The sequence below is a fragment of the Bos indicus x Bos taurus genome, chromosome 3 (genome assembly GCF_003369695.1).
Source record: "Bos indicus x Bos taurus breed Angus x Brahman F1 hybrid chromosome 3, Bos_hybrid_MaternalHap_v2.0, whole genome shotgun sequence".
Classification (NCBI taxonomy): domain Eukaryota; kingdom Metazoa; phylum Chordata; class Mammalia; order Artiodactyla; family Bovidae; genus Bos; species Bos indicus x Bos taurus.
This window is the reverse complement of record NC_040078.1, coordinates 32,612,416-32,684,504: the sequence shown is the minus strand read 5'-3', so window position 1 is coordinate 32,684,504 and position 72,089 is coordinate 32,612,416. Positions and strand designations below refer to the sequence as shown.

The 72,089-nt window shown below is 40.3% G+C and overlaps 1 protein-coding gene and 1 non-coding gene across 2 annotated transcripts; both read left to right on the top strand.

Moving 5' to 3' along the window:
• Nucleotides 1-15,894: 15,894 nt before the first annotated feature.
• Nucleotides 15,895-54,724, top strand: CD53 (CD53 molecule). Its single transcript, XM_027536221.1, has 8 exons — nucleotides 15,895-16,012; nucleotides 32,994-33,074; nucleotides 34,185-34,373; nucleotides 35,820-35,894; nucleotides 36,485-36,580; nucleotides 51,773-51,853; nucleotides 52,936-53,019; nucleotides 53,874-54,724. Exons 2-8 carry the CDS (start codon nucleotides 33,012-33,014, stop codon nucleotides 53,943-53,945), a joined length of 660 nt encoding a protein of 219 aa, XP_027392022.1. The 5' UTR covers nucleotides 15,895-16,012; nucleotides 32,994-33,011; the 3' UTR covers nucleotides 53,946-54,724.
• Nucleotides 54,725-63,727: 9,003 nt separating this feature from the next.
• LOC113890577 lies at nucleotides 63,728-63,831 on the top strand. Its single transcript, XR_003510541.1, has one exon. It is a non-coding gene; the product is annotated as a U6 spliceosomal RNA (small nuclear RNA).
• The last annotated feature ends 8,258 nt before the right edge of the window (nucleotides 63,832-72,089 follow it).

Below are 72,089 nucleotides of genomic sequence, written 5' to 3'. Positions count from 1 at the left end.
TAATTCCATAAGGTTGCCACTCACAAATGTTCATTTCCTAGAACAGGACTAACATTGGTTACTATTTTTAATCAATAACAAGAACCCAAGATTACATATGTTCCTTAGAATCCTAATGAATGGCTTTGGCAATAAATGTTTACTACTACCAATGCTTGTTTCAGAGTCTACCAAAACTACACATTCAGGACAGGGACAGTAATTTTTCTTCCTGAGGATAAAAAAACCATGAATATTTCCTTCAAAAAGTTATTTTAATCCATTCTACCAAAATATAGTCAAGGCTATGGTTTTTCCAGTAGTCATGTATGGATGTAAGAGTTGGACTATAATGAAAGCTGAGTACTGAAGAATTGATGCTTTTTTTTTCTGTTTGTTTACTTATTTATTTTGCTTTAAAATATTGTATTGGTTTTGCCATACATTGACTTGAATCCACCGTGGGTGTACATGTGTTCCCCATTGTGAACCCCTCTCCCACCTCCTTCCCCATCCCATCCCTCTGGGTCATCCCAGTGCACCAGCCCCAACACCCTGTATCATGCATCAAACCTGGACTGGCAATTCATTTCACATATGATAATTTACATGTTTCAATGCCATTCTCACACATCATCCCACCCTCACCCTCTCTCACAGAGTCCAAAAGACTGTTTTATACAGCTGTGTCTCTTTTGCTGTCTCACATACAGGGTTATATTTACCATCTTTCTAAATTCAATATATATGCATTAGTGTACAGTATTGATGTTTTTCTTTCTGGCTTACTTCACTCTGTATAATAAGCTCCAGTTTCGTCCAACTTATTAGAACTGATTCAAATGTATTCTTTTTAATGGCTGAGTAATATTCCATTGTGTATATGTACTACAGCTTTCTTATCCATTATTCTGCTGATGGACATCTAGGTTGCTTCCATGTCCTGCCTATTACAAACAGTGCTGCGATGAACACTGAGGTACACGTGTCTCTTTCAATTCTTGTTTCCTCGGTGTGTATGACCAGCAGTGGGATTGCTGGGTCATATGGCAGTTCTATTTCCAGTTTTTTAAGGAATCTCCACACTGTTCTCCATAGTGACTGTACTAGTTTGCATTCCCACCAACAGTGTAAGGGGGTTCCCTTTTCTCCACACCCTTTCCAGCATTTATTACTTGTAGACTTTTGGGTAGCAGCCATTCTGACTGGCGTGAAATGGTTTCTCATTGTGGTTTTGATGTACATTTCTCTGATAATGAGTGATGTTGAGCATCTTTTCATGTGTTTGTTAGCCATCTGTATGTCTTCTTTTGAGAAATGTCTGTTTAGTACTTTGGCCCACTTTTTGACTGGGTCTTTTATTATCTGGAATTGAGCTGCAGGAGTTGCTTGTATATTTTTGAGATTAATTCTTTGTCCGTTGCTTCATTTGCTATTATTTTCTTCCGCTCTGAAGGCTGTCTTTTCACCTTGCTTAGAGTTTCCTCTGTTGTACAGAAGCTTTTAATTTTAAGTAGGTCCCATTTGTTTATTTTTGCTTTCATTTCCAATATTCTGGGAGGTGGGTCTTAGGATCCTGCTGCGATTTACGTCGGAGAGTGTTTTGCTTATGTCTTCCTCTAGGAGTTTCATAGTTTTTGGCCTTACATTTAGATCTTTAATCCATTTTGAGTTTATTTTTGTGTATGGTGTTACAAAGTGTTCTAGTTTCATTTCTTTACAAGTGGTTGACCAGTTTTCCCAGCACCACTTGTTAAAGAGATTGTCTTTTCTCCATTGTATATTCTTGCCTCCTTTGTCGGAAATAAGGTGACCATAGATGCGAGGATTTATCTCTGGGCTTTCTATTTTGTTCCATTGATCTATATTTCTGTCTTTGTGCCAGTACCATACTGTCTTGATGACTGTGGCTTTGTAGTAGAGCCTGAAGTCAGGTTAATTCCTCCAGTTCCATTCTTCTTTCTCAAGATTGCTTTGGCTATTCAAGGTTTTTAGTATTTCCATACAAATTGTGAAATTATTTGTTCTACCTCTGTGAAAAATACCGTTGGTAGCTTGATAGGGATTGCATTGAATCTATAGATTGCTTTGGGTAGTATACTCATTTTCACTATACTGATTCTTCTGATCCATGAACATGGTATATTTCTCCATCTATTTGTGTCATCTTTGATTTCTTTCATCAGTGTTTTATAGTTTTCTATATATAGGTCTTTTGTTTCTTTAGGTAGATATATTCCTAAGCATTTTATTCTTTTCATTGCCATGGTGAATGGAATTGTTTCCTTAATTTCTCTTTCTGTTTTCTCATTGTTAGTGTATAGGAATGCAAGGGATTTCTGTGTGTTGATTTTATATCCTGCAACTTTACTATATTCATTAATTAGTTCTAGTAATTTTCTGGTGACATCTTTAGGGTTTTCTATGTAGAGGATGTCATGTCATCTGCAAACAGTGAGAGTTTTCTATCTTCTTTTCCAATCTGGATTCCTTTTATTTCTTTTTCTGCTTTGATTGCTGTTTCAAAAACTTCCAAAATTATGTTGAATAGTAGTAGTGAGAGTGGGCACACTTATCTTGTTCCTGACTTTAGAGGAAATGCTTTCAATTTTTCACCATTGAGGATAACGTTTGCTGTGGATTTGTCATATATAGCTTTTCTTATAATGAGTTATGTTCCTTCTATTCCTGCTTTCTGGAGGGTTTTTATCATAAATGGATGTTGGATTTTGTCAAAGGTTTTCTCTGCATCTATTAAGGTAATCATAGGTTTTTATTTTTCAACTTGTTAATGTGGTGTATTACATTGATTGATTTTCAGATATTGAAGAATCCTTGTGTCCCTGGGATAAAGCCCACTTGGTCATGATGTATGATCTTTTCAATATGTTGTTGGATTCTGTTTGCTAGAATTTTGTTAAGGATTTTTGCATCTAAGTTCATCAGTGATATTGGCAAGTAGTTTTCTTTTTTTATGGCATCTTTGTCAGGTTTTGATATTAGGGTGATGGTGGCCTCATAGAATGAGTTTGGAAGTTTACCTTCCTCTGCAATTTTCTGGAAGAGTTTGAGTAGGATAGGTATTAGCTTTTCTCTAAATTTTTGGTAGAATTCAACTGTGAAGCCATCTGGTCCTGGCCTTTTGTTTGCTGGAAGATTTCTGATTACAGTTTCAATTTCCCTGCTTGTGATGGGTCTGTTAAGATTTTTGGAAAGTTGTACTTTTCTAAGAATTTGTCCATTTCTTTCAAGTTTTCCATTTTATTGGCATATAGTTGCTGATAGTAGTCTCTTATGGTCCTTTGTATTTCTGTGTTGTCTGTTGTGATCTCCCATATTCATTTCTAATTTTGTTGATTTGATTTTTCTCCCTTTGTTTCTTGATGAGTCTGGCTAATGGCTTGTCAATTTGATTCAACTTCTCAAAGAACCAGCTTTTGGCTTTGTTGATTTTTGCTATGGTCTCTTTTGTTTCTTTTGCATTTATTTCTGCCCTAATTTTTAAGATTTCTTTCCTTCTACTAACCCTGGGGTTCTTCATTTCTTCCTTTTCTAGTTGCTTTAGGTGTAGAGTTAGGTTATTTATTTGACTTTTTTCTTGTTTCTTGAGGTAAGCCTGTATTGGCTATGAACCTTCCCCTTAGCACTGCTCTTACAGTGTCCCACAGGTTTTGGGTTGTTGTATTTTCATTTGCATTCGTTTCTATGCATATTTTGATTTCTTCTGTAATTTGTTGGTTATTCAGCAGCATGTTGTTCAGCCTCTATATGTTGGAATTTTTAATAGTTTTTCTCCTCTAATTGACATATAAGTGAAGTCGCTCAGTCGTGTCCGACTCTTTGCAACCCCATAGACTCTAACCTACCAGGCTCCTCTGTCCATGGGATTTTCCAGGCAATAGTACTGGAGTGGATTGCCATTTCCTTCTCCAGGGGATCTTCCCAACCCAGGGCTCAAACCCGGGTCTCCCGCATTGTAGACAGATGTTTTACTGTCTGAGCCACCAGGGAAGTCTATATTGACATATAGTCAGAGGTTAAAGCGTTTTCCTGGAATGAGGGAGACCCGGGTTGGATTCCTGGGTCAGAAAGATCCCCTGGAGAAGGAAAATGGCAACCCACTCAAGTGCTCTTGCCTGGAGAATCCCATGGAGGGAGGAGCCTGGTAGGCTACAGTCCATGGGGTCGCAAAGAGTTGGACATGACTGAGCGACTTCACTTCACTTACTGCATTGTGGTCAGAAAAGATGCTTGGAATGATTTCAATTTTTTTTAAATTTACCAAGGCTAGATTTATGGCCCAGGATGTGATCTATCCTGGAGAAGGTTCCGTGTGTGCTTGAGAAAAAGGTGAAATTTATTGTTTGGGTGTGAAATGTCCTATAGATATCAATTAGGTCTAACTGGTCTATTGTATCATCTACAGTTTGTGTTTCCTTGTTAATTTTCTGTTTAGTTGATCTATCCATAGATGTGAGTGGGGTATTAAAGTCTCCCACTATTAACATGTTATTATTAATTTCCCCTTTCACATTTGCTAACATTTGTCTTACATATTGTGGTGCTCCTATGTTGGGTGCATATATATTTATAATTGTTATATCTTCTCCTTGGATTGATCCTTTGATCATTATGCACCCTTTCTGGGTGCCTGATATCCTCTGCCAGCATTCAGAGGTTGTTCTGTGGAATTTGCTCAGCGTTCAGATGTTCTTTTGATGAATTTGTGGGGGAGAAAGCGGTCTCCCCATCCTATTCCTCCACCATCTTAGGACTGCCTTCGAATTGATGCTTTTGAACTGTGGTGTTGGAGAAGACTCTTGAGAGTCCCTTGGACTGCAAGGAGATCCAACCAGTCTATCCTAAAGGAGATCAGTCCTGGGTGTTCATTGGAAGGACTCATGCTGAAGCTGAAACTGCAATACTTTGGCCACCTGATGTGAAGAGCTGACTCATTGAAAAGACCCTGAGGCTGGGAAAGATTGAGGGCAGACGGAGAAGGGGATGACAGAGGATGAGATGGTTGGATGGCATCACCGACTCAATGGAGATGAGTTTGGATAAACTCCGGGAGTTGGTGATGGACAGGGAGGCCTGGCATGCTGCAGTTTAGATCAGATCAGATCAGATCAGATCATTCGCTCAGTCGTGTGCGACTCTTTGCGACCCCATGAATCACAGCACGCCAGGCCTCCCTGTCCATTACCAACTCCCGGAGTTCACTCAGACTCACGTCCATCGAGTCAGTGATGCCATCCAGCTATCTCATCCTCTGTCGTCCCCTTCTCTTCTTGCCCCCAATCCCTCCCAGCATCAGAGTCTTTAACAATGAGTCAACTCTTCGCATGAGGTGGCCAAAGTACTGGAGTTTCAGCTTTAGCATCATTCCTTCCAAAGAAATCCCAGGGCTGATCTCCTTCAGAATGGACTGGTTGGACCTCCTTGCAATCCAAGAGACTCTCAAGAGTCTTCTCCAACACCACAGTTCAAAAGCATCAATTCTTTGGCACTCAGCCTTCTTCACAGTCCAACTCTCACATCCATACATGACCACAGGAAAAACCATAGCCTTGACTAGACGAACCTTTGTTGGCAAAGTAATGTCTCTGCTTTTGAATATGCTATCTAGGTTGGTCATAACTTTCCTTCCAAGGAGTAAGCGTCTTTTAATTTCATGGCTGCATTCACCATCTGCAGTGATTTTGGAGCCCAGAAAAATAAATTCTGACACTGTTTCCACTGTTTCCCCATCTATTTCCCATGAAGTGATGGGACCGGATACCATGATCTTCGTTTTCTGAATGTTGAGCTTTAAGCCAACTTTTTCACTCTCCACTTTCACTTTCATCAAGAGGCTCTTTAGTTCTTCTTCACTTTCTGCCATAAGGGTGGTGTCATCTGCATATCTGAGGTTATTGATATTTCTCCCGGCAATCTTGATTCCAGCTTGTGTTTCTTCCAGTCCAGCGTTTCTCATGATGTACTCTGCATATAAGTTAAATAAACAGGGTGACAATATACAGCCTTGACGTAGTCCTTTTCCTATTTAACCAGTCTGTTGTTCCATGTCCAATTCTAACTGTTGCTTCCTGACCTGCATACAAATTTCCCAAGAGGCAGATCAGGTGATCTGGTATTCCCATCTCTTTCAGAATTTCCCACAGTTTATTGTGATCCACACAGTCAAAAGCTTTGCCGTAGTCAATAAAGCAGAAATAGATGCTTTTCTGAAACTCTCTTGCTTTTTCCATGATTCATGGGGTCGCAAAGCGTCAGACACAACTGAGCAACTGAACTGAACCAAAATATAACATAATCATACATTTTCAATCATTAAATTTAAAGTTCTTTGCAAAGATCTTACATATACAGAATCATTATTAAAGACACTTCCTAATACCATACACAAAAATAAATTCAAAATGAATTAAAGACCTAAATGTAAGACTGCAACTATAAAACTCTTAGAGGAAACACAAACAGAACACTCTTTGGAAACATAGACAAGATCCTCATTGACCTATCTTTTAGAGTAATGGAAATTTAAAAAAATAAACAGGTGGGACCTAATTAAACTTAAAACCTTTTGCAATGTGAAGGAAACTATAAACAGGATGAAAAGACAACCCTCAGAATGGGAAAAAATCATTGCAGTGAAACAACCGCTGCTGCTGCTGCTAAGTTACTTCAGTCATGTCCAATTCTCTGTGACCCCATAGACGGCAGCCCACCAGGCTCCCCCATCCCTGGGATTCTCCAGGCAAGAACACTGGAGTGGGTTGACATTTCCTTCTCCAATGCAAAGTGAAACAACTAAGAATCGATTAATCATCAAAATATAAAAGCAGCTCATAGCATTCAATACCAAAAAACACAAAGAACCCAAACAAAAAATGGGTAGAAGATCTAAACAGACATTTCTCCAAAGAAGACATACAGATGATCAACAAACATGTGAAAAGATTCTCAACATTGCTCATTATCAACCCCATCATCTACAGCCTGAGAAACAGAGACATCCATGAAGCCCTGAAGAAGTGCTTGAGTAAGAAGCCAGGTTTCCTTAGATGATGCAAAAAGAAAAATAGCTATATTTGTCTAATGGTTTATTAACTAGACTGAGTAATTTGGTTTCTACATGAACAGCAACAGCCTAAATCAATAACTACCAAAGACTAATTATCAGACACCTGTGAGTACAGCTGAGGCCACTGCTAAATTCTGAAAGCCTCATGTGAGCTGGTATCCTGGGAATGGTTTAAACAGGTCAGATTCTTCTTTATTATCTTCAGTAGACCTGGATCCTTGTGTAAAAACTTATCTCCAAGATGAGCTGATAAGACTGGTCACAATTCATTCAAATATTCACTGAGGGTCTACTATATTCAAGGTATTGTATGAAATGTAAGTACAAAATAAACAAAAATAGAATCAGTCCCTTCTCTCACTAAACTCACAGCCTCTAGGGGAAAGGCAAACATTAATCAAATAACCAATGTAAAACTACATATATAAATATAAAATTACACTTATGATTCAAAATTTTAAATAAAATAAATGATTTTTTATAAGGGACTTCTCTGTGTCTAAGACTCTGAGCTATCAATGCAGGGGGCCAAGATTTGATCCCTGGTTAGGGAACTAGATTCTTCATGCCACAAATAAAGATTGAAGATCTCATGTACCACAATTCAGACTTGGGGCAGCCTAAATAAATAAAATAATTAAAATAATAATAAAATGACCACTACTTATCTATTAGAATGACCAATGTCCAGAACATGGACAACACCAATGTGGATATGAAGCAACAAGAACTCTCATTCCTTGTTGGTGGGAATACAGAATAGTACAAATGCTTTGAAAGACAGTTTGGAAGTTTCTTACAAAACTGAACGTACTTTTGATATGATTCAGCAATCATACTCCTTGGTATTTACCCAAATGAGTTGAAAGCTTGTATTCACACACAAAAAAACCTGCACGTTTATGGCAATTTTATTTATAATTGCCAAAACTTGGAAGCATCCAGGATGTCCTTCAACAGATGAATGGAAAAATAAACTGTGGTATATAGACAATGGAATATTATTTAGTGCTAAAAAGAAATGAGTTATCAAGCCATAAAAATATAATACATGGAGGAAACTTAAATGCATATTTCTAAGTAAAAGAAGTCAATCTGAAAAGGCTATATGGCATTTTATCCCAATTGTATGATGTGAAAAAGGCACAACTTTGGATACAGTAAAAAAAATCAGTGGCTGCCAGAGCTTAGGGTTTTAGGGAGGAATAAATAGGCAAGCACAGAGGGTTTTTAGGGTAGTGGAACTGTTCTTTGTGCTACTTCAGTGGTGGATATATGTCATTATATGTTTGTCAAAACCAGTAGAATGTACAATAACAAGAATGAATCCTAATGTAAATTATAGACCTTGAGTGATCATGATGTACTGATGTATATTCATTGATTGTGGTACATGTACTACACTTCGTGGGATGTTGATAGGAGTGGGGGTGGCTATGAAAGTGTGGGGGAAGGAGGTGAATGAGAAATCTCTGTATTTTCCACTCAATTTTGCTCAGAACCTAAAATTACTCTAAAAATACATTTAATAAAAATAATAATAATAATTATAAGGTGTTAATTATATATCAAGAATATGGAACTTTAATTCCTTTCTCTGGAATAATTTGGCATAAGCAAAGCATTTTCTAATCCTTTGCACTCAAGATTTAGAAGTGGGAAATAAAGATTTGGGGAAATTAGGGCTCTGTAGAAGACCCATGATGAATCTGTGGTGCTCCATCTCCTCTGCTATTATGGTGGCAGACTCAGTTGGAGCTGGAGCTTTGTATTTGAGTTCCAACTCTTCCTGTCATGCTCCTGTCTGTACTTGCTCCTCCTCTTGCTGACACACGTTCTCAGTAGTTAGAAACATAGGGTATGGTGGGCATGTGTTCCTTGTCCTGTGCAACTCTAAAGAGCTGAGTTGACTTCAGAGTAGAAAAGCTGAGATCAGCATTGCACACTCAGTTGCTGCCTGCCTTCTTTTCTGGCTCCTGCAAATTAGGCTCCTCTAATTGAGGATTAGAGTACTAGAGTGGGTTGCCATTTCCTTCTCCAGGGGATCTTCCCAACCTAGGGATCAAAACCTAGGGATACAATCCCACATTGTAGGCAGACGCTTTACCCTCTGAGCCACCAGGGAAGCCCAATTGAGGATAGGATTATCTCTTGTCTAAACTTTCTTTTTAAGAATTCTTCTTTTTTTAAGCAAAGAGATTATGTTCACTATGCATGGGAGTTACTCAAAACTGTAGTTGGGAAACAACAGATACAAGACTGGGTATCTCCAAACATTCTCAGGTTTTGCTTTATAAAGAGAGAATTTCCCTCTTCTTGCTCCTCTTGTAAACTAAGAAAATATTGTGAGATCATCTGAGGGTACTCCTGGTGAAAGTATCATCAGCTTTCATTTATCCACAGGTGACTCACCTGCAGCAGGTGTTAACATCAGATTAGCTCTGCAGGAAGTTGAGTAGGAGAGCAGGTACTTGTGTCATGGAAAAGTTTTTAATTCTAGCTCTGCCACTTTCTTGCAGTGTGCTTTCATCAAGTCACCTAAATTCACTGATTTTAGCCTTTCTCATCTGTAAAGGAGGAAATGCCATGCCCATCTCACACTGTCCCTAAGTGCACTGTTTGGCCCATAGCAAGTGCTCAGTAAATGGTAGTTCTCGTAACTCTTCCTCTAGATTCTGTACCCAATCTCAGACAAAATTATTATGTAGTAGAAATTCATTTTTTATATTATGAAGTAATAAATATTCAGAAAGTTTAAGGCCCAGAGAGAATGTATGAATTATCCAACACTTTTTTTTTTTAAACAAAACATGATCCCCCAGTGGATTAAGTGGACTTTCCCTGGGCAACACAGACTAGAATCCAGCACTTCTATATCTGATTCCAGGCCTCTCTCCCCTGTACCACACTACCTACTGACTCAGTGACTTTTCTTCTTGCCTGGGGACACATAAGGAGCACTCCTGTATATGCCAGCATTACTGTTTGGTTATATTCAGCCAGAAGAGCATGTAGTGTATCACAGCACATGCCAGAACCATGGAACTCCTCCAGCCCCAAGCCCCACATTGCACCTACCATAAGCCTGCAACTCCAATCAGGTAACAAAACCTCAGGATGTTTGTGGCCAGCACTAGAAACTTCCCCACCGTTCCTTCTGCAGGAAGCCATAGCTCCCAACCTCTCAGACGGGGAAGGGGAGATATTAATGGCAGAACTGGCTTCTTTTTTCTACTGAGACATGGCAATGAAACACGAAACCTGAAGAGTCTCCAAGTTAGTGAGGACTGCAGGACTCAAGGCAGCCACAGCCCTGGTCCCTCCGCTGAAAATGAGCCCCTACACTGGTGAGGAACCCAGGGGTCTGGTCTCACTCGGACCAGTGGTTTTCTGACCTTAGAGTTGGACAAAGGTGCCTGAGAAGCCACAATAGGAAGGAAGAAGATGAGCAGTCTCTGAGACCCACCCTTGTGCTTACCGAGCAGCTCTGTTTTTATGTATCTTATTTATTGCTGTTCCATTTAAAGCTTCATTTGAATAAAGGCTTCTGCTGCTAAATATGTGTTCACACATACACACACAATTTTTTTTTTTTTAACAAGACCTTTCCTATCTTATAGCTTCCTTTATTTTCCCTGCTGGAAAAAATTTACAAAAAGATGAAGTTCATATTTGGATTAGTTTTATGTCCTGTAAAGTCAAGGACACTTGGTATCACTGACTGAGAGGACAAGATGGAGAATACATTTAGAGGAGACTACACCTTCTAGGATGATGGGCTTCTGCAGGAAATTTTATGTGTCAGTTACCTGCACTGTATTCTTAAGCCTCTGAATCTTCATAACTGCCCCTTACAAGGCTGAGTCTCAAAGCAACTCTTGCCAGTGACTTTCCTAGGTTTATGAGGGAGGCCCATCTTTGTGGGACACTGGAAACCTCCAGGTAGCATGACCACACCCTGTCATATTTGTACCTTTAGACTCAGGAGTGGGCTGTTCTGCAAAAAGAGCCTCTTTCACCTGCAGACTTATATTCCTTCTGAGAAGAAATGAAGGGAAGGCTACACAATGAACTTTAAGTTTCTGATTCTTGTCCCAGAGCTGTGCAGGCTTTTATTGATGAATAGGAGGGATATAGATGTACAGCCAAGACCAGATGGAATTAGGAGAGAAGATAGCTACTCTTGGAAGCACAGGGAGTAACTGCGTTTTCACAGAGACCTATCACCTCGCTCTCTCTGAGCTCAGGCAGAAGGACAAGTCCATCTAGCATGGTTTACAGTCATATAATCTTGGTGGTTTCTCCCTGGTCCATATTTGCATGAGCTTAAAGAAGATGGGACCTTAATAAGAGTCACAACTTTCAGGCAAAAATCAAGAGTCTTTAGCACACATGGCCTATTTTTGTGCAACCTTCTGGGGTCTGACCATCCCCCTAATGACTGAAGGAGTGGATGGTTGTGGTATCTGCTGAGCTCTTCCCTAGCTGAGAGACCTGAGGAAGTCTCTTCAGCACATTAGGTCTTATGCTCTAAATCTGAAATATCTGGAAGATAGACCAGGAGTGATCTAAGGAATATGCTGAGGATAACAACTAACATTCATATCATACTTTAAATTTTATAAAGCTCTTCCACATAGTTTCTTATTTGGTTTTCATTTGGCCATGAAGTAGAAACGATCCCCACAGCATAGATGAAGAAAGTAAGATTCAAAGATGTTAAATGACTTAAAGTCTCTCTCTGAGTGCCTTCTAGTTTCCAACCCTGTTTATTTCCTTTACTGCTATAAACTGAAAGTGTTCCCTAAATTCATACATTGAAACATAATCCCCAATGTGATGGTATTAGTAGATGGGGACTTTGGGAAGTAATTAGGTCATGAGGGTGGGGCACTCATGAATGGGATTAGTGCCCTTATGAAAGAGACCCCAGGGCTCTCCATCTCTCCCTTGAGCCTTGTAAGGACACAGGGAGGAAATGAGCACCTATCAATCAGGAAGCAGGTTCTCACCAGATACCAAACCTACTAGTGCCTTGATCTTAGACTTCCCAGCCTCTAGAATCATGAGAAATTAATTTCTGTTGCTAATAAGCTACTGAATCCATGGTATTTTTGTTATAGCATACTGAATGTCCTAAGACAGTTTTTTTTTTTTAATTTTTAAATTTATTTTTTATTGAGTTAACATTGGTTTATGTGCTAAGTCATTTTAGTCCCGTCTGACTCTTTGTAATCCTATGGACTATAGCCCACCAGGTTCCTCTGTCCCTGGGATTTTCCGGGTAGGAATAGTAGAGTGGGTTGCCATGCCCTCCTCCAGGGAATCTTCCTGACCCAGAGATTGAACCAGCATCTCATTATGTCTTCTGCATTGGCAGGTGGGTTCTTTATCACTAATGCCACCTAGGAAGCACCAACATTGGTTTATAATACTACATAATTTTTGTGTGTACAACAATGTATTTCTACTTCTACAGCCCCTATTTTTCCTAGGGCCTAAATCAAGTAGCCACAATATATCACAGACATTATGTTAAAAAGTGTCAAACTTTTTGGCAGTGTAGTATCTGGGACAATGATGCCAGTAGGGGGCTGCTGTAGATGAAAGTTTGCCAATCCAGGCCACAATGGATTAAGTCTCAAAGGAAAGGCATATAACTGTTGGTTATTGTAGCCGTAAAAAAAAAAAAAAAATACTGTCTACCCTCAGCTTGAGGATTCTATCTGTATTCACCTCATATCTCTATAGTATTTATTTTCTAATAATAAAAACAGACTAACTCACTAAAAAAAAAAAAAAGCCTAAATGAGAACTCAATGATTTCTCCATGTTTATGTGAGGCTTTGTTCACTCAGGAAGCATTTTGAAAGGCACTACTGCTTGATAACGAAGCATCCATATTTTGTATTCCAACTCCTTGTCTGGCCAACTGTAAGTCTCCTAAATTCCTGGATTCCATTATCACCTATGATGCTTGATCAATATCATGCACTGAGAAAACAAAGGCATGAGTCTGACCTTCTGCTAAATCCCTTCTCTAATTTAGGTTTTTTTTTTTTTCTTTTTTAAGTTTTTGAGCATTTTTCTGGATTATTTAACAACATGGTCTGCCCTGACATTGTTTTGTTCTCCAATTTTCCCCTTGTTTCTCCAAATGGATAGTAAACATCTAATGGTTGGAAACAACATTAGTTCTCAATGAAATCTTGTAGGTTTGGGTCTGAGTGGGTTTACAATTCCCTGTCCTTTTCTGACTACCAGGGACAGTTGCCTCTGGTGGTGGAACAGTTGGATTAGCCTTTCACAGTAGGATGACAGAGAGGAGTACATTAAAGAAAATGTTTTCTCACTTAAAATGATCATTATTTCTGCTGTGCAGAACTCTAGTCTTGACTAGACTCTATGCTCTAGTCTCCTGATATTCCTAAAGTTCTATCTTTTTTTCTGCTGCATAATCCTTTTTTATGGGGTATTTTTTGGGCTTCCCCCATTGCTCAGTGGTAAGAATCCACCTGCAATGCAGGAGACATGGGTTCAGTCCCTGGGTTTGAAAGATCCCCAGGGGGAGGAAATGACAACCCTTTTCTGTATTCTTGCCTGGGAAATCTCATGGACAGACGAGCCTGGTGGGTTATAGTCCATGGAGTCACAAAAGAGTTGGATACAACTTAGTGACTAAAGAACAAAAACAATAATTTAAAGGACTGAGTGGTTGATAATTTTGACATAGTTCTTAAGGCCCAGGATAGAGCTGCTCTTGCTCCAAGCACCACATCAGCACACTGAAGTTTTTTATAACTTTGTATTCTTGTAAATGCTTTGCTTGAGCAGTCAACACATCAACTGTAGGCACCATAATTATTTCCTTGTTCCTTCTCACTGCAATCAAGTTGACTATGTGGCCATGGTCAATCAGACATTTTCTTTTTTTATCTTCCTTCCTTTTTATTTTCTGTTCTATAAAAACTTCCTGCCTTCTGTCCGACTTTGCAGTTCTCTGAATGGAGACAGTCTACTTTATGAAGTGTTAGATAAAGTTTGTCCTTGTCACCGAAATTGTATTCCTTAATCATTATTAACAATGACATGTGGTGGTATGTGACAGACAGTAACCTAAAAGGATGCCTTGTTTCTGACTTGGGCAACTGAGAGTTTAGTCAAGCTTTCCATGAGATGGTAATGGGGGTGGTGGGGGTGTAGAGCAGGCTGAGTGGGAGGTTGCTGAGTTTACTAAGCTGATTTTTGGATCTGTACTTGAGGTGCCTATGTGGCACTCAAATGAGAGACCAGGTTGTACATAGGGATGTGCATCTTTGACACAGAGAGATAGTAATGAAAGCCATCAAGAGGTCTTTCCTCAATTACTCCACTACAGTGGCCTGTCAGTATGACAGCAGTCCCAGGTGAGGGGCAGTGATTTCTCAGAGCGATGCCAGCTGAAGAGAGGAAAGTTTGTAACAGCATTTCCTGAAGTATAGTTACACTGAAAAACAGTTTCCTGAGAAATCTCTCTCTCCCTCTTTCTCTCTCCCACATACACACACACTGTTATATGATCAAGCAAATTTGGGGAAATCTACATATTTAGAGAATGTTAAGAGAATATTGGGCTTCCATGGTAGCTCAGCTGGTAAAGAATCTGCCTGCAATGGAGGAGACCCCAGTTTGATTCCTGGGTTGGGGAGATCCCCTGGAGAATGGATAGGCTACCAACTCCAGCATTCTTGGGCTTCCCTGGTGGCTCAGATGGTAAAGAATCCACCTGCAATGCAGGAGACCTGGGCTCAATCCCTGGGTTGGGAAGATCCCCTGAAGGAGGGTATAGCAACGCAGTCCACTGTTCTTTCCTGGAGAATCCCTATGGACAGAGGAGGCTGGTGGGCTCCTTGGGGTCACAAAGAATCAGACACACGGGTCTAAGCACATGTACACACACAGAATATTAAAGACTGATAAGACACAGTCTGCAGTAAAGAATCTTTTCTTCTTTTCTTCTAACTCAGTTTTCCCCATAAGCCAACCCCGCTCAGAAGTTATACTAGAATTTTAAAGTCTTAGGGTGAAGGAAGACAGTAATTATTGGATGTTACTGTTAATAAGCTGAAGTAGAGAGGTTGAGATTTCCTCAGTATCTCACAGTTAACACTAATAAAGCTGGGACTGAAACCCAGATCTTGGGACTCTGAATCTGGGGCTCTCTCTACTAATCAAATCAATTCTACTAGTGCCCTTGGACTGTGCCTTGGAGTCTGCCCCTGACAATACACTTCCGTAAGGGCAGTCTAGCTTCTGAGACATGGAAGTCTGAAAGTAGTGACTCAATCAAACTGGAGACTACAAAGCTTCCAGAAGGTGGCCAGAGGAAGAATGAGGAGAAGGTGAAGTGGCTTAGGAGACATTCCTAATTTTCATTCCTAGAAACTTCTCAAAATATTGATTCTTGGGTTCCATTCCTGTCTATCTACCTAACTGGGACTGAATCAGTATGGTGGGGTCAGGTATATTTATTCTTGATCAGATCCACAGGTAATTCTGAGATGTCATTTTGATTAAGAAACGTTGTCCTTTTCTAGGCAAAAATCAATGTCAGATCACTCCACAACCCACCAATTCTCACAGATTCCTGCCTGAATCAACTTGGTCTTCGAGTTTTCCTGTTTTTCATGGAAACTGGTGTAGATATTTGGGTGAGTTGTGAGATAGGTGTCTGAAAAGCCACAGGGGAAGGATTGCATTTCTGTGGTTAAAGAGGGTGGGCCCAGCCTCACTTCCTCCCTCTCCTCATCTGGGCTTCCTGTCGTCAGAGTGTGATCACATTTATTCCCCCTTCACTTCTCCTTTTACACAAATAGCCCTGACATCTGTGTTACCAGTCTTGTTTTGGCGCTTCATTGATAATCACCAATTCTGTCTAAAGGTGAGAGGAAAAGTGCCTGCTTAAAGGTAAGATTGGTGACATTTTAATTTGGCTTGAAAGCAGAGAACTGAACCATATTATGTGGGCTAAGGTATCTTCTTAGGAGTCTCTGTGTATCTCTCTAGTAGACTGTAAACTTTCCTGAAGCTTTTGCAAATGTTTACTGCAGGTAGTAAAATTATAAGCAAGATTCTAGTGGCCTTCAAAAGGCAATCTGCCCAGAAAGAGTTTCAGTTAACTGGGTTCCAATTATTTGATGGGTCATGGTTTTCATGTGCTTAAATTGCTTCAGAACTTGAACTTCTCTGTCTGGCCATTACCGATGACCAGAGCCATTTATGTGAAATGAAACTGGAAGATTTCCTACTTGATCTGGTTTTTAGAAGATTGGTCTTGTAATTTTAAAGTGAGCAGAGAACCAACAGCTAGAACTATTCTAAAAGGCAACTGGGAGATGCAGATCTTCTTAATTTGAGAAATTTTCAAAAGTAAAGTTAGTGACTCCTCAGAGACACTAAACAGAAGGACTGTGATTAATCTTAACACCCAGCTCAGAGTCAAGGACACAGGACATGTTCAGAACCTGTGTTTCAAGAGGTAAAAGATAGGGGTACTCTTTCTACCCCCTTCTGATGCCTATGTCAGAAGCTTTCTCTATCTCCTTTATACTTTAATGAAACTTTATTATACAAAAAAAAAAAGAGGTAAAAGATAGACATTGCTAAGAGCTGCATAGATTAGTTGTTTTAAAAGAGCAGGAAGAGCACTGTGATCCTCAGGATTCCCCCAAATAAACTTATCCTTAGTATTCAATGGGCTTCCCTGGTGACTCAGACAGTAAAGAATCTACCTGCAGTGTGAGAAACCTGGGTTTGATCCCTTGGTCAGGAAGATCCCCTGGAGAAGGGAATGGCTACCCACTCCAGTGTTCTTGCCTGGAGAATTCCATGGACAGAGGAGCCTGGCGGGCTACAGTCCATGGAGTCTCAAAGAGTCGGACATGACTGAGCAACTAACGCTTTCCCTTAGTATTCAAAACAAGAATATTGATAAATATAATATGACATGTACCAAATCTGGATGACTTGGAAAACAAAACAATATTGCAAGGATTTCTAATTTGGGCCCCATAACTAATAACTGCAGTATTATGGACTCAGAAAGTGATAGCCAAGCTTTGGTCCTGGCTTTCTGTAACCACTATAGTCGTTGGGGTTCAGATTACCACAAGGAACTCTAGATGAAAGCTTTCTCCTTCCAAGATCTGCAAGAATCATACAGGGAATGGAAAGGAAATTTCTGTAGAACCACACTCATCCACCTAATAATGAGACACGGGAATGGGGCAAAGGGCTATAGATTCTATAAGCATCTCAGGGGCTATTGACCTTTGAATTTCAAAATAAAGATCAGACTTTGTAATGCATTCATTTAATAATCAGATGTTAAGCACATCCTAGGGCCTGGAAAGTCCCATGGACGAAGGTAGGCTGCGGTCCATGAGGTCACGGAGAGTCAGACACGACTGAGTGACTTCACTTTCACTTTCATGCATTGGAGAAGGAAATGGCAACCCACTCCAGTGTTCTTGCCTGGAGAATCCCAGGGATGGCAGAGCCTGGTAGGCTGCCGTCTGTGGGGTTGCACAGAGTTGGACATGACTGAAGCGACTTAGCAGCAGCAGCAGGGCCAGGTACTATGCCTGGTAAGGGTGGGAGGTGGGGGTGTGGGGGGATAATAGAAGGAACGTATTTGTCCTGCAAACAGTCTTGCCCTTAAGGAACTCCCTTGGGAGATAAGAAATATCAGATATGCTTGCCAGGGAACAGAACTGAACAAAACAGAATCGTAGCTGCTGGCTAAACAAAGTTTTGCTTTCTCAATCTCCACTAGAATCTGCACTGTTTCGAAACTGTGGTTAAATTAGAGCAGAGGCTGAACTGTAGCATGATTTCCTCTGTGGGCCAATTAAGAGTATTTAGCCTTGAAATAAAAGGATTTGACACATTTAAACCAGCAAGGAATTAGTCAAAGCCCAGCCTTTCACCTTTCACATCTACTACTACCGAAGTGACCTCACACTTGGTAATGGACAAGAGGCACACACTGGAAACCTCACTCTGTTGGTCTTTAGCTTCTTACGACTTCAGATTGATTTTTGACTGTCCAGGGGGCTTCAGACTAGCATGTGAAGTCTGTTCACCTTCCTCAATCCTACCTTGCAACAGACCAGGAGCTAGGCATGTGCTAAGCACAGGAGACACAAGGATAACTGATGTGGTATTTGTAGAGTAGCATGAGGACAGTCACAGCAATATACACAGCAATACAATATAATCTTTTCTATAATGGAACAGTCCTGTGCACAAAATGTAGGAGGAGTTTAGGAGTGTGCCCAAGACTCCCTGGGAGAGATGATTGCTCAGGTTCATTTTCAGGGAAGGATGAATTTGGTATGGGGACTAGGGGTAACAGCATTTCAAACAGAATATGCAAACTTAAAGAAATGTGAACACCCAGGCATGTTGGAAATGAGAGTAAGCAAATGAGACTGGAGTATAACAAGCCATGGTTGCAGGACCACAAGAAGTAGGAAATTCTTTCTACTTGGTTCTAGAACTCCAGAACCTAAAATGGAAGGCAAGCTCACTAATTAGGCAAGTTCCAAGCTAGCCACGGACAGAGCTATGCCTGAAATATCCACTTAACAGACTTGATGGAATATGGGTTGAAATGAGAATGAGAGGCAAATTTCTTTCTCCTTGACCTAGGTTTCCCCCTTAGATTTTAGTGAAGGCTGGAGCTTTTCTGCAAGGTTACAGCCATTTTCTTTCAGCTTCTGTTTCCGAAAATGCTGTGTTGATTTACTTACAGTGGTTTCGTTTACTTTCCTGAATTAGTCAGCACACAGTACTTCCTGTGTACCACGTGAGCGTTCAGTGTGAGCAGATCACCCTGGGCCTAGAGGTTGGACACCTGGCTTCAGGAAGGTCCAGGACCCAGCTGCCACATCAGGTGCAGAACACTGAAACAAATGCAGAGATATTAGACAGAATGGGCCTCCAGGGTGGTCTCTGGGGCACAGAATGAAAGGATTGCAACTGGAGGCTGGGTGGTCAGTTTGGGAAAGTTGTCTGGAAGTAGGCTTTCAGAAAGAGGAAGACAATGCATTTACAAAGCGAGTGTGTGGGCACTCAGAGGGGAGGCCATGCATCTCTGTGTTGGAATACAGAGGCAAGTCTTCTCTTCATTTCCTGCTTCACGGTAGAGTTCCCACTGCAGCAGTAGCATCAGTACATCATAGCTATGGCCAAAAGTTGTTTCGCCACAGCGATACATTTCTATAACAATTTAAAATAAATGTGATATATTCTAAGTGTTAGAATGTTGATACTTAAAGGGAACTTAGAGATTATATAAATGTTCAAATAAAATGTCAATTCATAGTGAGAGCCCAGTTTTGCTACCATAACACTCCAATCTGCATATTTTTTAGGTCAGGCAACTTGTTCAAAATCACAAAATTACTTAACTAGTTATATAGAATGTTTCTTGATTCTCTAAGAAATGTTTTTTTCTCCACACTACATCCTTTTCTTTCAGACATATTAAATAGGCATCACTGAACTGTGTTATTTGTTCACATAAAGAAATTTCCAGTGTGTTTTAACATAAGCAGATATGAGAATACAACTTAACTATAAATCCTAAATATCTGAAATCAATAGGCTGCTGCTGCTACTGCTGCTAAGTCGCTTCAGTTGTGTCCGACTCTGTTCGACCCCATAGACGGCAGCCCACCAGGCTCCTCCATCCCTGGGATTCTCCAGGCAAGAACACTGGAGTGGGTTGCCATTTCCTTCTCCAATGCATGAAAGTGAAAAGTGAAACTGAAGTCGCTCAGTCGTGTCCAACTCTTTGCGATCCCATGGACTGCAGCCTACCAGGCTCCTCCGTCCATGGGATTTTCCAGGCAAGAGTACTGGAGTGGGGTGCCATTGCCTTCTCTGAATCAATAGGCTAGCAAGTCAAATATTTAATTTGCCAAACTTTTTTGACATTTTATATTTCAGAACTTGATGGAGAAATAAAGGTGAGAAATGATTTTAATATTGTGTATGTTTTAAAATTTTCTCAGGCAAATTTGATCTCATAGCTTCATATTTATTCTATATCAGGAACAACCCATGGTTTATTCTTCTGAAATTAACTATTGTAGAATCTCAATATTTATACCATGAGGAGCTTAAATTATAATGATTTCAAGATCAGAATTCCTTAGGTATTTACTTACATTCAATTTTTTTTCACTTTTTATTTTGACAAAAATTTGTACTTACAGAAAGATTGCAAAAACAATACCCAAAATTTCTGAACCTTCTTCATTCACATTTCTCAAATATTAACATTTTATCACATTTTCTTTATGTTTTCCCAGTTTTCTCATTTGAGAGCTATTGCTGACGTGATATCTTTCCCCCTTAAGTGTTTAGGGTGTATAAAAACAAAATCCTTTTCTTATATATCCACTTTACAATGATCAAAATCAGGATTTTAACACTGATATAATACTATTACCACTCCATAGATTTTATTAGATTCTCCCAATTGCCCCACTAATATTCTTTCTTTCTTTCTTTTTATTTTTTCCTGTTGGAGTTCAATTGTTTTACAATGATGTGTTAGCTTCTGCTGTACAATGAAGTGAATCAGCTATATGTACACATTTATCCTTTCCCTTTTGGCCCACTAATATTCTATATTGTTGATGTTTGGTTGCTAAGTTGTGTCCAACTGTTTATGAGAGTTGCAGCCTTAAGCTGCAGCACACCAGGCTTCCCTGTCCTTCACTATCTCCCAGAGTTTGCTCAAACTCATGTCCATTGAGCTGGTGTTGCCATCCAACTATTTTATCCTCTGTCGCCCTCTTCTCCTCCTGCCCTCAATCTTTCCCAGCATCAGGGTCTTTTCCAATGAAAATACATCATAGTTATGGCCAAAAGATGTTGGTCAAGGTATCAGAGCTTCAGCTTCAGCATCAGTCCTTCCAGTGAATATTCAGGGTTGATTTCCTTTAAGATTGACTGGTTCAATCTCCTTGCAGTCCAAAGGACTCTCCAGCGTCTTCTCCAGCAATGCAATTTGAAAGCATCAGTTCTTCTGTGCTCAACCTTCTTTATGATCCAACTCTCACATCTGTACATGACTATTAGAAAAATCATAGCTTTGACTATATGGAACTTTGTTGGCAAAGTGGTATCTCTGCTTCTTAATATGCTGTCTAGGTTTGTCACAGCTTTCCTTCCAAGGAGCAAGAGTCTTTTAATTTCATGGCTGCAGTCACCATCCACAGTGATTTTGGAGTCTAAGAAAAAAATCTGTAACTGCTTCCACTTTTTCCCCATCTGTTTGCCATTAAGTGATGGGGCTGGATACCATGATCTTGTTTTTTTGAATGTTGAGTTTTAAGCTAGATTTTTTGCTCTCCTTTCACATTCATAAATAAGCTCTTTAGTTCCTCTTTGATTTCTTCCATAAGGGTAGTGTCATCTGCGTATCTGAGGTTATTGATATTTTTCCCGGCAATCTTGATTCCAGCATGTGCTTCATCCAGCTTGGCATTTCGCATGATTTACTCTGCACATAAGTTAAATAAGTAGGCTGACAATACACAGCCTTGACGTACTCCTTTCCCAATTTGGAACCAGTCTATTGTTCCATGTCCTGTTCTAACTGTTGCTTCTTGAGCTGCTTACAGATTTCTCAGGAGACAGGTCAGGTGGTCTTTAAGAATTTTCCACAGTTGGTTGTGATCCATACAGTCAAAGGCTTTAGCATAGGCAGGGAAGCAGAAGTAGATGCTTTTCTGGAATTCCCTTGCTTTCTCTATGATCCGATAAATGTTAGCAATTTGATCTCTGGTTCCTCTGCCTTTTCTAAATCCAGCTTATACGTCTGGAAATTCTTGGTTCATGTACTGCTGAAGCTTAACTTGAAGAATTTTGAGCATTATCTTGCTAGCACATGAAATGAGTGCAATTGTGCAGTAGTTTGAACATTCTTTGGCATTGCTGTTCTTGGCTATTAGAATCTCTGATCATATATTGCTTTTAAGTGTTGTCTATGTAATTTTCTCCTATCTGGAATGGTTCCTGAGTCTTTCTTTGTTTCATGACATTGATATTCTTGAAGACTGCTGCTGCTAAGTCACTTCAGTCGTGTCCGACTCTGTGTGACCCCATAGACGGCAGCCCACCAGGCTCCCCCGTCCCTGGGATTCTCCAGGCAAGAACACCGGAGTGGGTTGCCATTTCCTTCTCCAATGCAGGAAAGTGAAAAGTCAAAGTGAAGTCGCTCAGTCGTGTCCGACTCTTAGTGACCCCATGGACTGCAGCCTACCAGGTTCCTCTGTCCATGGGATTTTCCATGCAAGAGTAAAGACTACTGGCAAATATTTTCTAGATTGTCTCTCTATTTTGGTTTGTCTGATGTTTCCTCATGACTAGATTCAGGCTATTCCAACTTTTGACAGGGATACTTATAGAAATAGCTTTCATTATTTCACAGAGAGTCTTGCCCACTGTGGACATAGCTTGCTGAACACACCATGGACAAGTCTCTAGGACAGGGACCTTCTGCATCAAAATTCTACATATTTTATGCTAAGGAAAGAGAATTACTAGTCCATTGACTCTGGAGAAGTTGTAGCTGTTTTATGTAACTGTTCCGGTTTTGAGAGCCACCTTGTTATATAGGTCCTGTCTCAGCTCAGCCACTAGGATCATCTGTGGTTTTTCTGTTGAGTGATGACTTTGCTAAGCTCCCAAATGGAGGAAAATGAGACCCCAGGATCATCTGGATTTGTGTTCCTCATTTGTTTCTCTTCTCTTTGCTTCTTTCTTCTTTCTTTTATGAATCACTGATTCCTCTCCCTGGAGAGCAGCCTTGAAAGGAAATTTTCACCAGAACACGATTTAAGGAAAGAATAAACTGACAGACACATTCTTTTGATGAAGTGATGTAGACATGAGAAGAAATTAATGCATAAAGGTTGATGGTTTTGTTTGATTTTAGTAACACCCCTCCACCCATAACTGCTTATTACTCCATAAATAGACATACTTGCAAACCCACATCCTACCTCAGCCACTGTTCACAGGGGTTCAAACTGTGAAAAATGGAAAGAGTCCTCCTGGAGGTTCATCACATTGTAGGGAGGGAGTTGAATGATGAAGTGGGAGATGAGTACCCAGGCCATGGGACAATGGAAGGAACGTAGGCTTGGGAGGATGAAAGACCTTGGCCTATGCCCTGTCTTTGTTGATTATTAGCTGGGTGATCTTATGCTGGTTACATAGGCTGTCTGAGCCTTGGACTTCCTGTTTGAAAAGTGGGGCTAAATTTATAGATAAAATTTATTTATGAAGAGCTCGGCCTTTTGCAGAGTTTGATGAACTATATTATTTATCTAAATTTATTTTGTCATGAGGGCCATAATTTGGGAGCACTTATAGAGAACAGATTTCTTCTCTTATTTAGAAAAAAAACTTGTGTTAGTTATGGCCCCAGTGATGAATCTAAGACCTCCACAGACTCTGTGTAGGAATAAATGGGAAACCAATAACTACTTGCTGGATACCATGTTCTTCTATGTAAATTGTCAAATAGATCTGTATATTAAAAAAATGTCTGGGAAGATGTTCACCAAAAATGTTAAAGGTGGTTATCTCTGGGATGTGGGGTTGCAGAGATTTTGTTTCCTTTTTTGTATTCTCTATATTGTTTAAATTTTTTTTTAACAAGAGCACACAAAACTTAAAGATATTACAAAAAATGAAACGGGCAAAGGATTACTAAAAGGACTTCTGGCACCTAATGTATTTTATTCCTCAAGATCTAGCAGAATATACAATGGAGAAAAGACAATCTCTTTAACAAGTGGTGCTGGGAAAACTGGTCAACCACTTGTAAAAGAATGAAACTAGAACACTTTCTAACACCATACACAAAAATAAACTCAAAATGGATTAAAGATCTAAATGTAACACCAAAAACTATTAAACTCCTAGAGGAGAACATAGGCAAAACACTCTCTGACATAAATCACAGCAGAATCCTCTATGACCCACCTGCCAGAATATTGGAAATAAAAGCAAAAATAAACAAATGGGACCTAATTAAAATTAAAAGCTTCTGCACAACAAAGGAAACTCTAAGCAAGGTGAAAAGACAGCCTTCAGAATGGGAGAAAATAATAGCAAATGAAGCAACGGACAAAGAATTAATCTCAAAAATATACAAGCAACTCCTGCAGTTGAATTCCAGATAATAAAAGACCCAGTCAAAAAGTGGGCCAAAGAACTAAACAGACATTTCTCCAAAGAATACATACAGATGGCTAACAAACACATGAAAAGATGCTCAACATCACTCGTTATCAGAGAGATGCAAATCAAAATCACAATGAGGTACCATTTCACACCAGTCAGAATGGCTGCGATCCAAAAGTCTACAAACAATAAATGCTGGAGAGGGTGTGGAGAAAAGGGAACCCTCTTACACTCTTGGTGGGAATGCAAACTAGTACAGTCACTATGGAGAACAGTGTGGAGATTCCTTTAAAAACTAGAAATAGAACTGCCATACAACCCAGAAATCCCACTGCTGGGCATACACACTGAGGAAACCAGAATTGAAAGATACGTGTACCTAAATGTTCATTGCAGCACTGTTTATAATAGCCAGGGCATGGAAGCAACCTAGATGTCCATCAGCAGATGAATGGATAAGAAATCTGTGGTACATATCCACAATGGAATATTACTCAGCCATTAAAAAGAATACATTTGAATCAGTTCTAATGAGGTGGATGAAACTGGAGCCTATTATACAGAGTGAAGTAAGCCAGAAAGAAAAACACCAATACAATATACTAACACATATATATGGAACTTAGGAAGAAGGTAATGATAACCCTGTATGTGGGACAGCAAAAGAGACACAGAGGTATTGAACAGTCTTTTGGACTCTGTGGGAGAGGGCGAGGGTGGGATGATTTGGGAGAATGGCATTGAAACATACAAAATATCATATGTGAAATGAATCACCAGTCCAGGTTTGATGCATGATACAGGGTGCTTTGGACTGGGGCACTGGGATGACCCAGAGGGATGGTATGGGGAGGGAGGTGGGAGGGGGTTCAGTATGGGGAACACATGTATACTCATGGTGGATTCATGTCAATGTATGGCAAAACCAATACAATATTGTAAAGTAAAATTAATTAAGTAATTAATTTAAAAAAAATTAAAAAAAAAATCTAGCAGAAATTTCAGAGTCACCCTTAAGAATGGACTGTTAGGGAAGTTCTAGATTTGATCTTTCAGTTTTCGTTGAACCCGGCAGTCTGGTACTGAGCCACCCAGGAAATATTTTGTCCTTTAGCTAATAAGGTATGAATTATTGTATCACCACTTTAAAGAAGAAGAAATTGGGAAAGTCAGAGAGGTTAAGGAAATTGCCCAGGACCATACTTCTGGTAAGCACAAATGTTAGAATTCAAAACTAAACCTACCCAAGTCCAGTACTAGAGTTTGCCAAACTATGTTCCATGGAATGCAATATTCTCTGAGCTGTGAAATACTATAAGCTGTTAATAAGTAATCTGTAATACATGAATAGGTTTGTAGTTATATAAGTAGACGTTTCTCTTAGAGACTCACAATGTACATTAGTATATAACAGTTTTCTCAGAAGTTGATCAGAAAAAAAAAAACTTCATTGTTTATGTTTTATTTTATTTGATCTCACTTCTGAAATGATTAACCATAGATTCCTCTCACTCCCTATGGTTTTGCTTGTTTTTGTTTTAGGAATACTTACTAACATCTCATAAATATAGTAGTCTAACACCAAAGTTTTTTGGGTGTATCCAAAGTTCTGATTGAACTTGAATCAGTTAAGGCTGGAGAGCAAGAAGTGATACTTTCTTGGGACTCCTGTCTGACCTTAGCCACTTCTAGGCTTGATTAGATTCAAGACTATATTCAATGACCCATAAGTATGGGTCAGAGAAAAACAGATTGAACTAGAAATTAATGGGACCGTTTATCAGCCCAAGAGCTCTTTTCTTGAAGAAAACTAAAGGGTGAACTTCCTTTCTGGCCTCCACAGTGGGGTGTGGGAGGTACCACACCTAACGGCAGTTTAGTCACAGAGGTTTCCTGGAAGCTGATGTCGGGGATTTTTTTCACAGGACCACATGAGTGACAGATTTTGACTGCAGAAGTGTGTCAGTTTTTCCAGTGGGGTTGGCAGGGGTGGTAACTCCATAACTGACCAGCCACAGTGATAAAAGGAAAGAGGGAAGAGGTGGCACTCTCTCTGTGAAAACTGGGATCATCATTGAATACAGTAAAAGTGTTAAAAATCTTCACAAAATGGGCAGTTTTTCTCCCTTAATTCAGTGCAAGACTACGTGGAAAATCAGGGAAGGAGAAAGAGATTCTCTTTCCTGTCTGTGAAGGAAAGGATCAGTGGGGACATCCCCCGGTTTGTGGGCATCTCATTAGTGGGTGCTCTGTGGACAATTAGATTACAGGGCCTGAAGCAGTTGTCACAGGCTCTGAGGATATTGGACATGAGGTGACTCTAGGAGGCACCTGGCCCAATCTCCTTCTGGGTCAGTTATTTTCTCACGTCCAGAAGATTAGTTTAGTGGCACAGTAAATCTCAAGTCCAAAGCTCCTCACTCTATAGTGTCGTGTTCATTCCACTCCATCAGATTATTCAGAATTAACAAGCAAAGTTCCAGTCATTTGTTCTTTCAACAATCTCACTTTTTTAGTGTAATCAGTTACTGTGTTAAGACTCAAGAATTCAAGGATGAATAAACTACCTCCTACCCTCAAGGAGCTGACATTCTAGTCAACCGAGTCTTGGAATGATGAGTAACTAATCAAATTATGGGGTCAGAGGAAAATAAAGGGGCAAATTCCAGGAAAGTGCCACTGAACAATTGAAAGAAAGGAAGCACGGAGAAAAGTATCCAACATTACTTGCTAGATTTTAAAGTATAAGCCTCGGAATGTTACTATGAATTTGGAGAGATGGAGAGGAGAAAATTAAGAAGGGCCTTTTGACATGCATATACACACAGAGGATGAGATGGCTGGATGGCATCACCGACTCAATGGACTTGAGTCTGAGTGAACTCCAGGAGTTGGTGATGGACAGGGAGGCCTGGCGTGCTGCGATTCATGGGGTCGCGAAGAGTCGGACACGACTGAGTGACTGAACTGAACTGAATACACACATAAAACCATGACTACAAACATTGTAAAGCAAATATATTTCAATTAAAAAAAAACCCAAACAGATAGAGAAAAATGAAGTTGTAAGTTTTCCTCAAAATTAAAAAAAAAAAAGACCATCACTACAATCAAAGTAACAAATATGTTCACCACTCACAAAAGATTGTGCATGGTCTTTTGTGATCCCTGCCTCTTGTTCTTCCCTGCTCTATTTACCCCCACTCTCACACTCCTCTACCCTAGGGAATCACTCATTTGCTTTCTGCTCTTATACTTTTCATTTTCTAAAATTTTATATAGTCTAACCACACATTAGGTACTCCTTTTTGGCTAACTTCTTTCACTCACCTTAATCATTTGGAGATTCACCTACATTCTAACATGTAGCAACAGTTCCTTCTTTTTATTCCCAAGAAGTATACCATTATATAGTTTTACCACCATTTATTCATCCATTCACCTATTGTTAGAGCTTTAGGCTATAGATTAGCTTCCTGGACCTGATTCCAATATATATGTGGGTGGCAGCTTTTCCAAACCAGCAAGCAATTCTTGGATACCAGCAGAGTGTCCAATAATTCAACTCAATTCTAACAATGTCTACCCAGAAATAGAATCAGATTCCACAAGCAAAGGGCTCAGTCTCACAAGGCTGCTTGTCCATTTAAAATACCAGCCCCAAGTCCAAGTGTTACCCAAGCTTCTGACCCACCTACTTCCTATAAGTCAGAGGTTCCCATAACCCCATCCTTGGGTGCAACTTATTTACCAAAAAAGCTCACAGAACTCAGGAGAATCCATTTACTCACTAGACTACTGCTTTAATACAAACAATATGTAATGTCAGATGAAGAGATACATAGGATGAAGTCCTAACAAAAGGTCTTTATGTCTGTATGAAGCTTGGAACCAGAATGATAGCACATAAAAATGTTCTGGTTCTCCCCCAAGTGGAAGCTTTCTGAACTCCTCCCTTTTTTTTTTTTTTTTTTTTGTGGAGGTATGATTGACTAATTCACTTGGTGATTGATTCAACCTCTATTCCCCTCTCCCCTCCTTGAAAATCAAGGAATGAGACTAAGTTTCGATCTTCTATTCACAGTTGGTTCTCCTGGCAACTAGGCTCTATCCTTTGGTGCTTTGCAAAGTTCACCTTCATAAAAGATACATGCCCTTCAATGATCTTAGCAGTACCATTTAGGATAGTCAGGACATGGAAGCAACCTAAATGTCCATCAACAGACGAATGGATAAAGAAGATATGGCACATGGATACAATGTAATATTACTCAGCCACAAAAAGAATGAAATAATGCCATCTGTGGCAACTTGAATGGACCTCAGTTCAGTTCAGTCATTCAGTCATGTCCGACTCTTTGCGACCCCATGGACTACAGCATGCTAGGCTTCGATGTCCATCACTATACACAAAACTATATGTCAATAAAACTCCTGGAGCTTGCTCAAACTCATGTCCGTCTCCAACCCTATCATCCTCTGTTGCCCCCCCTTCTCCTCCCACCTTTAATCTTTCCCAGCATCAGGGTCTCTTCCAATGAGTCAGTTCTTTGCATCAGGTGGCCAAAGTATTGGAGTTTCAGCTTTAGCATCAGTCTTTCCAATGAATATTCAGTACTGATTTCCTTGAGGATGGACTGGTTTGATTTCCATGCAGTCCAAGGGACTCTCAAGAGTCTTTTCCAACACCACAGTTCAAAAGCATCAATTCTTCAGTGCTCCACTTTCTTTATAGTCCAATTCTCACATCCATACATGACTACTGGAAAAACCATAGCTTTGACTAGACAGACCTTTGTTGTTAAAGTCTCTGCTTTTTCATATGCTCATAGCTTCATATGGTCATAGCTTTTCTTCCAAGGAGCAAGCATCTTTTAATTTCATGGCTGCAGTCACCATATGCAGTGATTTTGGAGCTCAAGAAAATAAAGTCTGTCACTATTTCCATTGTTTCCCCATCTATTTGCCACGAAGTGATAGGACCGGATGCCATGATCTTAGTTTTCTGAATGTTGAGCTTTAAGCCAACTTTTTTCACTCTCCTCCTTCACTTTCATCAATAGGCTCTTTAGTTCTTTTTTGCTTTCTGCCATATGGACAGTGTCATCTGCATATCTGAGGTTATTGATATTTCTCCCAGCAATCTTGATTCCAGCTTGTGTTTCATTCAGCCTGGCATTTTGCATGATATACTCTGCATATAAGTTAAATAAGCAGGGTGACAATATACAGCCTTGATGTACTCCTTTCCCTATTTGGAACCAGTCTCTTGTTCCATGTCAAGTTCTAACTGTTGCTTTTTGACCTGCATATAGATTTCTCAGGAGGCAGGTAAGGTGGTCTGGTATTCTTATCTCTTTCAGAATTTTCCACAGTTTGTTGTGATCCATACAGCCAAAGGCTTTGGTGAAGTCAATAAAGCAAAAGTAGATGTTTTTTCTGGAGCTCTCTTGCTTTTTCAATGATTCAACAGATGTTAGCAATTTGCTCTCTGGTTCCTCTGCCTTTTCTAAATCCAGCCTGAACATCTGGAAGTTCACAGTTCACATACTGTTGAAGCCTGGCTTGGAGAATTTTGAGCATTACTTTGCTAGCATGTGAGATGCGTGCAATTGTGTGGTAGTTTGAACATCCTTTGGAAAGTTTGTTTTCTCTGTCTATGAATCTGTTCTCCTTTGTAAATAAGTTAGTTTATGTCATTTTTTTAATATTTCATGTAAGAGTGATATCTATGTTATTTGTCTTTGTCTTACTTACTTCACTTAATATGATACAGTCAGGGAAAGGAGAGAGATAATTAGTAGTTTGGGATTAACATATATACACTACTATATATAGAATAGGTAAACAACAAGAACTTACTATTAGCATAGGAAACTCTACTCAATATCTTATAATAATGGAAAAGAAACTGAAAAAAATATATATATCATAACTGAATCAGTTTGCTGTACATGTAAAACTAAAACAATGTTGTAAATTAACTATATGTCAATAAAAAATAAGTCACCTTCATTAGCATTAACCCAGTTGTGGTGGTAAGGGCTTGTTATGAATAACAAGATACCTTTATGGTTCTGAATTATTTTCAGGAGTTGAGGATGAGAGACCAAATACTATATATCAAAAAATGTTCTGATTGTTCTTATTGCTCAGTGTATTCCCAAGAGTTTTGGGAGCTGTGAGCCAGGAACTATGGATGAAGATCAAATGTTTCTGAGAAATATATTTTAGTCATCATAATATGTTTCTTATAAGTCACAATATCACAGGTTGTTTCCAGTGTGTGGCTATCAAATCCCAAAGAACAGCACTAAATGCTATGGAAATTCAAAGATTTTCAGCTGTATTGATAAAGGAGGTAACATTTCAGTGGACACATTCAAATGAGTGTAGTCCTTTTGGGCAGCTAACCCTTGATTATGAGGCCTGGAAAACACTCAAATTCATGTTAATAAGCATGGATTCCATTTACCGAGTACTGGTTGTATATCAGTCTCTGTGATAAGATGATTTAATATTCACTTCTACCCTGTGAGGTATAAGTATTATCCCATTTTACATAGGAATAAATTGTGACTAGAAATGTTAAGCAAGTTTCCAAATCTCACATACTTGTTTGGTGGTATATGTGAGAGTTGAAATCAAATGTGACTTCAAAGTTTGTGTAGTAAATCATCACACTTCTTTAAAATTAATTTTTATTGTAATATAGTTACTTTAAAATGTTGTATTAGTTTCTACTGTACAGCAAGATGAATGAGCTATACCTGTATATATATATATATATATATATAGCTTCTCTTTTTTGGATTTCCTTCCCATTTAGGTCACCACAAGGCTCTGAGTAGAGTTATCCAAGGTATACAGTAGGCTCTCATTAGTTGTCTATTTTATACATAGTATTAATAGTGTATACATATTAAAAATAAATTTTAAAAAAGCAAAAAAATAGTGTTCATATGTCAGTCCCAATCTCCCAATTCATCCCACCCTCACCTTTCCCCTCTTGGTCCCCATATGTTTGCCCCCTACATCTGTGTCTCTGTTTCTGCTTTGCAAATAAGATCATCTATACCATTTTTCTAGATTCCACATATATGCATTAATATACGATATTTGTTTTTCTGACTTACTTCATTCTGTTTGACAGTCTCTAGGTCCATCCACGTCTCTACAAGTGACCTGGTTTTATTCTTTTTTGTGGCTGAGTAATATTCTGTTGTGTATATGTACTACAACTTTTTTATTCATTCCTCTGTTGATGGACATTTAGGTTGCTACCATATTCTGACTATTGTAATACTACAGCAGTGAACATTGGGGTGCATGTGTCTTTTGGAATTATGATTTTTTCTGGGTATATGCCAGTAGCGGGATTGCTGGGTTATATGACAGTTCTATTTTAGTTTTTAAAGGAATCTCCGTACTCCCTAACACCACACACAAAAATAAGCGCAAAATAGATTAAAGGCCTGAATATAAGAAAAAAAGTGAAAGTTGCTCAGTCTTGTCCAACTCTTTGCGACCCCATGGACTGTAGTCCATGAAACTCTCCAGGCCAGAATACTGGAGTGGGTAGCCTTTCCCTTCTCCAGGGGATCTTCCTGACCTAGGGATCAAACCCAGGTATCCTGCATTGCAGGCTGATTCTTTACCAGCTGAGCCCCAAGGGAAGCCCTGAATGTGAGACCAGGTAATATAAAACCCTTAGGCTTATTTATACCCTAAATGAACTATCCCTTAAGATCATCTCATTTCTGGGCATCTTGATACTGCAAGGACAGTATAATGGATTATAAAAGCAATCCATGAACTAGAAAAGGCATAGTTATATTGGGAGAAAAACAACAAATTGACATTCTGCTTTATATATCAGTCTTATGTGCAGTTTTAAAATATGAGTCCTTCTATATAACCTCATTAATTCTGAAAGAAAATTAAAAATTGTGTATCTGGATCTCTAGAATTGAGGACCAGACTTTGAATATTGATGTCCTCTACTGAAAAATGAAATTCTATTTTTTAAAAATTCAAGCTCTCATTGCTAATCTCTTTTCATTTCTTCATTGGATATTTGTTGGTCAGTTTTATCTCTGCTGTAAGACTGACATTCTCTGGAAGATAGTTATTGCTTAGTAATGGTTATATCTCCCACAGCACCTAGAACAGAAAACATCATATATGTTTCTTTGGTAAAAGAATGACTGAGGCATAGGTATGCTCCCTCCACTTTCATGTAGAGAAGTTTGTAGACCAAATGTAGAGTGTATATGCATCTCGGGGTATTTAAGAAACTGGTGGATCAAGTCACTGACCTCCCCAGATGATTGACCAGATTATCCCTTATCCCCCAGATGCCTGCTTTGTGTCACTGTAATTCACCCTCCTCTAAGAATGGCTTTACTATGTGCTTCTAGAGGGCTTAATTAAATGTTAAGCACTCTGGCTTGCTGAACTGAAGCAAAAGTGAATGTCCAAGATGAGCTAATTGGTACCTCGATTCAGAGACTAAAAGAGCAAGAAGTTTGGGGAAACTTTCCAGAGAAGATTCACAGCTAAAACTCACAGTGATGCTGGAGACCCTTGAACCCTGAACATTTGTGTCCTCTGATCTCTGGTGCCACTTTGCAGAGTCAGGTTACTCACATCCTCTCTTCTTCCTTCTACTTTTTAGGGCAAGAATATCTCAAGCATGGGCATGAGTAGCTTGAAATTGCTGAAGTTTGTCCTGTTTTTCTTCAATTTGATCTTTTGGGTAAGTGTGTCTTTTCTGAGCATGATTAAGCTCACCTCTTCCTAGCTACACTCTACTTCTCTCTCCTCTCCTGAAGAGCCTGATGTGGAGTGCAATTCATGCATGCAAAGGTCATGTGCAGTACACCCAGCCTAAGAAGAAGGGAATGATAATTTTCTCTCCTATTCCCATCCTGCTGTAAGAAAAGCCTGCAAAAATGAAAGACACCAGTGTGACTGGTGAGGCTGTTTCTCTGGGAGCTTTAGGCTATTTTGCTCACTGCTGACATCTATGGGTGAGAAACCTAAGATTCTACACTCCCTGTATTGAATGCCCCTTTTTTTCTTGCTCCCCAGACCCCAACCCTGAATCCTTGGAAAAAATAGCTGATCAAAAAGGAAGTCCCCTTTTCTGGGGAGGTTTAACTATATTAAGGCTTCCCTGGTGATGCAGACAGTAAAGAATCTGCCTGCAATGCAGGAGACCAGGGTTCAATCCTTGTGCCGTGAAGATCCTCTGGAGAAGGGAATGACAACCCACTCCAGTATTCTTGTCTGGAGAATTCTGTGGATAGATAGAGGAGCCTGGGGGAGGTCGGGGGGAGCAGTGTATAATCCATGGGGTCACAAAAAGCTGGACAGGACTGAGAGGCTAACACTTTAACTGTATCAAATTTAGCAATTGAATTTCAGACATAGGTTGAGTTGTTACTCATGTTTCTATGAGAAGATTCTTAAAAGTTTGGCTTCTCTAATCTTCTGCCAAGAAAGATGAACTTCTCAACCAGTGTATTCCCTTTACAAAGGGAAGACCACATATAAGCAGTTGAGCCAGTAAGGAGTAGGTATCTGAATCATGAAGATCTAGAAAAAGAAGTAGGAATCTGAATCATGAAAATACTGTGTTATCCATAGGAATGACCTTTTTGATATCTGATATGAATAGGATGAGGTATGCGTGGGACATCACAGGAGATGATACCTATTTTTTAGGCACTTGGAGAAATCTGGGTGAAGAGTTTGTTGGCTAGGGCCAATGGGGAAAAATGATTCTAATGTCAAGTAAGGGGGTATGAGGAGATATTTAAGAACCACCTTGCATTTCAGAATGTTATGTGATTCTTCTTTTCAGTTCTGTGGCTGCTGCATTTTGGGCCTTGGGATCTACCTCCTGATCCACAGCAAGTTTGGAGTACTCTTCCATAACCTCCCTTCTCTCACGCTGGGCAATGTGCTTGTCATTGTGGGTTCCGTCATCATGGTGGTTGCCTTCCTGGGCTGCATGGGATCCATCAAGGAGAATAAGTGCCTGCTTATGTCGGTGAGTGACTCTCACAGCTGATGCGCCTAAGTGGGGGAGGTGGGCATGATGTCTTAAACCACAGGCAAGACGTTTTCTGGTAGCTCATCTATTAGTGCAAAGAAATTGTTGGAACATGAAGTTGGCTCCTCAGCTCAGTCCAGTGTGTCTAGGCCCATAGTATTTTGTTTCTGAGAGGGATAAATAAGAGAAGATATCACTGTCCTCCTTAGTATCCATTTTACACTGTTAATGATGACCCTTATCAGTATAATTTGCATTCATAGCTTTTTATTTATTCTTTATATATGGTTGAAATCAAGCATCATCCATCTACCTAAATCTTCCTCACATTAGTGTATATTCCCAGGATCTGACTCAGAGTCACTCACTGGTGGAAAATCTAGTCTCTAGATTCTTCTGAGTATTGTGACCCTCCTAAGATGGCAGAGGATATGTATGTGTCTCAGATCTATACTAGCTACACCACAGTGTGAGTGGCCCAGCTGGGTGAGAGCCTAGGCTGAGGCCATTGGGGTCTAACGTGAGAGATACTAGAGCTTTTCACTTTCTCCCTGTTGGCTAACTAGCCTCAGGAGCACCTTTAGACTTAGGCTTTGCCTATAAGCTCTATGAAAGAAGAGTTTCTCATTTCTCTGGTGTGCCCACACAGAGCTCGATAATAAAGCACCACTCTATCCATAAATACAGGTTCCCAATCACTTTTCTTCTTCCTCAAGTCATGTGGTTAATCTTCTTTCCTTTATGTGTTAAACTGAAGCCAAAAGATAGAATAAGAAAGTCCTTGTTCTCAGATAGTTCCCAGACTATTAGCAAAAGATGGAAGATAATAGACGTGGGAAAAAGGTTTTAAATAATCAAAGTTTGTGTTGGGGTAAAACAATGAAAGAAAATGAAAAAGTGAAAATGTGTTTGCTGTTAAGTGTGATTAGCACAAACATCTAAAATTGGAGATGAATATGAGTGAAGATCATGACTGGAGCACCTCTTCTCCCTGTCTGTACAGGGCTCCTCTCAATCTCTATTATCACCTTCCTCCACCCCCAAATAGCCCTCTGCTTGCAGAAAGAACCAGGCCCCATGTGCAGAAGACACAGGATTTAGTTTACTAGTCTTTTGCTCAACTGTTTCAGTTAGCTAATGTCAAAACTGCTTCACTGATTCAACAAATGGTAATCCATATTCACTATGCACCTGGAACTCAGTAGATGCAATGGGAAGAAGAGAGAGAAGCTGGAAGACAGCTGATCTGCCCTCTAGAGTCTTGAAGTCTGGTTGTAGGAAAAGAACAGATATTCCTCACAAAACATGAAAAAGCCTATGAAAGCTCGAGTAGGTGGGAACTTCTGCCCATGTACAGAGATCTGCCTTTATGCTCCCAGGGTAGAGTGGGAGTGGGGGAGTAGCTGGGCTCAGTGCTGTGAGCATCTCTTTGCTTTGCCCCAGTTCTTTGTCCTGCTGCTGATTATCCTCCTTGCTGAGGTGACCTTGGCCATCCTGCTGTTTGTGTACGAACAGAAGGTAAGTTATAAAAAACACAATTCATTGTTGGATTGCTAAGAGTGGACAGGGGGTGTGGGGAGGAGAAGTTGGCACAAGTAAGTCCTATGATAGAGCTAGAGTCAAAGTGGAAGGATGAAGGAAAAAGAGATTGTAATTAGGGAGAAAAAAAATTATGAAGGTGATTGTATTTGAGTGGTGCTTTGAAGGATGAATGGGAAGAACAGTAAAAATCAAGTTTATCTTCCCCTTATTTACCTATTTACTTTTCTCCATCTATCTGGAAGTAAAGTCTCCAGTGCCTCAGTGTCTAAGTGTCTAAAGTGTCTAAGTGCCTAGGAGAACCCATGTTTGGTTTGCCCCTTTGCATCCTTTGTAAACCCAGGGTTTTGGAAGGTCAAGAAAATGCTGTATGTTTCTTCCTTCATTGCCATCCCATCCTCAGCATTTCTTCCTATATATAAGCTCCCTCCCCTGACTTAGTTCTGAAGAGATCGTTTGGAAGGGATGAGCAAATGGAACTATTTTATTAGCCTGCATTAGAAATTCCCTGTTCCTTGAACTCACCTGCTTTTTACAATGCCTCCTCTGCTGGAATGTGCCCCATACAGTTGAAAGAATACGTGGCTGAGGGTTTGACCGAGAGCATCCAGCGATACAACTCAGACAACAGCACCAAGGCAGCGTGGGACTCCATCCAGTCATTTGTGAGTACAAAATCCTCCTTAGCTCAGCCCAGATGTAATTTCCCAGCCCCAGTCCCTGGGCACTGGAAGGGTCTCTCTTTCATGAAACCTTCAAAATCTAAGGTCCACAGCCTCTAAGTTCAGAATAATGCTTGGCTGTCAGAAACAGGAGAGCATGAGAATCAGCCTGGTTGGTACAAAGGTGTCTATTAATACATTCTCTCTTTTACCCTTTACCCACTCTGGCTCATTGTTTCAGCCCTAGTAAGATGTAAGAAAGACCCAAACATGTCATACTAGATTAGTTTATGTATTTTCCAATTTTTTTTTCTGAAAACAGAAATTATTTAATATAGAAAATCTCTTTTGAATTCCTGAGTAGCCCAACACATTCTTTTTACCTAGCTCACCAGAACCCCATTTCTCATGCCCCTCCCCGCCACAAACATATATTTTAACTCAGCATTCCTTCCTTGGTGTGCTGGGGTCAGGGAGCCAGTCTGACAATGGCATAGTTTGTGTCTCAGACAATACCATTATGACCATTTGGAGCCACCTGTGGCCCTGCCATGCCTGCTTAGCGTGGGGTAAAAGAAATAGCACAGGAATTAAAGTCCAGAGACCGGGATTGGGTGGCTTTGGGAAAGTCACTTAACTTTCTGGATCCCTATTCTTCTTTCTTTTAAAGATCCAGTTTATAAACCTTTTATTATAGAATTTCTAGGCTGATATAAGAGAAAAGCAAATAATAGTAAAATGAATCTGTGGGTACATATCACCCAGCTTCAACAGTTAACATTTTGGCAATATTATTTTAGCTAATCCTCTGTGCATTTTTTGCTAGGACTTTTTAAAGCAAATAATAGATATATCATTTCAAAATTAAATATGAAGATAATAACTTTGTTTAAAAAAAACAATTTGTGTGTGTGTGTGTGTGTGTGTTTAAGCTCTGAGAAACCATAAAGTGATGCAAAATCACCTAGGTGATTCCATATATGGAAAGAGCAACTTTGGCATTCTAGTCAAAGTAATCAAAATCAATTTTTTTCAAGAAGGTGAGAATTTGAAACTGTGTTGAAATAAGACAGAACATTTTGTTATCTTAAACTCACATTTCTCCTTGCATTTTAAAAATGTTTTCCCTTTTCTCTGGTTTAATAAAAGTTACATAGCATTTAAGTACACATTTAGCAAATGGAATTTAACAAACATATGTATATCCATTTTAAAAATAATATAATAACAAGTAAGCTCTTTACTGATCATTTTTGGTCAAAAGACAAATTTCCAATAGTGACTTAAGTTGTTGAAACCATAAATAATGGTAAAGATTTAATTCTTACCTAATGAGATTAGTGGCTTAGTTAGCAGCTTTATTTGCATGCATGTACACCCGTGGCAGATTCAGGTCAATGTATGGCAAAACCAATACAATATTGTAAGGTAATTAGCCTCCAATTAAAATAAATAAATTAAAAAAAAACACAATTTTTAAAGAGCAGTCTTGTTGTTGTTCAGTTGCTCAGTTGTGTCTGATTCTTTGCAACCCCATGGACTGCAGGATGCCAGGCCTCTCTGTCCTTCAACATCTCCTGGAGCCTGCTCAAACTCATGTCCATTGTCCAAGAGCAGTCTTAGGTTTACAACAAATCTGAAAGGGAGGTACAGAGATATCCCATATACTTCCACACATGTATAGTCTCCCCCATTATCCACATCACTCACCAGAATGGTACTTTTTTAAAATAAAGGCTGAGCCTACATTGACACATAATTATCACCCAAGGTCCATAGTTTACATTAGGGTTCACTCTTGGTGTTACACATTCTATGCGTTTGAAAAAATTTATAATGACATATATGCATCATTATAATATCATGCAGAATAGCTTTGCCCTCCTGAAAACCCTCTGTGTTCCCTCCTCCTCCTCCCCTCATCCTTCACAGCCACTGATCTTGTTATTTTTCAATAGTTTTGCCTCTTTCAGAATGTCATATAGTTGAAGTCATACTGTTTATAAGCTTTTCAAATTGCCTTCTTCCACTTAGTAATATGCATTTAAGATTCCTCCTTGTCTTTTCATGACTTGATAGCTCCATTCTTTTTAGTGTTAATATTCCATTGTCTGGATATACCACAGCTTACTTACTCATTCACTTATTGAAGGACATCTTGATAGTGTCCAAGTTTTGGCAATTAAGAATAAAGCTTCCATAATCATTAATGAGCAGCATTTTTGTTTGTGGACATAAGTTTTATACTTCTTTGCATAAATACCAGAGTGTGGTTGATGGATCATTTAGTAAAAGTATGCATAATTTGTAAGAAACCTCCAAATGGTCTTCTGAAGCATCTGTACCACTTCTCATTCCCACCAGCAATGTATGAAAGTTCCTGTCGCTCCACATCCTCACCAGTATTTAGCGTCAGTGTTCCAGATTTTGACCATCCTCATAAGTGTGTACTGGTAGCTCATTACTTTAATTTTCATTTCCTTGATGACATATGATGTAGATTTTCATATGTTTATTTTGCATTTCTATATCTTCTTTGGTGAGGTGTCTGTTAAGTTTGTTGGTTCATTTTTTAATCAGGTTAGTTGTTATCTTATTGCTCAGTTTTAAGAGGGTTGTCTCTCTCTTTTATATATAGATTTTTAGCTAACAGTCATTTATCATATGTGTCTTTTGCAAATATTTTCTCCAAGTCTGTGGCTTGTCTTCTATTTCTCCAGATACTGTCTCTTGCAGAATAGAAGTTTTTAATTTTAGCCAAGTCCAACTTATCCATTATTTCTTTCATGAATCATACTTTTGGTGTGATTTCTAAAAAGATATAATCATAACCAAGGTCATGTAGGTTTTCTCCCGTATTATCTTCTAAGATTTTTGTAGTGTTGTATTTTACTCTTAGATCTATAATCTATTTTGAGTTAACTTTTGTGAGTGGTTTGGGTTCTCTGTCTCTGTTTGTTTATTTTTGTTTGTTCGTTTTTGTGTTTTTGTTTTTGGTATATGAATGTCTAATTTTTCCAGCACCATTTGTTGAGTTATCTTTTTTGCATTGTATTGCTTCTTTGTCAAAGATCAGTTGACTGTATTTACGCAGGCCTGCTTCTGGGCTCTCTATATCTATTTGTCTGTTCTTTCACCAATACCTGCTGCCCCACCCAGGCCCTGGGTCACCTTTGTATTCTAAGGTTTGAATCATTTCTTTGGTCATGGCCACCCCAGATCACTTGCTGCAGTGTGACATGGAATGAGTGGGGAAAGAGCATTTGCTCGACTCGGGTTGGGGCATGCCCACAGGTAGTTGCAAGCAACCTGGCACCCACTAAAGCAGACCTCTCTCCACCTTGCCTTAGAGGAAAGACAGCATGCCTGTGGTCCTCATGGTGGAGTCCAGGTTTCTACAGCTCTCTTGTTAATTCAAACAGTCTGCCAATCAACAAAGGGACCCTGTCTCCCCAGTGTAGGACCCCAGGACTGGGGCTCCAGATTTGTGGCTCTCAACTTCTCACTCCCCAGAGTGGGTGGTGTCCCACCCATGTACACCCCTTTTTACTCTGAGTCCCCTCCCAGGGTCACAGGTCCTGAACTCCTGATTACATGTGTATCTTTCTTACAGCCTTAGTTGTACAGGAGTCCTTCTGCGCTTTTTTAGTTAGTTTTCAGTGAGAATTGTTCCACATGTAGATGTAATTTTGATGTGTTTCTGAGGGGAGGTGAGGTATGCTAACTCCTGGATTTCTAGTTTAGCACTTATACCTACATTTTAGGGAAGGAAAATAAATGTTGGCCATTCCCACCGTGACATACTACCACAGGCCTACCACCTGAACTTAATAGCAAGAAGGTTATGGGGAACTTTATACCAGCCCAGAGGGAAAGAAATCTCAAGGTGCATCAACCTGTCCACTCATAGGGCGGAAAAGCCCACAGAGACTCCACATATTCAGATCTCTTGTTTGTGAACCAGAGAGGCACCTGCTCTGTAGGGAGCTTCTTCTTTTCCTGTCCATTTAGAATGCAATATCTTGTGAGTTACTTGACAGACAGTAGGGAAAGTGCCCACCCCCGCCACCTCCATGTGTCTATGATTTGCTTGGGTATGAAAGTTTGAAAGTGAAAGTCACTCAGTTGTGTCCAACTCTTTGTGACCCCATGGTCCATGGCCCACCAGGCTCCTCTGTCCATGGGATTCTCCAGGCAAGAATACTGGAGTGGGTTCCCATTCTCTTCTCCAGGTGATCTTCCTAATCCAGAGATTGAACCCAGGTCTCCTGCATTGTAGGCAGACTCTTTGCCATCTGAGCCACTAGGGAAGCCCTTGTTTGGGTATGATTGCTCCTTTCTATATAGATGGGGGCTATGGACATCAAGACTCCATACGCACCTCTCATCTACCCTAAGCCATCCCAAATTTGACAAACCTTGGGAATCTGGAGATTATTTGATCTACTTCACAGCAGGGGAAAAACATACTATTTAGAGTCACTATAGTTAAACATAGAGGTTCCATAAACAGGAGTCACATAGCAAGGGGATTTTTGGTCACCAGCCCAAGCCACTGTATACATTTGGTGCAGATGAGTGGCTGAAGTTTTCACAGAATCCCCTTGGTACTGGAGATAGGCCACAGACCCAGAAGTAAGGATAGTTGTGGACCTCTGCGTATGTTTGGGCCACAGGAGAGGAACATATTTCCAGTAACTAGAGCCAAATAGTCCATGAGGCAAACACTGTGGGTGACAACAGAGATGTTTTAGGGGTAAAAGATAAGACAAAATCTCATTCATGAGTAGCATTGGAGAAAACTATCCCCAATTTTGGCTTTTTTCCCAGTGGGTGATACTGTCAGGGGAGTGTGTAATTTCCTTGGTTCTGTCTCATTGCAGCAAAGATTTGAAACAATGGACAAGTGTTACAGCTCTGTTACAGTTTAGTTTTATTTGGCAAGCGAAGGATAGTACATCCTTGAGGCATGAGGAGGGGCCAACCCAAAAAGGGAGGATCAATCCTGGCTCCTCTTTTTATATGTTTTGTCTCCTCCCCATGAACCTGCCATATGTAAACTGGGATAGCCAGGAAGGCTGTTTGTTTCACCTCAGGTTCTCACGCCAGTCCTCGGATTTTCTTTTGTTCCATTTTCTCAGGCTTCTTCGTTTCTTTGTCTTTTAGCTACTGCCATTTTGGACTCTTTTTTCCTATTCTAACTACCTAACAACACTACACAAATTGTCCTTTAATATCTCCAGGTTCAGTTCAGCTCAGTTGTGTGCAACTCTTTGCGACCTCATGATCGCAGCATGCCAGGCCTCCCTGTCATCACCAACTTCCCGAGTTCACTCAGACTCATGTCCATCGAGTCAGTGATGCCATCCAGCCATCTCATCCTCTGTCGTCCCCTTCTCCTCCTGCCTCCAATCCCTCCCAGCATCAGAGTCTTTTCCAATGAGTCAAGTCTTCGCATCAGGTGGCCAAAGTATTGGAGTTTCAGCTTTAGCATTATTCCTTCCAAAGATATCCCACGGCTGATCTCCTTCAGAATGGACTGGTTGGATCTCCTTGCAGTCCAAGGGACTCTCAAGAGTCTTCTCCAACACCACAGTTCAAAAGCATCAATTCTTTGGCACTCAGCCTTCTTCACAGTCCAACTCTCACATCCATACATGACCAATGGAAAAACCATAGCCTTGACTAGATGGACCTTTGTTGGCAAAGTAATGTCTCTGCTTTTGAATATGCTATCTAGGTTGGTCATAACTTTCCTTCCAAGGAGTAAGCGCCTTTTAATTTCATGGCTGCAGTCACCATCTGCAGTGATTTTGGAGCCCCCAAAAATAAAGTCTGACACTGTTTCCACTGTTTCCCCATCTATTTCCCACGAAGTGATGGGACCAGATGCCATGATCTTCGTTTTCTGAATGTTGAGTTTTAAGCCAACTTTTTCACTCTCCACTTTCACTTTCATCAAGAGGCTTTTGAGTTCCTCTTCACTTTCTGCCATAAGGGTGGTGTCATCTGCATATCTGAGGTTATTGATATTTCTCCCAGCAATCTTGATTCCAGCTTGTGTTTCTCCCAGTCCAGCATTTCTCATGATGTACTCTGCATATAAGTTAAATAAGCAGGGTGACAATATACAGCCTGATGTACTCCATTTCCTATTTGGAACCAGTCTGTTGTTCCTTGTCCAGTTCTAACTGTTGCTTCCTGACCTGCACACAGATTTCTCAGGAGGCAGGTCAGGTGGTCTGGTATTCCCATCTCTTAAAGAATTTTCCACAGTTTATTGTGATCCACACAGTCAAAGGCTTTGGCATAGTGAATAAAGCAGAAATAGATGTTTTTCTGGAACTCTCTTGCTTTTTCCATGATCCAGCAGATGTTGGCAATTTGATCTCTGGTTCCTCTGCCTTTTCTAAAACCAGCTTGAACATCAGGAAGTTCACGGTTCACGAATTGGTGAAGCCTGGCTTGGAGAATTTTGAGCATTCCTTTACTAGCATGTGAGATGAGTGCAATTGTGTGGTAGTTTGAACATTCTTTGGCATTGCCTTTCTTTAGGATTGGAATGAAAACTGACCTTTTCCAGTCCTGTGGCCACTGCTGAGTTTTCCAAATTTGCTGGCATATTGAGTGCAGTACTTTAACAGCATCATCTTTCAGGATTTGAAATAGCTACACTGGAATTCTATCACCTCCACTAGCTTTGTTCATAGTGATGCTTTCTAAAGCACACTTGACTTCACATTCCAGGATGTCTGACTCTAGATGAGTGATCACACCTTCGTGATTATCTGGGTTGTGAAGATTTTTTTTTGTACGGTTTTTCTGTGTATTCTTGCCATCTCTTCTTAATATCTTCTGCTTCTGTTAGGTCCACACCATTTCTGTCCTTTATCGAGCCCATCTTTGCATGAAATGTTCCCTTGGTATCTGTAATTTTCTTGAAGAGATCTCTAGTCTTTTCCATTCTATTGTTTTCCTCTATTTCTTTGCATTGATTGCTGAGGAAGGCTTTCTTATCTCTTGCTATTGTTTGGAACTCTGCATTCAAATGCTTATATCTTGCCTTTTCTCCTTTGCTTTTCGCTTCTCTTCTTTTCACAGCTATTTGTAAAGCCTCCCCAGACAGCCATTTTGCTTTTTTGCATTTCTTTTCCATGAGGATGGTCTTAATCCCTGTCTCCTGTGCAATGTCACGAACCTCTGTCCATAGTTCATCAGGCACTCTGTCTATCAGATCTAGGCCCTTAAATCTATTTCTCACTTCCACTGTATAATCATAAGGGATTTGATTTAAGTCATACCTGAATGGTCTAGTGGTTTCCCCTACTTTCTTCAATTTAAGTCTGAATTTGGTAATAAGGAGTTCATGATCTGAGCCACAGTCAGCTCCTGGTCTTGTTTTTGTTGACTGTATAGAGCTTCTCCATCTTTGGCTGCAAAGAATATAATCAATCTGATTTCGGTGTTGACCATCTGGTGATGTCCATGTGTAGAGTCTTCTCTTGTGTTGTTGGAAGAGGGTGTTTGCTATGACCAGTGCATTTTCTTGGCAAAACTCTATTAGCCTTTGCCCTGTTTCATTCCGTATTCCAAGGCCAAATTTGCCTGATGTTTCTTGACTTCCTACTTTTGCATTCCAGTCCCCTATAATGAAAAGGACATCTTTTGGGGGTGTTAGTTCTAAAAGGTCTTGTAGGTCTTCATAGAACCGTTCAACTTCAGCTTCTTCAGCATTACTGGTTGGGGCATAGACTTGGATTACTGTGATATTGAATGGTTTGCCTTGGAAATGAACAGAGATCATTCTGTCGTTTTTGAGATTGCATCCAAGTACTGCATTTCGGACTCTGTTGCTAACCATGATGGCTACTCCATTTCTTCTCAGGGATTCCTGCCCACAGTAGTAGATATAATGGTCATCTGAGTTAAATTCACCCATTCCAGTCCATATTAGTTCTCTGATTCTTAGAATGTCGACATTCACTCTTGCCATCTCTCCTTTGACCACTTCCTATTTGCCTTGATTCATGGACCTGACATTCCAGGTTCCTATACAGTATTGCTCTTTACAGCATCGGGCCTTGCTTCTATCACCAGTCACACCCACAGCTGGGTATTGTTTTTGCTTTGGCTCCATTCCTTCATTCTTTCTGGAGTTATTTCTCCACTGATCTTCAGTAGCATATTGGGCACCTACTGACCTGGGGAGTTCCTCTTTCAGTATCCTATCATTTTGCCTTTTCATACTGTTCATGGGGTTCTCAAGGCAAGAATTGGTTGACATTCCCTTCTCCAGTGGGCCACATTCTGTCAGATCGCTCCACCATGACCCGCCTGTCTTTGGTTGCCCCATGGGCATGGCTTAGTTTCATTGAGTTAGACAAGGCTGTGGTCCTAGTGTGATTAGATTGACTAGTTTGAATATGGTTTCATTGTGTCTGCTCTCTGATGCCCTCTTGCAACATCTACCATCTTACTTGGGTTTCTCTTACCTTGCACAAGGGGTATCTCCTCACGGCCCCCCTTTCTGACGTTCAACGTGGGATAGCTCCTCTAGGCCCTCCTGTGCCCGGGCAGCCACCACTCCTTGGATGTGGGGATTGCTCCTCCCGGCCGCCACCCCTGGCCTTGGGCGTGGGGGCGTGGGGGCGTGGGGGCGTGGAGTAGCTCCTCCCGGCCGCCACCATTTGCAGATGGGGCTCAGTGGGAATCCACCTGAGTAAACCTACTTCTTGTGGGTTTAGCTCACTGTACTAATGCTTCTGGAGAGGTGATTTGGGCCCGAAGGGGTCCCATTTCTATATAAACTTTCTATATAAAAGTTTTCTATAAAACTTTTTTATTGTCCATCTGGACTGAAGGTGATACTGGAAGCAAATCCTGTCTCCCAAGGGGTTAGGATACCAAGCCACTTGGAATGGAGAGAACAATTTAAACACCAATGAATTTTAGTAACACCAGGTGGGATGTCCCGTAGCTTCCCCCTAAAAATCAAACAAACAAACAAAAAACCCACAAGATCTTCATCCCACCTGACAGGCCCAAGGCTTCCTTTTTTTAAAACTTTTAAATTTATTTTGGGGTGTATACTCTGATGTTGGGAAAGATTGAAGGCAAAAGAGAAGGGGGTGGCAGAAGATGAAATTGTTAGATAGCATCACTGACTCAAATGGACATGAATTCAAGCAAACTCCAGGAGACAGTGGAGACAGTGAAGTCTGGCATGCTGCAGTCCAAGGGGTTGCAAAGAGTCAGATATGCCTTAATGACTGAATAACAACATGGCTGATTAACAATGTTGTGATAATTTCAGGTGAACAGCAAAGAGATTCAACCATACATATACACATATTCAATCTCTCCCAAACTCCCCTCCTACCCAGGCTGCCACATAACATTGAGCAGAGTCCCTGTGCTATATGTTAGGACAAGACCTCCCTTTTGAACCTGCACTCTCAGCCTCCGTTTTATTGTCCATCCATCCAGCCATTCATATGCAGATTGTTGGCCCCAGGCATTTAATAGTCTGATAGCTTCAGACAGCCCTCAGGACCAAACTTTTAATGTGCCCTCAGGAAATAGGAGAAGGAAATGGCAACCCACTCCAGTGTTCTTGCCTGGAGAATCCCAGGGATGACGGAGCCTCGTGGGCTGCCATCTATGGGGTCGCACAGAGTTGGACACGACTGAAGCGGCTTAGCAGCTTAGCAGCAGCAGCAGGAAATAAGGCTTTTAACATCTATCTGGTTGACACATTTTATAAAGCCAGCTACAGTGACTGCAGCCATGAAATTAAAAGACTCTTGCTCCTTGGAAGAAAAGCTGTGACAAACTTGGCATATTAAGAAGCAGAGACATCATTCTGCAGACAAAGCTATAGTCAAAGCTATGATTTTTCTGGTAGTCATGTACAAATATGAGAGTTGTACTATAAGACGGCTGAGTGACAAAGAATTGATGCTTTTGAACTAAGGTGTTGGAGAAGATTCTTGAGAGTCCCTTGAACAGCAAAGAGATCAAACCAGTCAATCCTAAAGGAAATCAATCCTGAATATTCATTGGAAGGACTGATGCTGAAGCTGAAACTCCAATACGTTAGCCACCTGCTGTGAAGAGCTGACTCATTTGAAAATATCCTGATGCTGGGAAAGATTGAGGGCAGGCAGAGAAGGGGACGACAGAGGATGAGATGGCTGGATGACATCATCAATTCAACGGACATGAGTTTGAGCAAACCCTCAGAGATAGTGAAGGACAGGGAAGCCTGGCATGCTGCAGTCCATGGGGTCATAAAGAGTCAGACACAACTGAGTGACTGAACAATGGTGGGGTTATATGGTAGATTGAAAGTCCAGGGAATTTCTTGGGCTTCTGCTCACTCTTATCTTTCATGTCCAGTCACCTGATCACTGCCAATTTGGGCTGGTGTTCCACACATAACTTCCAGTTTTGGTAGTTTGACAATTTTGCCTTTGATTGTATTAATAGCAGTCTGATTGGCTTTCCTACTAGCAAAGGCTAGCACCAACCCAGAGGCTGTGTCAGCACAGGTAAGGGCATATTTATACCCTTCTGACACAGGCAAAAGCCTATGTGGTCCACTTGCCATCTGTAACCAGAGGAGGGCACCACCTCAAATGATGCATAATGCAGTCCTTATCTGTAACTTGGAGGCCCATAGATTTGAGAAGCAAATGAAGCCTTTTTACTATTTCCCAAGTTGTTTCAGGAATTCTATGTCTGACTTTCGGTGGAGTCGTTCTGCTGCATTGGAGGAGGTCTGTAATTCTTGCAGACACAAGCCTCTTGTCCCTGCTAATGTATCTGCTTTGCAATTTCCTGGCAGAGTTGAGGGTGAGTGAGCGAAAGCATGCCATATGGTCACATTGGCACAAGGTTATGTGCAAGCAGTTCAGATATCAGCCCATAACTCAGACTCCCACAGAGGTTCATTTACTGTTTCCAATTATCTTGATGCCATTGAGACATCCATATTGTCAAGCCTTTCCATACTGCCCAAATGTCAGTGGCAAGGTTGAGGGGCATGGGATTGTAAGCAATCACCAGCCATCCTGCTCTGAGTTCTGCCCAATGACTATTATGTCCAGTCCCTTCCTTGAATCAGATGACATGTGAATCCAGAAGAACAGCTATGGTGATCACCAAGGTAGATCACCCTTACAGCTGTCCTCGGGGTACCATGTATCCACAAGGGGCATCCAGGTACCTTCCTGTACTTGAAGTAAATTGGGTCCAACAGGTGATGTCACTGGGGTCTCTGGTGGGTAGATATAGGTCACTATATGCAATTCCTGCATAAGTGGACCAGTGTTATAAGTGCTTCTCTCTTGAAGGTATGCATGCCACTTTTGTAAGGTACTCAGTTGTGCACAGGCATTCATAGGCTTTAAAAACATGTCTTTAATCCATCCTAAGCAAATGGCAACCCACTCTAGTATTCCTGCCTGAAGAATCCCATGGACAGAGGAGCCTGGCAGGGTCTGTGGGGTCACAAGAGTCAGACACAACTTGGCGACTTAACTACTACTACTACTACTACTACTTAATCCATCCCCCCACAGGCAGGGATGTCTGTACACTGACAGGTAAGTCAGTGGCTAGACACTCAGTTTGTTGTAAGTCTAGATATATTGCTGACAATTGTTTTTTCATAGTACTATATCAATTCTTTGCCCCTTCCCAAAACTGAGACCAAAATCCTAGTAGGACTCATTTCCCATTTTGTCGCTACCATAGTCCTTATTCAAACCCTCCTGGGTATAGACTTACATCCAACTCACAACTTGTGTCTGGCATTAACACCTCCAGTCCTTGGACTTATTTGACAATCAGTTTTGCCTTTTCAAAAGCCTCTTGTGGGCTTGTGGGGTGGGGTATTCCTAACCCAGGTATTTCCCTTTTTCACTAAATCATATGTGCTGTGTGCTCAGTAGTGTTTTGACCCTGCAACCCTGTGGATGGCAGCCTGTCAGGCTCCTCTGTCCAATGGGATTTTCCCAGCAAGAATACTGGAGTGGGTTGCCATTTCTTCCTCAAAGGGATCTTCCCAAAGCAGGGATCGAACCCAAGTTCACAACTCGCATGGCTCCTATACTGCAGGCAAAGTCTTTGCTGCTGAGTCACCTGGGAAGCCCCAAAGAATATAGGGGTCTCAATATTTGGACAAGGTGGAGAATAAAAGGCCGCCCATACCCTAGCACACCTATAAGGGATTGTAGTTCTTTTCTATTGTAGGACATGGTTTATCTATATTCTATCAATAGCAGCTTTGGGCATCCCTTCAGTCTTGGCAGACTAGATAACTCCTAGCAACTTTACTGACTGTCCAGGTCCTTGTAGCTTATTGGTGTTGAACTCCCATCTTTATGCTTAAATGTTCCAGAAGAGGCTCGGGAAAGAGAAAACAAGTCATTACAGGTTAACCTAGTATTGTCAGTGTAATGTAATGATAGAGAACTACAGAAAGAAAGAGAGTCCATTTCTTCAAGTCCAGGGATGACATTGGGGTAGGATGGTAAAAGACCATTGTCCTCCGCCCCGCCCCCCCCGCGCCCCCCCCCGCCCCCGCCTTCCGACATGAAGGTGCACTGGTCCTGGGACCCCTTATCTAAGTGTTTGCTAAGAAAAGGCATTAGACAAATCTAAGACACTGTCTTGAGATGAGGCTATGCCTTAAGAGAAGTGGCAATTTTATCCAAGAGTTTTTGTAACTGCTGCATAGATAGAGGGTATTACCTTGATTAATTCTCTACAGTCTACTGCCATACACCAGGTACCATTTGTTTTTTTTTTCACTGGCTTCATGGGGTTATTGAACAGGCTTTGTGCTGGTATTATAACCACCACTTTCTCTAATTCTTTAATGGTAGAAGTTATTTTTTCTTATCCCTCAGGTACCCATTATTGTTTTTTATTGCTACTACTCTCTGGGGGAGATAGGCAACTTTACAACTCCAATTTAGCATGACTAACCATTATAAGCTTGAGTGTCTGATCCATAAGTCGAACTCACCCATGGTGGTTTGAGGTCCAGGTCCTATAGGACATACACACCCAAAATATACTCAGATATGGGTGAAGATAAACCAGAAAAGGAGGGAGAGGCAATCTTCTGATTTGTAAATACAAGCTCCCTTGTTTCACCTTAGAATGTTTGACCTCATATCCCATCAATGGTTGCTACTTCCCTTTGGAACTTAGATGGATGTCCATAAATCATGGTGCATTTGTACAGTATTTGCTAGAACAATCTGTTTATTGGTGCAGGACCAATAAATAGTCTGTTCAACCTGGGACCTGCATACCAAGGAGCACCCTTAACCCCACCTCTAATCCTTAGGAATCCAGGGTATACCTGCAAATATCCTTTTAATTAAGTTGGCTGGGTGCTCTCATTTTTCTCCCACCCCAGCCCCATACAAACATTGCCAGAAGGCAGTTGGTGCTATAACAGAAGCCATTTTACACATTTGTGGCCCATTTAACACAATGCCATTGTCCCCAGTATCCCACAAATGGAGAACCTAGGCTGCAATGCCCTTTCTACTTTTTGTTTAAATATTCTGGTTATTTCTACTAGTTCAGGGAGGGAAAAATCTCATGGGGTTGTTTTTCAGCTCTTGCGGTGGTTTAATTGCTAAGTCATATCCGACTCTTATGACCCCATGGACTGTAGCCTGCCAGGCTCCTCTGTCCATGGGATTCTCCAGGCAAGAATACTGGAGTGGGTTGCCATTTCCTTCCTATTATCTCTCGGTTCTCTAGCATCCTGTGCTTTAGTTTGAATCAGAGGTTGTGACTGCAGGCCCTCTTCTTCTTCTATAATTATGTCCTCATCTTCTGAGGAGTCATGAGCCCAAGAATTCCACTTCTTGGGGTCCCAGTTGTCCTGTGAAATAATAGTCCTCACCTTTGAATGGGGTAGCCTAGGGCCCTACATCTAGCCATCTTACATTCTATCATTTCAGTAGGTTCTTCCTGTTGTACTTTCTTTCACATAATGTCCTAAGTTGCAGAACATGCCATCCATACATCTCTCTCTAGTGCCCAACTGAGCTGTAATTCCTTTTCTGTGCTAAATTTTAGAGTTCATAACAAAGGCCATGCAACAGCTGCAATAGATCGCTCACTTTTGCCCCCCCCCCCCCACTTTTGCTTTGCTACCTCTTTGGTTAATGTATTTAGTAAGTCCTTTGGTGTTTCCATTGTGTCCCTGTACACTTGCATCAGCCTGAATTGTTCCATAAATTTAGCCAGATCACCCCACGTGGAAATGGCTGGCCAACCTGGGATTTCTCCCACAACAGCAAGCTTTTCCCTGCTTGGCCCCTTCACCCATTCTTGCATCATTTTCAGTCTCCTGCCTAGCTTGCCAATTGTCTAAGGATGGAAGGAACAGAAAATGCCCAGTGAACTGAGAAGGCATCTTGAGACAAAAACAAGCTGGGTAGCTCCATATAATCACTGGGTCAGTTTATTGAAGAGTAGCTTACTCATAGGGTGGTATCAGGATCAGGTGGACAACAATCTGGAAGCATTCACATGTACACTCCATATTGCCAAGGGGCTATTAGGAGGATTTGATAGTTAACTTAGGGTATGGAGGTAGATGCTTGAAAACAGGACATGCACTCCTAGTCAAGATGAATGGTAACTAGTTGTCTGGGTGCCAAAAATACATCAGCAAAAGTTTTCATCATTGTTTGGGAACTAATGGAGCATAAAGGCCACAATACCTATTATTTATAAAGCCCTTAATGGCATAGAGGTGATTCACTGCACAGGGGTAGGGTCTGTGTAGGACAGGAGAAACTGTAAGGGCCCAAGATGGCATCAGCTATGCTAACAGACATACAGTGGGTCTAGGTGTGGTCAGCCTGATCCCTCCATTATAAAGTCCCCTGTGTGCCTAATTTTTGATCTATTAAATGTGAATAAGTTAAATATGCCCTCTCCACTTCAAGAAGTTTTATGTGAATAAAATGGTATAACAGGTTTGTGAGTAAAATGGTATAACAGGTTTGAAAGTACTCAGTTCTATGGAGCCATAGTAAACAAGTCAGTTCTGTATTTTCTGCTATAGAGTCAAATCAGAAAGGTTCACCTTTTCTCCAAGGCCCATGTTTTCTTTCTGTTATCTGACTAACCATTGCTTTTTGGGGCTTTGGCTTTCAGCTGCAATGTTGTGGTGTAAATGGCACGAGTGACTGGACATCTGGACCACCAGCATCTTGCCCCAAAGGCTCAGCTGTTAAGGTAATTTATTTTTGGAAACGTTTCTGCTATTGGCCACTGTGATTAAACCTTTAATTCCCTTAGAAATCCAGTCATACAGGACTGGATCCCATCCATAAACAGGAAACCTCAAACAAAAGAGAGACTAGGGAAACACATAACTAGAAAATAAGAAAAACAAAAAAGAAAAATAAGCAAAAAAAAAAAAAAGAACAAGTTTATCTAGACTAGAGATGCCATTAAGAATCTTGCTACTCTGAACTATTATATTAGAGGGGAAAAGTTTATGTGATAGTGGCAGAAGACTATGTCTAGATTTTTCTTGAGTAATAATTAGGTCTTCTTATGGTTGAAATTTGCAAGGTAGAAGCAGAAAAGCTTCTTTTTCTATTTATTTCCCTGCTCTCCTTCCTTGGAGATGGCAGCATCCAATCCCTTAACAGAATTAATTATAAGTGAAGAGTGAGGAGCTGAGGGTGAGATAGTTGATGGAACTTCTGACTAGACCCAGGGAAGAAGCCCAAATCATCTTCCAACTAAACCAAGTCCCTAAGGTCCTGTTATCCATGTCACCCACTTGATACTGTTTGGAAATCTCTGGAATTTGGGTGGGTGGGCAGTCTGTGAAGAAAGACTGGGACACCCACCAACCAGCAACTGCCCTGCAGCTTGGTAGGGCTATGATATGATTACTGGCTTTTGAAGCAGAAGCTGAAATGCAACCAGTCATAGGATTGCATAGCCTATATTCCTATTTGTCAATACCAAGACAGTAGTGAATGTTCAAACAATACAAGGACATATGTTGTTGACCTGCCTCTTGGGAGTTAGTTTAATGCACTGTGTAAATATATAAGACTTCTAGTTTGTTTACTTCCACTGTAATTATAATAATACTGGAAAAGTCTCTAGTTTAATGTTCTCTACTTCATGCTCATTTCTTCATCCATATAATATATATATATATATATATATATATATATATATATATATATAATGCCTGTCCTAAGTGTCTTGGCAAGAGATAAACTATTATCCCAAATAAGCCTCTTGATAAAGTTGAGTAATATAGTAGTGTCATTTGTACATGTAATTTTTTCTAGGGTTGCTATATACAAGCAAAACAGTGGTTTCACTCTAATTTCCTGTATATTGGAATCACCACTATCTGTGTATGTGTAATCCAGGTAAGAGCTTAATCAGAGGACTATTTTGAGAATTAAATGAATTAAGTCATGTAATTTTTAAAGTATGTTCTTAATAAATATGAGCTCCCCTATTCAAGTAGAAAGTTATGTTATTACCAGTTTAAGGCATACAGAAAATAATGCTGTAAGATCTATCTGGTCAATTTATTCCTAATAGAAATGAGTGTATCATGGTCAAATTAAAAGCCACTAAGTGGAACCTTACTTTGATTCCTCATTCAGCTCATCTGGAAAAGCCTGTTAAATAAAACATTTCACTTGAAAAATTGGCCTTGTGTGCTAAGGAGGAGCTGATGATGAAACTGTAATCAATTTCCTCATTGCTTCTCTGCTTATCTTGACAAGTCAGGGGTAAATGGGGATAATTTCTTGTTCTTTTTTATTATGTTATATTCCTACTATTTTTATACCCAAGTGTCTTGAGTGTATCACAGATTAGCTAAAATCTACTTAGGAAGCTCAAAGAGAAATGATTTTTCTCTGCTTGGAAACCAAAGAGGCTTAAGGCATGGGTAGAGAAGACTCATTGCACAAAGTATTGACCTGTGCAGAACTTGATTATACCAGCAGCAGGATTTCTGTGGTTTCTTAAAAAGACAAAAAGATGTCCCAGTTCTTAATATTCCACTATCTTGCCATCATCACCCTCATTTCTCTCCCCACTGCCATTCTAAAGCTAAAGGAGAAAACTCTTGAGAAGGAATTAGAAGTGATAGTAGAAAGGGTAGGTTCAGTGTGATGGACACTTTCTTTTCCTCTGGGATTCATCCTAGGGTCTGTGGGTGAGATGTTTTACCTGTAAAGACCTCACTTTTTGCCAACTCTTTCTTCAGGTATTAGGGATGTCCTTTGCACTGACCTTGAACTGCCAGATTGACAAAACCAGTCAGGTCCTAGGACTCTGACCTGCTGCTGCCATGTGCTGGAGAGACTTCTTTCATCGCTGGAAATCCAAAACAACTTGTATCATGAAGTCCTAAATGACCACCTCTTGAATTGGTGTCTTTGTTCTCCCTCCCATCTCTTCCTTATGGGGTCCCTGTCTTACACAACCAGAGAAGAGGGTGTTGGTCAGGCACTTCCCTGACAGACAGCAAGAAATTCCTTTACTCATTCATGGCGGTAGCCTTATCATTCTTTAATACCTGAGCATTTGTCAGACATGAAAGGGCAAGAGAACCTGTGGTACTAATGGCTCAAAATCAAAGGATGGGTCTATAGCTTGGCTTTCTGCATCTTTCCATTGCCAAAAAGTCTCTGGCCTCTAAATCACACAGAGTCCACTCTCCAAAGTCAAACAAGAGATAAGCTTAAGGGAGCTCCGGGGGCAGATTCACTGGATCATTATCACAATCCTCTGTTTCCTTTTGACTAGCGGCCTTGGCTACAGGAATGACAAAAATACTCTTTCTCCAAAGGTTAGGTTTCATTTCAATTTCTTTATTGATTCATCTAAGTCTTCCTAAGAGGAACTGTCCAATGACTCACATTCTGATTCCAGCCAATTGCTTAGATTTTGATTTACATAACTATCAAGGAACTAATTCAGCAGGGTTATTATTTCTGGTGGTTGAGGTAATAATCACATTCAAAAGAGTTCTGGTGTTAATTCTTTTTTAGATAAGTTTTTTCTTAATGTAATATTTTAATTCTTCAATAAATAAAATAGCTTATGATCTCTCAATCACTACATTCTCATTTCTTTGTCTCAAGTATAGTTTTCATGACCCAGCCTGATTGTCCTGCCTGCAAGTTAGGGATATTAGTTATCTATTGCTAAATAATGAATTACTACAAAATTTGTCACTGACAACAACAAATATTTATTATCTCGCAGTTTTTTGTGGATCATAAATCTGAGAGCAGCTTAACTGGCTGATTCTGGCTTGTGATCTCCCTCAAGACTACAGTCAAGATGTCAGCTGCAGTCATCTCAAGTCTCAACTAGAAGAGGACACACTTCTAAGTTGTCATATTGAAACAGGAGGGAAGGGGGCAGGACACAGCCTTTAAAAGCATGACATAAACATAGGCTATGACAAAAACTGGTTAGAACCAACTAGGTCCAAGATGGTGGAGTATTTGATTTCCAGTGGACTTTGAGCTTCATTATACATTTATTGTAATACATTAACATAAGCTAAGTGACACATTCAACAGTGCCATGACAGTTCTGAGCCTGAGTATCAAAGATCAAACAGTTAGAGGTGACTTGATTCCTGGAAATCTCTGCCCTTTCTCCAATATAATTGGAATAATCCTCCCACTCATCAGCCTAAAAAATTTCCCATCCCATGAAAACTAACCACACAACATTGTGAGGCCACTCTTGCCTTCTGAGGTGGCCCACACTCTGTCTGTGGAGTGTGTTTCTATCTAAATAAATCCACTTCTTACCTATCACTTTGTGTCTCACTGAATTCTTTCTGTGATGAGACGTCAAGAACCCGAACTTCATTAACTCCTGAAACCAGGTGTGGATTTCAGTTAAAATATTGAATTCAAATCTCAGTCTGAGTTACACAATTTCATTATGGCTCCTGGTAGGCATCAGTTCTTTGCCACATGTACCTATCCACAGCACTGTCTTATGACATGGCAACTGATTCTCCCCAGAGCAAGACATTCAAGAGACAGCATGAAATACAGCACCAAAAACAAGCCATTAACTCCTTTTATAAGCTAACTCAGAAGTGCCATCACAACTGTCCTGCTGTACACTATTCCTTAGAAGTAAGTTGAAAAGTTTACACTTGAAGGGAGGAAATTATACAGCATATAGAAACTATGGGGTAGAGACCACTGGGAGCTGTCTTAGAGGTGACCAGCCACACCATGATTTTTTGGGTTAGGAGAAGCTAAATTTAATTGTCTTTGTTGTTATTGTTCAGTCACTAAGTCATATCCAACTCTTTGTGACCCAATGGACTGCAGCACACCAGGCTTCCCTGTCCTTCACTATCTCACGGAGTTTGCTAAACTCATTTCCTTTGAGTCAATGGTGCCATCCAACTATTTCATCCTCTGTCATCCCCTTCTCCTCCTGTCCTCAATCTTTCCCAGAATCAGGGTCTTTTCCAATGAGTTGGCCCTTTGCATCAGGTGGCCAAAGTATTGGAGCTTGAGCTTCAGCTTTAGCATCAGTCCTTCCAATGAATATTCAGGGTTGATTTCCTTTAGCATTGACAGGTTTGATCTCCTTGCTGTCCAAGGAACTCTGCTTTGTAAATAGGCTCATCTGTACCATTTTTCTAGATTCCACATATATGTGTCAATATATGGTATTTATTTTTCTCCTTCTGACTTCACTTTGTATGACAGCTTCTAGGTCCATCCACACCTTTGCAAATGGAACAATTTCATTCCTTTTACAACCACTATAGAGAACAGTGGGCTTCCCAGGTGGCGCTAGTAGTAAAGAACCTGCCTGCCAATGCAGGAGACATGCAAGACACACATGGCTCAATCCCTGGGTTGGAAGGATCCCCTTGAGGAGGAAATGGCAACCTACTCCAGTATTCTTGAAAAATCCCATGGGCAGATGAGCCTGGTAGACTACAGTCTATAGAGAACAGTACGGAGGTTCCTTTAAACAACTAAAAATAGAAGTACTGTATGACACACCAATCCCACTACTGGCATACATCCAGAGAAAAACATAATTGCAAAAGATATATGCACCCTAATGTTTATTGCAGCACTTTTATAATAGCCAGGACATGGAAGCAACCTAAATGTCCATTAGCAGAGGAATGAATAAAGAAAATGTGGTATATATGTACACACACACACACACACACACACAATGGACTATTACTCATCCATAAAAAGGAACAAAATTGTCCCCGTTTCTTGATTCCTGCCTCTATGATCTTCCCTGAGTTCCAAAGTGTCACTCACTTGGAGGTGTCTGACTCTTTGTGACCCCATAGACTACAGCCCATCAGGCTGCTCTGTCCATGGGATTTCCCAGGCAAGAATACTGGAATGGATTGCCATTTCTTTCTCGAGGTGATCTTCCCAATCCAAGGATCGAACCCAGGTTTACCACACTGCAGGCAGATTCTTTACCATCTAAGCCACCAGGGAAGCCCTGAGTTCCAAAGGGAAGATTCAAATAGTTGCTAATCTGGGAATAGTTGCTAATCTTAGGTATGGCATAAGCCCTCTTGGAGGAGGTCGCCATTAACCCCACCACAGAGCTGCCAGAACTTACACAGGACTGGGAGACAGACTCTTGGAGGGCACAAATAGAACTTTGTGTGCACCATGACCCAAGAGAAAGGAGGAGTGACCCCACAAGAGAGTGACCCAGACTTGCCTGTGAGTGTCCAGGAGTCTCCAGCAGAGGCATAGGTTGGTGGTGGCCTGCTGCAGGGTTGGGGGCACTGAGTGTAGTAGCACATACACGGCAACTTTTGAAAGAGGTCGCCATTATCTTCATTACCTCCACCATAGTTTCAGTTCAGTTCAGTTCAGTTCAATCTAGTCGCTCAGTCATGTCCGACATTTTGCGACCCCATGAATCCCAGCATGTCAGGCCTCCCTGTCCATCATCATCTCCCGGAGTTCACTCAAACTCACGTCCATCGAGTCGGTGATGCCATCCAGCCATCTCATCCTCTGTCGTCCCCTTATCCTCCTGTCCCCAATCCCTCCCAGCATCAGAGTCTTTTCCAATGAGTCAACTCTTTGCATGAGGTGGTCAAAGTATTGGAGTTTCAGCTTTAGCATCATTCCTTCCAAAGAATACCCAGGTTGATCTCCTTCAGAATGGACTGGTTGGATCTCCTTGCAGTCCAAGGGACTCTCAAGAGTCTTCTCCAACATCACAGTTCAAAAGCATCAATTCTTCAGCACTCATCTTCCTTCACAGTCCAACTCTCGCATCCATACATGACCAATGGAAAAACCATAGCCTTGACTAGGTGGACCTTTGCTGGCAAAGTAATGTCTCTGCTTTTCAATATGCTGTCTAGGTTGGTCATAACTTTTCTTCCAAGGAGTAAGCGTCTTTTAATTTCATGGCTGCAGTCACTATCTGCAGTGATTTTGGAGCCCCCAAAAATAAAGTCTGACATTGTTTCCACTGTTTCCTCATCTATTTCCCATGAAGTGATGGGACAGATGCCATGATCTTCATTTTCTGAATGTTGAGCTTTAAGCCAACTTTTTCCACTCTCCTCTTTCACTTTCATCAGGAGGCTTTTTAGTTCTTCTTCACTTTTTGCCATAAGGGTGGTGTCATCTGCATATCTGAGGTTATTGATATTTCTCCCAGCAATCTTGATTCCAGCTTGTGCTTCGTCCAACCCGGCGTTTCTCATGATGTACTCTGCATAGAAGTTAAATAAGCAGGGTGACAATATACAGCCTTAACGTACTCCTTTTCCTATTTGGAACCAGTCTGTTGTTCCATGTCCAGTTCTAACTGTTGCTTCCTGACCTGCATATAGGTTTCTCAAGAGGCAGGTCAGTTGGGCTGGTATTCCCATCTCTTTCAGAATTTTCCACCAGGTAAATAACAGGGAGGGAACACAGCTCCACCCATCAACAGAAAATTGGATTAAAGATTTACTAATTTTGGACTGGCCCATCAGAATAAGACCCAGTTTTCACCCCCAGTCAGTCTCTCCCATCAGGAAGTTTCCATAAGCCTCTTATCCTTCTCCATCAGAGGGCAGAAAGAATGAAAACCACAATCCTAGAAAACTAGCCAATCTAATCACATGGACCACAGCCTTGTCTAACTCAATGAAAGTATAAGCCATGCTATGTAGGGCCGCCCAAGACGGATGGGTCATGGTGGAGAGTTCTGACAAAATGTGGTCACCTGGAGAAGGGAATGGAAAACCACTTCAGTATTCTTGCCTTGAGAACCCCATGAACAGTATGAAAAGGCAAAAAGATAGGACACAGAAAGATGAACTCCCCAGGTCAGTAGGTGCCCAATATGCTACTGGAGATCAGTGGAGAAACAACTCCAGAAAGAATGAAGAGATAGAACCAAAGCAAAAACAATACCCAATTGTGGATGTGACTGATGATGGAAGCAAGGTCCAATTGTAAAGAACAATATTGTATAGTAAAGAACAATACTGCATAAGAACCTGGAATGCTAAGTCCGTGAATCAAGGCAAATTGAAAGTGGTGAAACAGGAGATGGCAAGAGTGAACATCGACATTTAGTTATCAGTGAACCTTAATGGACTGGAATGGGTGAATTTAACACAGACGACCATTATATCTACTACTGTGGGCAAGAATTCCTTAGAGGAAATGGAGTAGCCATCATAGTCAACAAAAGAGTCCGAAATGTAGTACTTGGGATATAATCTCAAAAAACAGAATGATCTCTGTTCGTTTCCAAGGTAAACCATTCAATATAATGGTAATCCAAGTCTATGCCTCAACCAGCAATGCTGAAGAAGCTGAAGTTGAATGGTTCTATGAAGACCTACAAGGTCTTCTTGAACTAACACCCCAAAAAGATGACCTTTTCATTATAGGGGACTGGAATGCAAAAGTAGGAAGTCAAGAGATACCTGGAATAACAGGCAAATTTGGCCTTGGAGTACGGAATGAAGTAGGCCAAAGGCTAACAGAGTTTTGCCAAGAGACCACACTGGTAATAGCAAACACAGTCTTCCAACATCACAAGAGAAGACTCTACACATGGACTTCACCAGATGGTTGACACTGAAATCAGATTGATTATATTCTTTGCAGCCAAAGATGGAGAAGCTCTATACAGTCAGCAAAAAACAAGATGGAGAGCTGACTGTGGCTCAGATCATGAACTCCTTATTGCCAAATTCAGAATTAAATTGAAGAATGTAGCAAAAACCACTAGGCCATTCAGCTATGACCAAAGTCAAATCCCTTACAATTATACAGTGGAAGTGAGAAATAGATTTAACAAGCTAGATCTGATAGAGTGCTTGATGAATCATGGATGATAGTTCATGACGTACAGGAGGCAGTGATCAAGACCATTCCCAAGAAAAAGAAATGGAAAACAGCAAAATGGCTGTCTGAGGAGGACTTACAAATAGCTCTGAAAAGAAGAGAAGTGAAAAGCAAAGGAGAAAAGGAAAGATATACCCATTTGAATGCAGAGTTCCAAACAATAGCAAGGAGAGATAAGAAACCCTTCCATAGTGATCAGTGCAAAGAAATAGAGGAAAATAATAGAATGGGAAAGACTAGAGATCTCTTCAAGAAAATTAGAGATACCAGGGGAACATTTCATGCAAAGATGGGCACAATAAAGGACAGAAATGGTATGGACCTAACAGAAGCAGAAAACATTAAGAAGAGGTGGCAAGAATACACAGAAGAACTAAACAAAAGAGATCTTCATGACCCAGATAACCATGATGGTGTGATCACTCACCTAGAGCCAGACATCCTGGAATGTGAAGTCAAGTTGGCCTTAGCAAGCATCACTATGAACAAAGCTAGTGGAGGTGATAGAATTCCAGTTGAGCTATTTCAAATTCTAAAATATGATGCTGTAAAAGTGCTGCACTCAATATGCCAGCAAATTTGGAAAACTCAGCAGTGGCCACAGGACTGGAAAAGTCAGTTTTCATTCCAATCCCAAAGAAAGGCAATGACAAAGAATGCTCAAACTACCGCACAATTGCACTCATCTCACACAGTTGCAAAGGAATGCTCAAAATTCTCCAAGCCAGGCTTCAACAATACGTGAACTGTGAACTTCCAAATGTTCAAACTGGATTTAGAAAAGGCAAAGGAATCAGAGATCAAATTGCCAACATCTGTTGGATCATCGAAAAAGCAAGCGAGTTCCAGAAAAACATCTACTTCTGCTTTATTGACTATGTCAAAGCCTTTGACTGTGTGGATCACAAAAAAACTGTGGAAAATTCTGAAAGAGATGGGAATACTAGACCACCTGACCTGCCTCCTGAGAAATCTGTATGCAGGTCAGGAAGCAACAGTTAGAACTGGACATGGAACAACAGACTGGTTCTGAATCAGGAAACGAGTACGTCAAGGCTGTATATTGTCACCCTGCTTATTTAACTTATATGCAGAGTACATCATGAGAAACTCTGGGCTGGAAGAAGCACAAGGTGGAATCAAGGTTGCCCAGAGAAATATCAATAACCTCAGATATGCAGATGACAGCACTCTTATGGCAGAAAGCAAATAACTAAAGATCCTCTTGATGAAAGTGAAAGAGGAGAGTGGAAAAGTTGGCTTATAGCTCAACATTCAGAAAACTAAGAACATAGCATCCTGTCCCCATCACTTCATGGGAAATAGATGGGGAAACAGTAGAAACAGTGTCAGACTTTATTTTGGGGGGCTCCAAAATCACTGCAGATGGTGACTTCAGCCATGAAATTAAAAGTTGCTTACTCCTTGAAAGAAAAGTTATGACCAACATAGACAGCATATTAAAAAGCAGAGACATTACTTTGTCAACAAAGGTCCACCTAGTCAAGGCTATGGTTTTTCCAGTAGTCATGTATGGATGTAAGAATTAGACTGTAAAGAAAGCTGAGTCTGAAGAATTGATGCTTCTGAACTGTAGTGTTGGAGAAGACTCTTGAGAGTCCCTTGGACTGCAAGGAGATCCAACTAGTCAATTCTAAAGGAAATCAGTCCTGAATATTCATCTGAAGGAGTGATGTTGAAGATGAAACTCCAATACTTTGGCCACCTGATGTGAAGAACTGACTCATTTGAAAAGACCCTGATGCTGGGAAAGATTGAAGGCAGCAGGAGAAGGAGATGACAGAGGATGAGATGGTTGAATGGCATCACCAACTCAAATGGACATGAGTTTGAGTAGGCTCTGGGAGTTGGTGATGGACAGGGAGGGCTGGCATGCTGCAGTCCATGGGGTTGCAAAGAGTCGGACATGACTGAGTGACTGGACTGACTGACTGACTGAATCTGGGAAGGGAAGTGAGGCAAAGAAAAGGGAGGGGCAGCCAGGAAACAATAGTGCAGACTTAAGGCAGGGTTCTGATTCCACCTTAAAGTATACAGGTAACAATGTCTCTAAGCTCTTTTACATGTCAGCATTCTTCTTACCATAAAGAAAGCTGAGCACCAAAAAATGATGCTTTTGAACTGTGGTGTTGGAGAAGACTCTTGAGAGTCCTTTGAACTGCAAGGAGATCAAATAAGTCAATCCTAAAGGAAATCAGTCCTGAATATTCATTGGAAGGACTTATGCTGAAGCTGAAGCTTTGGCCACCTGATAGGCAGATCCCACTCACTGAAAAAACCCTGATGCTGGGAAAGATTGAAGGCAGGAGAAGATGACAACTGTTGGGGATTTTCTCCCTGGGACTTGGAAGCAACGAATCTGAAAGAATGACACTTGGACAGTCTCTTGCAAGGACTGACAAGTTTATTTCTGCAGTCAAGCTTTTTTATAGAAGCAGGAACAAAGAGCTTAAAGTATACAGCCAGCAGAGTGCATACGGAGTTAACACATAATCAGTAAAAACATTTCAAGGACAGCACGCTCTAAATGACTCATGGGCTTATCCCATAACCCACTTTCACAAGTAACATCCCTATTAACTCTTGGCGCTGAGCATAATCAAAGGCAGGAGATGTTTTTCTGTCCGCAGTGCAAAGCCGGGTACTTCTGGCCCTTCGCCATTTTCCCAAGGACTTTCTCCTTTTACGGCTATTTTGCACTACGCTTCCCAACAACAACAGAGGATGAGATGGCTAGATGGCATCACCAATGCAATAGACATAAGTTTGAGCAAGCTAAGGGAGTTGGGGATGGACAGGAAAGCCTGAAGTACTGCAGTCCATGGGTTCTCAAAGAGTCACTGAGCGACTGAACTGAACTGATTCTTCTTATCAGAGAAAGATCACCTGAGGTTCTATTAAAAGAAGCAGAAAAGTTGATCAAGATTACCTGAGACCAGATTAGAGGAGTGGAGGCCCTGCACTCCCCTGCTCTTAGCTTATCAGCAGCCTTCAGTCTGCACCCTTGCTATAAAACTCCTCAGCAAATCATCCCATGTTGGGACATATAGTTTTTTTGGCAACAAAAACTGTATCTGCTGTGTCCCCTTTTGCACCTTATTACGCTTATGAGGCCTTACATGATATGTATTTTCTACTTCATTCAAAGCTCTATCTTTGAGATTCTAGTTGACACTGATGGACAGAGGCCGAGTTTTTGGTATCACAGTCTATTTGAGGCTTTACCAAGCATGAGAGTTTTACATACATTTAAATTCTTCCCATTTAAATCTTGCCAAAATGTCTCTTGTGTGTACCTCCATAACACACATAGAAATTTCATAGATCTTATCACATTTTCTTTTATCACCTATTTCTCTTTTTTAATCAATTATTTGTCTTTATTAATTATATTGGCCTGATCATATTAGAAAAAGAGATGGAAAAGGTACAAATTAACTACACATAAAAATTGGGCCATAACCACAGATACAAAACCCTTGAGGGAATATGGTTAAAAAAAAATAGGTCAAACAACTTTTAAAATGTAGGTGGTAGAGATGAGTTTCTAAAATAGCAGAAATCATCCAAATTGATTCAAAAATAAAAAGAGGATTTCTGTTTCTGATAAGACAATAGCAATATTACTAAACTTTCCATTTTAAATAACTAAAATGCTAGATAAAAACTTTAAAATGTTTTATTAAGAGCATTTTGAGTGCTCTCTTCAGCAGCACAAATGCTAGAATTGGAATGATACAGAGAAGGTTAGCATGCCTGTGTAAGGATGATATGAAAATTAATGAAGACTTCCATTTAAAAAAAAAGAAAGAAAGAAAACAAACACTGTTGAGCTGCAAAGAAAGCAAGAATTCTCAAGTCAGAGACATAGTGATGGTATGAATCAGAGAAATAAGAGGAATTTGAGGGCCTTTGCCAAATTAGGTGAACTTGGGTATCAGTTTCATAGTCTCATGGCACATGGAGTACAGGAGGAAAACTTGGGGATCTGCTCATGGTGGAGAGTATAAGAAGAGACCTTTCCTCCTTTAAGTCAAAGACCCCAAAGGGTTCCACTTTAGTGTGACAGAGAACTAGAAATACTGTTCACTTTCACCAAAGTTTATATGAAATTTGCCTGAAACTTGGCAGTATAACAGAGGAAGGCAACAGCCCTAAAAAACTGAATTCAGGGGCTTCTCTGGTGGCTCAGTGCTTAAAAAAAAAAATTCACCTGCCAATTCAGGAGACTTGGGTTCGATCCCAGATCCAGGAAAGATCCCACATGCCTTGGAATGAATAAGCCTGAGCGTCACAACTATTGAATCTGTTCTCTAGTGCTTTGGAGCCAAAACTATTGAAGCCCTCACACTCTAGAGCCCAGGCTCCACAACAAGCGACTAGCTGCACTTGCAACAGTTAGAGAAAAGCCTGAGCATCAACAAAGACCCAGCACAGCAAAAAATAAATAAGTAGATAAAATTAAAATAAAACAAAACAAAAAATCACACTCTAAACAAACAACAAAAAAACCTGAATTCACAGTCTGGTTATCATATTGACTTAAGGTAAAAATTTATACTGTCCAAATCCAGACTCACAAACTAAAAATTTAGTTTAACATAGTTCCAAATGAACAGTTATCTAGAGCCTTCGCAGATGAAAAATACACACAATTTCTGGAGGAACACACATAATACCAGATCTCCATGAATCTAAAAGAGGAAATTTTCAATGAAATTCAGCTATTTACAGTCAAAATTCACTAAACGCATGAAAAACAAGGCACTGTCAACCAAGAGAAGCAACAAGATAGGAAAGGGCTCATGAAACTTTGATACTTAATACAAAATATAAACAGCCATGTTTTCATATATTTATAAAAATTAAGGACAATTAAAAAATAGGTGCAGAGAAGACACTACAGAAAGACCAGGAATTTTTAAAATGAAAATTTAATAATTGAAATTATATTAATTAAAAAATTGGATCCCCCCAAAATAAAGTCAGACACTGTTTCCACTGTTTCCCCATCTATTTGCCATGAAGTGCCGGGACCGGATGCCATGATCTTCGTTTTCTGAATGTTGAGCTTTAAGCCAACTTTTTCACTTTCCTCTTTCACTTTCATCAAGAGGCTTTTTAGTTCCTCTCCACTTTCTGCCATAAGGGTGGTGTCATCTGCATATCTGAGGTTATTGATATTTCTCCCGGCAATCTTGATTCCAGCTTGTGCTTCTTCCAGCCCAGTGTTTCGCATATACTCTGCATAGAAGTTAAATGAGCAGGGTGACAATATACAGCCTTGATGTACTCCTTTTTCTATTTGGAACCAGTCTGTTGTTCCATGTCCAGTTCTTTTTGTTTTTTTTTTCATTTACTTAGATTTTATTTGATTTTTTCCCACACTGTTCCATAGTCTTCTGGACATAGATATGTACATATTTTGTTAGATTTATAATTAGGTATTTCATTTTTTGGTGCTATTGTAAATGGTATTTTTAAAAATTTCAGTTCTAAATACCTGGAACCAATATAATATTGTGTGTGTGTTTTTTTTTAACTTTACAATATTGTATTGGTTTTGCCATATACCAACGTGAATCCACACGGGTGTACACGTGTTCCCCATCCTGAACCCTCCTCCCACCTCCTTCCCCATACCATCCCTCTGGATCATCCCAGTGCACCAGCCCCAAGCATCCTGTATCATGTATGAAACCAAACTGGCGATTCATTTCATATATGATATTATACATGTTTCAATGGCATTCTCCCAAATCATCCCACCCTCACCCTCTCCCACAGAGTCCAAAAGACTGTTTTATATATCTGTGTCTCTTTTGCTGGCTCGCATACAGGGTTCTCGTTACCATCTTTCTAAATTCCATATATATGCATTAGTATACTGTACTGGGGAGAAGGCAATGGCAACCCACTCCAGTACTCTTGCCTGAAAAATCCCATGGACGGAGGAGCCTGGTAGGCTGTAGTTCATGGGGTCACGAAGAGTCGGACACTTACTGAGCGACTTCACTTTCACTTTTCAGTTTCATGCTTTGGAGAAGGAAATGGCAACCCATTCCAGTGTTCTTGCCTGGAGAATCCCAGGGACAGCGAAGCCGGGTGGGCTGCCATCTGTGGGGTCGCACAGAGTCGGACACGACTGAAGCAACTTAGCAGCAGCAGCAGCATACTGTATTGGTGTTTTCCTTTCTGGCTTACTTCATTCTGTATAATAGGCTCCAGTTTCATCCACCTCATTAGAACTGATTCAAATGTATTCTTTTTAATGGCTGAGTAATACTCCATTGTGTATATGTACCACAGCTTTCTTATCCATTCGTCTGCTAATGGACATCTAGGTTGCTTCCATGTCCTGGCTATTATAAACAGTGCTGCGATGAACACTGGGCTACACATGTCTCTCTCAATTCTGGGTTCCTCGGGATTTATGATCAGCAGTGGGATTGGTGGGTTGTATGGTAGTTCTATTTCCAGTTTTTTAAGGAATCTCCACACTTTTCTTCATAGTGGCTGTGTTAGTTTGCATTCCCACCAACATTGTAAGAGGGTTCCCTTTTCTCCACATCCTCTCCAGCATTTATTGCTTGTAGACTTTTGGATAGCAGCCATTCTGACTGGCGTGAAATGGTACCTCATTGTGGTTTTGATTTGCATTTCTCTGATAACGAGTGACGTTGAGCATCTTTTCGAGTGTTTGTTAGCCATCTGTATGTCTTCTTTGGGAAATGCCTGTTTAGTTCTTTGGCCCATTTTTTGATTGGGTGGTTTATTTTTCTGGAATTGAGCTGCAGGAGTTGCTTGTATATTTTTGAGATTAATTCTTTGTCAGTTGCTTCATTTGCCATTATTTTCTCCCATTCTGAAGGCTGTCTTTTCAGCTTGCTTATAGTTTCTTTTGTTGTGCAGAAGCTTTTAATTTTAATTAGGTCCCATTTGTTTATTTTTGCTTTTATTTCCAGTATTCTCGGAGGTGGGTCATAGAGGATGCTGCTGTGATTTATGTCGGAGAGTGTTTTGCCTATGATCTCCTCTAGGAGTTTTGTAGTTTCTGGTCTTACATTTAGATCTTTAATCCATTTTGAGTTTATTTTTGTGGACAGTGTTAGAAAGCGTTCTAGTTTGATTCTTTTACAACTGGTTCCCCAGTTTTCCCAGCACCACTTGTTAGAGATGTCTTTTCTCCATTGTATATTCTTGCCTCCTTTGTCAAAGATAAGGTGTCCATAGGTGCGTGTGATTTATCTCTGGGCTTTCTATTTTGTTCCATTGGTCTATATTTCTGTCTTTGTGCCAGTACCATACTGTCTTGATGACTGTGGCTTTGTAGTAGAGCCTGAAGTCAGGCAGGTTGATTACTCCAGTTCCATTCTTCTTTCTCAGGATTGCTTTGGCTATTCGAGGTTTTTTGTATTTCCATACAAATTGTGAAATTATTTGTTCTACCTCTGTGAAAAATACCATTGGTAGTTTGATAGGGGTTGCATTGAATCTATAGATTGCTTTAGATAGTGTACTCATTTTCACTAAATTGATACTTCTGATCCAGAACATGGTATATTTCTCCATCTATTAGTGTCCTCTTTGACTTCTTTCACCTTGTTTTATAGTTTTCTATATATAGGTCTTTTGTTTCTTTAGGTAGATATATTCCTAAGTATATTATTCTTTTCATTGCAATGGTGAATGGAATTGTTTCCTTAGTTTCTCTTCCTATTTTCTCATATTAGTGTATAGGAATGCAAGGGATTTTTGTGTGTTGATTTTATATCCTGCAACTTTACTATATTCATTGATTAGCTTTAGTAATTTTCTGGTGGAATTTTTAGGGTTTTCTATGTAGAGGACCATGTCATCTGCAAATGGTAAGAGTTTTACTTCTTCTTTTCCAGTTTGGATTCTTTTTATTTCTTTTTCTGCTCTGATTGCTGTGGTCAAAACTTCCAAAACTATTTTGAACAGTAGTGGTGAGAGTGGGCACCCTTGTCTTGTTCCTGACTTTAGGGGAAATGCTTTCAATTTTTCACCATTGAGGATAATGTTTGCTGTGGATTTGTCATATATAGCTTTTCTTTTGTTGAGGTATGTTCCTTCTACTCCTGCTTTCTGGAGCGTTTTTATCATAAATGGATGTTGGGTTTTGTCAAAGGTTTTCTCTGCATCTATTGATTTAATCATATGGCTTTTATTTTTCAATTTGTTAATGTGGTGTATTACATTGATTGATTTGCAGATATTGAAGAATCCTTGCATCTCTGGGATAAAGCCCACTTGGTCATGATGTATGATCTTTTTAACATGTTGGATTCTGTTTACCAGAATTTTGTAAAGGATTTTTGCATCTATGTTTATCAGTGATATTGACCTCTAGTTTTCTTTTTTTGTGGCATCTTTGTCAGGTTTTGGTATTAGGATGGTGGTGGCCTCATAGAATGAGTTTGGAAGTTTACCTTCCTCTGCAATTTTCTGGAAGAATTTGAGTAGGATAGGTGTTAGCTCTTCTCTAAATTTTTTGTAGAAATCAACTGTGAAGCCGTCTGGACCTTGGCTTTTGTTTGCTGGAAGATTTCTGATTACAGTTTCAATTTCCGTGCTTGTGATGGTTCTGTTAAGATTTTCTATTTCTTCCTGGTTCAGTTTTGGAAAGTTGTACTTTTCTAAGAATTTGTCCATTTCTTCCACGTTGTCCATTTTATTGCCATATAATTGCTGATAGTAGTCTCTTGTGATCCTTTGTATTTCTGTGTTGTCTGTTGTGATCTCTCCATTTTCATTTCTAATTTTATTGATTTAATTTTTCTCCCTTTGTTTCTTGATGAGTCTGGCTAATGGTTTGTCAATTTGATTTATCTTCTCAAAGAATCAGCTTTTGGCTTTGTTGATTTTTGCTATGGTCTCTTTTATTTCTTTTGCATTTATTTCTGCCCTAATTTTCAAGATTTCTTTCCTTCTACTAACCCTGGAGTTCTTCATTTCTTCCTTTTCTAGTTGCTTTAGGTGTAGAGTTGGGTAATTTATTTGACTTTTTTCTTGTTCCTTGAGGTATGCCTGTATGGGTATGATCCTTCCCCTTAGCATTGCTTTTACAGTGTCCCACAGGTTTGGGGTTGTGTTTTCATTTTCATTCATTTCTATGCATATTTTGATTGCATTTTTTTATTTCTTCTGTGATTTGTTGGTTATTCAGCAGCGTGTTGTTCAGCCTCCATATGTTGGAATTTTTAATAGTTTTTCTCCTGTAATTGAGATCTAATCTTACTGCACTGTGGTCAGAAAAGATGCTTGGAATTATTTCATTCTTTTTTTGAATTTACCTAGGCTAAATTTATGGCCCCAGATGTGATCTATCCTGGAGAAGGTTCCATGTGCGCTTGAGAAAAAGGTGAAATTCATTGTTTGGGGGTGAAATGTCCTATAGATATCAATTAGCTCTAACTGGTCTATTGTATCATTTAAAGTTTGTGTTTCCTTGTTAATTTTCTGTTTAGTTGATCTATCCACAGGTGTGAGTGGGATATTAAAGTCTCCCACTATTATTGTGTTATTGTTAATTTCCCCTTTCATACTTGTTAGCATTTGTCTTACATATTGTGGTGCTCCTATGTTGGGTGCATATATATTTATCATTGTTATATCTTCTTCTTGGATTGATCCTTTGATCATTATGTAGTGTCTATCTTTGTCTCTTTTCACAGCCCTTGTTTTAAAGTCTATTTTATCTGATATGGGTATCGCTACTCCTGCTTTCTTTTGGTCTCTATTTGTGTGGAATATCTTTTTCAAGCCCTTCACTTTCAGTCTGTATGTGTCCTTTGTTTTGAGGTGGGTCTCTTGTAGACAACATATATAGGGGTCTTGTTTTTGTATCTGTTCTGCCAGTCTTTGTCTTTTGGTTGGGGCATTCAATCCATTTATGTTTAAGGTAATTACTGATAAGTAAGATCCCATTGCCATTTACTTCATTGTTTTGGGTTCGAGTTTATACAGCCTTTCTGTGTTTGCTGTCTAGAGAAGATCCTTTAGCATTTGTTGGAGAGTTGGTTTGGTGGTGTGGAATTCTCTCATCTTTTGCTTGCCTGTAAAGCTTCTGATTTCTCCTTCATATTTGAATGAGATCCTTGCTGGGTATAGTAATCTGGGCTGCAGGTTATTTTCTTTCATCACTTTAAGTATATCCTGCCATTCCCTCCTGGCCTGAAGAGTTTCTATTGAAAAATCAGCTGTTATCCTTATGGGAATCCCCTTGTATGTTATTTGTTGTTTTTCCCTTGCTGCTTTTAATATTTGTTCTTTGTGTTTGATCTTTGTTAATTTGATTAATATGTGTCTTGGGGTGTTTCACCTTGGGTTTATCCTGTTTGGGACTCTCTGGGTTTCTTGGACTTGGGTGATTATTTCCTTCCCCATTTAAGGGAAGTTTTCAACTATTATCTCCTCAAGTATTTTCTCATGGTCTTTCTTTTTGTCTTCTTCTTCTGAGACTCCTATGATTCAAATGTTCGGGCCTTTAACATTGTCCCAGCATTCTATGAGGTTGTCCTCATTTCTTTTAATTTGTTTTTCGTTTTTCCTCTCTGTTTCATTTATTTCTACCATTCTTTCTTATATCTCATGTGTTCTATCTTCTGCCTCCATTACTCTACTATTTGTTCCCTCTAGAGTGTTTTTTTTATCTTATTTATTGCATTATTCATTATATATTGACTCTTTTTTATTTCTTCTAGGTCCTTGTTAAACCTTTCTTGCATCTTCTCAATCCTTGTCTCCAGGCTATTTATCTGTAACTCCATTTTGTTTTCAAGATTTTGGATCATTTTCACTATCATTATTCAGAATTTTTTATCAGGTAGATTCCCTATCTCTTCCTCTTTTGTTTGGTTTGGCGGGCATTTATCCTGTTCCTTTACCTTCTGGGTATTTCTCTGCCTCTTCATCTTGTTTATATTGCTGTGTTTGGGGTGGCCTTTCCGTATTCTGGCAGTTTGTGGAGTTCTCTTTATTGTGGAGGTTCCTTGCTGTGGGTGAGGTTGTACGGGTGGCTTGTCAAGGTTTCCTGGTTAGGGAAGCTTGTGTCAGTGTTCTGATGGGTGGAGCTGGATTTCTTCTCTCTGGAGTGCAATGAGGTGTCCAGTAATGAGTTATGAGATGTCAATGGGTTTGGAGTGACTCTGGGCAGTGTATATTGAAGCTCAGGGCTATGTTCCTGTGTTGCTGGAGAATTTGTGTGGTATGTCTTGCTATGGAACTTGTGGGCCCTTGGGTGGTGCTTGGTTTCAGTGTAGGCATGGAGGTGTTTGTTGAACTCCTGTTTATTAATGTTCCCTGGAGTCAGGAGTTGTCTGGTGTTCTCAGGATTTGGACTTAAGCCTCCTGCTTCTGGCTTTCAGTCTTATTTTTACAGTAGCCTCAAGACTTCTCCATCTATACAGCACTATTGATAAGACATCTAGGTTAAAGATGAAAAGTTTCTGCACAGTGGGGGACACCCAAAGAGCTTCACAGAGTTACATGGAGAAGAGAAGAGGGAGGAGGAGTTAGAGGTGACCCGAATGAGATGAGGTGGAATCAAAAGAGGAGAGAGCGAGCTAGCCAGTAATCACTTCCTTATGTGTCCTCCACAGTCTGGACCGCTCAGAGATGTTCACGGAGTTATACAGAGAGGAGAAGAGGGAGGAAGGAGACAGAGGTCGCCAGAAGGATAAGGGGGGGAATCAAAAGGAGAGAGACAGATCCAGCCAGTAATCAGTTCCCTAAGTGTTCTCCACCATCTGGAACACACAAAGAGATTCACAGAGTTGGGTAGAGAAGGGAAGGGGGAGGGAGGAGATAGAGGCAACCTGGTGGAGAAAAAGGAGAGTCCAGAGTGGGAGAGAGCAGTCAAGCCAGTAATCTCGCTCCCAAGTAAAAATGGGTACTGAAGATTGGGTTCTTGAAGGTACAAAATTGATAACAAATACCAAAAAACAAAGATCAGAAATCTAGAGTACAGGTTGGATTTTCAAAAATACAACATTAAAGGAAAAAAAGTCACAAAAATTATTTAAAAATATATATAT

What these genes read in the sequence shown, in the direction of transcription:
- CD53 (XM_027536221.1), top strand. Translation starts at nt 33,012, where the DNA reads ATGGGCATGAGTAGCTTGAAATTGCTGAAGTTTGTCCTGTTTTTCTTC. An exon ending in TCTTCAATTTGATCTTTTGG is followed by an intron (nt 33,075 to 34,184) that starts GTAAGTGTGTCT and finishes TCTTCTTTTCAG; the next exon opens with TTCTGTGGCTGCTGCATTTT. An exon ending in CCAAAGGCTCAGCTGTTAAG is followed by an intron (nt 51,854 to 52,935) that starts GTAATTTATTTT and finishes AATTTTTTCTAG; the next exon opens with GGTTGCTATATACAAGCAAA.